At 44.5% G+C, this 72,089-nt stretch overlaps 1 non-coding gene across 1 annotated transcript; it reads left to right on the top strand.

Annotated features, from left to right (window-relative positions):
- Positions 1 to 50,441: 50,441 nt before the first annotated feature.
- TRNAA-UGC lies at positions 50,442 to 50,513 on the top strand. Its single transcript has one exon. It is a non-coding gene; the product is annotated as a tRNA-Ala (tRNA).
- The last annotated feature ends 21,576 nt before the right edge of the window (positions 50,514 to 72,089 follow it).

Raw genomic sequence — 72,089 nt, 5'->3', positions numbered from 1 at the left:
GGCTCGATGCGGGGTTTGCTGTGGATGCAGCCTGGACCTGTGGACACTTGGAGCAAGACAATGGGAGATTTGGCGCTGGAGAAAGACAGGAAAAGACAATGGACAGAGGAGGAGTGGGTTGAAGAACTAAATGTATAATCTAAATGGTCTGCCATGGTATCCGAAGTCGGAGTGTGAAGTCGGTTAATGATAAGTTTATTTTAAATAAGTAAGGAGATATTGAACTTTAAGTCAAAAGCAGCATGATAAAGGACAGAAGAAATAAGTTTAGCTATAAGAATATCTGGTTAAGATTTAAGGTATAATGCAAAGTTGGAGATAAGTATGTTTTCCTTTTTTAAGTAAAGTTAAATTGTTTTTATAGAGAAAAGTTGTTAAGGAAATAGTATATTGAATTAAAACCGAAGGTGAAAAGGCGGGGGAAGTCAAACGTCAAGATTCAGAACTAGAAATTTTTTTTTTTTGTAAGGTTACAAGTAAGAAGAAGAATCCTGACTTTATGTGTATTTGTAGTTGTTTTTCTATTTGTAGGTGTGGGGTTGGGTTTATGTTATATTATGAAAATGTTAATAAATTCTGTTTAAAAAAAAAATGAAATTTGTGAATAATTATCCTGACTTCTCTTACACTGATGCTGTAAAGATGACTGAAGAGCGAAATTTGGTATGGATTTGTATTCAGTGACGTTTTGATTACCAGGGAAGTCTCACAACCCCCTCAGTTTCACAGCCACATTCACGCAACATAGAATGGCTATGTGGGGGTTTGGGGTAGGTTTTTTTTGGGGGGGGGATGACACATTGAGGATATCAGAGTGACACACACCAGCATTTCTCCAATTCCCATTCAGCTGGTGACCACCATTTTGTTTTGCCCAGAATGCCCTGCGATGATGCAATAGCATGATGTAGCTCTGTGCTGAGGGGCGTTCTGGGAGACAAAATGCCGCACACAGACCCTACTGACAGCTACCACGCTAATGCAGAAATGCAAAAAAGGAAGGAAGGAAGCTTCACCCTGTCTCACTCGCCCCCTCTTTTTGTCCCCCCGCCCCAGCTTTCATTTGATAGCTTTCATCTGAGCTCTGAATAGTGTTCACCTTTTCATAACAGCCAGCTCCTCCCTGAAGACAACGAATCAAAGCACAAGTCCAGCAGAAGCAAAGGTTTGCAGTTGGGTTTCCCCTTCAAACACTTCAACTTTCCTTAGATTGGAGGAGGAGGGATTGCCAGTGACAGCAGCCAGGGGTTTATCTATATTTGCAGAACTGTTTATAACCAGCTTGGTCAGCTATAGCTAGGTGTATATGTCCCAGTTTGTCGTGTATGCCTTCTCCTTTTCCCCTTTGATACTTCTGGTTTATTTCATGTTTAATTTACTCCAAATGAGCTTTGGATTTCCTTGGAGAATCATCTACACAGAAAAGCTTTTGCGTGTTTCTCAGAGCCAACCCAGATGCTTCAGCTTTGCAGATATGCCACTTCTCATCAGCCTACAAACAGAAGGCATTAAAAGTTTCGCATCTCCACCCTGAGCTGTCTAAAATGGTGGTTCATGTCACAGTGAATGGAAGTAATTTGCCTGCTATCTTGCAGCCCTCAGTCAAGCAGAATTCAGCCTGAGTGAGCCCTTACATTTAACTCAGGGTCAGATGACAGCTGCAAAACCTAGGCTTGCTTTCCTGGAAGTGAGCCCCATTTAACACAGTAGGCTTGTTCACAAGTCCACATGTACTAGCATCCGTTTGAAAAGAGTGTACACCCATTGATTCGTACAGTCTGTGGGTACAAAGACTGCATGCCTATTAAATGCTACCTGTGGATAACTGTGTGAGTGTACAGCTTGATTATTTGTGCACACAGGTACACTGATTGCACGCTCATTGAAGGCATGGTGTGAACACCCTTTGTGGGACTTGCTTGTGAGTAAACAGGGATAGGGGTACACTGAACATGCAGTGGCTGTGATTTGTAGTGCACCCATCATTCCAATGGGTGGAGTCACCCTTCACCTAATAGTAGGAAAGGGAGATTCATGTTAGCAAATGACACTCATGGCTCCCCTAAACAGGGGCTAGGGAACCTTTTGTCCTATAGAAGTTGATGGACTACAACTCCCATGGTCCCTGACCCTTAGACATACTGGCTGGGTCTGATGGGAATTGGAGTCCAGCGGTGTCTAGTTTCTGCAGCCCTGCTCTAAACCACCAGATGCCGGCATAATGCTCTACAAGAGAGCAGGGAGATTTCTGGATTTTAGGCCGCTCCCAAAAGATTTCCAAAAGGGCAGGTCTGGTTGTACAAATTGCTCACCTGGGCTATAGCTGGAATGCCATCCTTGTGGGAATGTTCAGGTTGGCAGGAGAGGATATATTGTTTATTAATATCCTTCCTAACTTGCACTAGCAAGTTCCTTTACTTAGCAGGGTTTACATTCCCCTTCTCTCACACAGCAGAAATCTGGTTGCAGGCTCGTTAGAACCTCTTACTATTATGCAATTCAATCTGCTTCAGATTGAATTGTATGTTCCTGGTAAGATCCCCTTTTAAATCCCTCCTAAAAGAATAAGGACACCACAGTCTTATTCATTAGCAATAAAAATAAAGTTTACTCACGATCAGGCAGAGCACAGTGTGATTGCTGAAGGCAGGCTTTAGGCTTAAAGTTACAAACGTATAAAAACCAGTTTACCCCATAAGGGAGATGACTGAAGGACTGCTTGGCTGGCAGTCAGGAGTTCATTCCAGGACGTTCACAGGGTGAAAGGAAGATGGAAAAGAGAGAGAGTGTGTGTGGAAGCATGCCTTGACCTTTTACCAGGTCTGGAAAGGTCACACCCACCCACTAGTCACCCACATGCAAGGAAGGATGCTCCAGGCCAGGAGGAACAGGAAGTTTCGACTGGCTGGACCAAACATTCCCTTGCATGTCCACTCCAGCAAAACAAGGGATGTTGTATTTTACTGTTCCCAGTGGATTACACCCCACAATCCTTGCCTTTGCAATTTTTAAATGTGCCTTGAGTGTCAGGAGTGAGCCAGCCAGCAGTAAATCATATGGAATAAGTGGAGTTAACTCTTTATTAGAAAAAACAGGATCTGCACAGGTGTGTCAGGTCTAAGGAGCACATCAATTCTTCTGTAGGTCTTGCCCCTATGAAGAAGTTGCAGAGGCTGAAGGTCCCCACCTCCCCACAGCTGTCTAAGTCTCCTTCTCTTCAGAGTTTTCCCCAAGCAATCTGAGACTGCACCTGCGTGCCTGTCTTTCTTCCTCCCACTTCATGCCTCTACTGGTTCTGGGAGACCAGGGAAGAGGGGAGCTTGTTGCAGCAAGAGAGGGAGACACCCATGGTCCTTCACCAGCCTGATTCATCTCTGCCTCTTGGTCCCCTCCTCTCCTACTTCAGTTTCTGATTCTGAGTCTGAACTGCTCTCTGGCACAGACTCCCTCCGTTCACTAAGCCCTGTTACCTTTTCAGCTTCCAATACTTCCTTCTCCTAGTCTTCTGCCTCTTCTCCCTATGACCATTCATTGCTGTCCTACCACCAATCATCTGGCTCTACTGACTGAGCTGTATAACTACAACAATTGTATATTTTCTCTTTTTTTGCCCTTAATTTGTTATTCCATTTCTACTGTTTCTCTTGTGATGATGATGATGATGATGATGATGATGATGAAAAACAGTAATAGCATGAGTAAGAAGTACGTTTATTGCAATTATCCCTCCATTAGCTTAGAGGTGTGATTGATGTGTTTTCACGCAAAGGGCACAAAGCCACCCACATGTTATTTTCGACACCCTCGAGAGTAATCAATTAGGATTAAATAAACCATTCTAACACCAGGCTGAACAGTTTTATTTTTATTGAGAGCACCCTCCTGGGTTGAACTCTTCCAACTGCAGCAAACTGAAACAGATTGAATAATCCTAGCTGCGAGCTGATCCTATCAGCCCTTTTACTAGGCAAATCAGTAGGGAAAGGAGAACAGGGAAATTGTTCTTGCCTCAGTGTGACAGTATAGCCTGCCACTAGCATTACAAACTGACCCAGGGCACCCGTGTTTGCACAACAGCCTGGTTCTGTGGTGATATGTGGGTTTAGGCACAACAGGGTGGATATTTTGCACAGAGATGGTATACTGGGCAAGACAAAAATCATGCATGACATGTCCAGAAATTCAACCCTATATAGAATCATAGAATCATAGAGTTGGAAGAGACCACAAGGGGCATCCAGTCCAACCCCCTGCCAAGCAGGAAACACCATCAAAGCATTCCTGACAGATGGCTGTCAAGCCTCCGCTTAAAGACCTCCAAAGAAGGAGACTCCACCACACTCCTTGGCTGCAAATTCCACTGTCGAATAGCTCTTACTGTCAGGAAGTTCTTCCTAATGTTTAGGTGGAATCTTCTTTCTTGTAGTTTGAATCCATTGCCCCATGTCCGCTTCTCTGGAGCAGCAGAAAATATATTCTCCTATATCCTGGCTGATTCACCATGTGCCATTGAAATGATGAAAAGAATTGTTGTTGTTTTTGTTAGCATTCCCCCCACTCTTCAACCAAAAATCGGTCCCAAGGTGACTTACAAATATCAATGAGAAGACAGTTCCCACGCTCAGGCTAACAATATGAGAGACACAACACAAAAGGAAAAGAGACTGGGGAGGGAGGAGGAAAAAAGCAAGTTGGGAAACGAATTATTGTTCTTTCTTTCTCTTTAAAGCTCACAGACAGCCTTTTCTTTCTTGCATAAAACAGTCATGAATGGCAGGGTTTCATCATCACTTGTTTTTCATTCTCTCATTTTACTCTTACTCCTATATAAGTGATTAAGTAAACCAGGACCAGTGCTTTATTTCCTTTTTCATTCTATTTATTTTCTTTCCCCTTTTCTTCTTCTTATTTACTTCCTAAAAGTATCTGTTATTTAAAAGCAAAAATAAAATTCAAATACATATACTGTATATTTATGTATAAATGTTCTTGTTAACTTTATATTTCCCCTCCCCCATTATCTTTCTTCCCCCTCCCTATTTCTATTTCATTCTCCTTCCTTCTCTAATATTACAGAGAACTGCTAGTGAGCAGCAGAAATAGAAATGTTTGGGGGTTTTTTGGGGGGAGGAGGAAACAAAAGTTGCTGCTCTTTCAGCAGAGCTCATGGAGTCCCACCTCTCTCCCTGGGGCCCTTTTTATTATGGATATATGATTATTTGTGCTCATGATGCTATTGGGGCAGTTAAATGCAGTCCTGCTTTTTGTACTGTTTGCGAAAGTTCTGGGGCAATAAACTGCTTCATTGCCAATGAGTGCACATCCTGTTACTTGCCTGTTGAAATCTCACTAGCTTTTAGGCTGCAAATGTTCTGGTTTATTTCTGTCCCCCCTTTTGTTGCATTATTGCCCCTCCAGACAGCAATAATGTGGTTGCATTGGGGAAATCGGCCCTGAGTGCTCACTAGAAGGACAGATCCTGAAGTTGAGGCTCCAGTACTTTGGCCACCTCATGAGAAGAGAAGACTCCCTGGAAAAGACCCTGATGTTGGGAAAGATGGAGGGCGCACGGAGAAGGGGACGACAGAGGATGAGATGGTTGGACAGTGTTCTCGAAGCTACTAACATGAGTTTGGCCAAACTGTGGGAGGCAGTGAAGGATAGGCGTGCCTGGCGTGCTCTGGTCCATGGGGTCACGAAGAGTCGGACACGACTGAACGACTGAACAACAATAACAACAAATTGGGGAAACATCACAGGACACACCGAAGAAGAAGTAATCCACCACTAAGGGCTGTCCCCTGGAAGGAGCAAGCTTGTTTTCTCCTGCTCCGGAGGGTAGGACCCAAACCAATGGCTTCAAGTTACAAAAAAAGGAGATTCTGACTAAACGTCCGGAATAACTTTCTGACAGTAAGAAGAAGAGTTTGGATTTGGATAAGAGCTGTTCGATAGTGGAACAGTCACCCTCAGGAGGTGGTGGACTCTCCTTCCTTGGAGGTTTATAAGCAGAGGTTGGATGGCCATCTGTCATGGATGCTTGAGATGAGATTTCTGCATTGCAGGGGGTTGGACGAGATGACCCTTGGCTATGCATTCCAACTCTACAATTCTGCTATTGTGTCAAGATCATATTCCAGAATATACTTGCAAGAAAACACCAGTCTGGAGGTGGGTCCTCTCTCACAGCTTGATGGAATGGCTCGATCATAGGGCTTGATGTTGTTGTTCTCTTTCCTCCCATGTGACGGTCGTGACAAAAATTGTCTGCCTGAAGCCTGAAGCCTGAAGCCAACTTTAAGCCAAGGAAAAGTACCATTGGAATTAATGAGAGCTTGTCACCTTTCAGCTTTTTCATAAACAGTATGGAGTTAGAGGTCAGCAGTGAGGTGGACAACACTGCTGACGGCACTGAATTATTCAGGTTGGTAAAAACAAGGATTGCAAGGCACTCCAAAATGATCTCTCCAAATTGGGTGAATAAACAGTAAAATGGCAAGTGCAAATCAATGCAAACAAGTGTAAATTGGTACACACTGTTTTTTAATATATATATATATATCCTAACTTCACAAATATGCTTATGATGTTTGAAGTGGCAATGGATGACTAGGAAATAGATCTCGAGGCTCAGTGTGATAGGCAGCTCAGTGAAAATGCTGACTCAGTGTGCTGCAGTTGTGGAGAAGGCAAATTCCATGTGGGGAATCATCAAAGGGCCTGAAAATAAAACTGCCTTTGCCACAACACCATTATGCCAATCTATGGTGTGACCACACCTGGAAGACCGTGTGCAGTTCTGGTTTCTGCAACAGCTCAAAAAAGCATTGTTTGGATCTTTTTTGGTGTAGAAGGAAGATGAATAAGAGAGGAGGGACATGATAAAGTTTTATAGCATGCATGGCATGGACAAAGTGCATAGATATTTTTTTTAAAAAAATTGTTCTTTCATCCTATTAGAACCCAGGTTCATTTAATGAAGTTCGGAGATTCAGGACAGGCAATAGAAAAGTCTTCTCTATTCAGGGAATAGTTAAACTGTGGAGTTTGCTGCCACAAGATGTGGCTATCGCCGGTTTAGATGGGTTTAAAATGGGATAAAACCAATTCCTAAGGGTTAAGGCTACCGGTAGCTACTAGTCATGATGGCTGCATGCTGCTGCCTCCAGAATCAGACTCAGCATGCCCCTAAATATCAGTTTCTAGCAAACAAGCCTGGGAGAGGGCTGCTGTGCTCACGTCCTGCTGGTGGGCATCTCAGGATACCGGACTAGATGGGTCTTTGGTCTGATCCACCAAGGCTCTTCTGGTCTTCATTTTTCTCCTTTGGACACTAATGATTCCTGTTAGAACATTGAGAAAGCAGCAGAGAAGCAAAGGAGGATAATAAATGTGGAGCTGCAAATAACTTGCCTCTGGTACGCCTTTCCTGGTGCACCATCATTCAGTCTAAAATTCATGAGCTACCCTGGATTCACAACCACTGCCCATGAATTAAGCTGGCAGGCAATCTAACACTTTGAAAACATTTTAAATAATGGAGGTTCATGAAGAACGGGGGACCGAGCAATCTAGGTTTGTTGATGAAACTGTTGCTGAAGAAACTTATGTGGAGGCCTCAAGATATACTTCCACTGTCTAGCAAGAATGAAGCACAACATGTAGCTCTGTGGTGACATCTTCAATGCATTCATAGAAAATATTCAGAAGAGAAGTGAATGGAATGTTTGCAGGAAGCAGGAAGCTGGGTTATTCACGGGGTGTTGACAGTTGGACCTTAACACTGGTATTCAGACTCCATGCAGATGTTACCTGAACAGGTGTCCAGGTAATAAGTACGGTATTCAGGTGTTACCTGACTGATCCCTTAAGGTTACATATAGCATGTGTTAAAACAAAAACCTTGGATGCTGTCCTTCCCAGGGTTCTCTTAGCTTAAATGATACAAAATAGTATTAGAAATCAAGAGACAATATTGCCCTTCAGAAAACAAACATAATACATCCTATCACCCACCCCAGTAAATTAACAGGGCAAATTTCACCTTTGCTGCTTGACTATGTAGCACATTCTCTGCTGAGGGCTATTACGGCAAGCAATTGAGTTCTGAGTGCAGGGTTAATGGAAAGTATAGTTCTGTAATGTTGTAGAACAGGAATAGCCGACATAGTTCACTTCACATGTTGTCACCCTGCAGTTCCCATGAAGCCTGACAACTGTCTGGGCTGGATGGGGCTGATGGAAATTGTTGTTCAAGAACATCTGGAAGGTACCACATTGGCTACACCTCCTATAGGGAGTGTGCGTTGTAGATACTTTAATTGTCTGTGGTGGAAAGGAGAGGAATTGAGGGTGGCCTGAAGGACAGGTGGCCTGCCAAGCCCAGGGATCCCTGTACACCTTTCCCTATTGCAGAGTTGCTTAGGCATCAGCTGGGTAGTGTGGAAAAGACAGCTGGAACCACACTACTAAGCAGCACAGGGGCTGTGATATTTTGGCTGCTCTGGGGTGAAGCCTCCCCACCCTAAGGTTCCTGTTCCAGCCAGAATCATTGTCCCCCAAGCTGAGAATTGCAGGGAGTTGGTACCTGTGTGTTTACACCTGCAGGCTGTTAAACTCACCCCTCCAGGTTACTCTGAAAGTTCATGTCCTGCCAGAGGAGGGAGCCTTTTGGTGTGGGGCTGGTGCTGCTGTGAAGAGAGAAAAACAGCCCAGAGCTTTCCTCCCAAAGGACTGTGGAAATGATGTATCTTAAATATCCTACATGCAGAAAATACATTGTAGATAATGTGGGCCTTTTATGGAACCACTCCAGAAACAACACAGAAGTGGTCCATTTCTTTCTCTGAGGGTGAAAAAGAAGTGAAGACTAAAAACTATGAAAGATATTCATATGACCTCACCGGTTCCATCATGAACACAAATTATCAAGTGACATCTTCAGGGGCCTTTGTTGTGAGACACACCGTTGATCCATCTAGCTCCACACTGTCTGCATAGACTGGCAGGGGCTCTCCATGGCTCAGCCCTACTGGGAGATGCCAGAGACTGAACCTGGGACCTTCGGGGGGGGGGGGGAGGAACCATGGTCCTTTCCCCATAGGAAGCGTCAGCCTGTTGCAACCTTGGCCCCAGATCTGACAGCTGGTGGAAAAAGCTATCCCACTGCCAGTAAAAAGCACTAGGAGCCAGCTCTGTGACTTTCTTCCCTTCCTGCACAGTCCCCAGGCTGCAGCATCAAGGAAGGACATTATAAGATGGACACCAGCCACAGAAGGCGCCCACTGCATTTGTGAAAGTGCTCTGAATACTTGGGGCACTATTATCTGCACCCCTCCACAGCTGTGCCTCTTACTTCCTCCTCTCATACAGCAGCATCCATTCTCTCCCACAGGGACCTTGACCCTATAATATAAAAACCTCTAACAACAATACCGGGTGACTGGAAGTTAGGTTACAGGAGCTGCCTTTGCCAGCGACACAATTATTTCTCAGCATTCAGTTTCTAGACACCGATCAAGTGTTCCTTTCACTTTCCTTTCTGTTTGTTTGCTCGCAGTTGTATATTAATGAGGTGCCTGTAATAGTCTTTATCAAACCCAGTCTGCAGCCACTGCCATATGGCAACTACCTACCTGCTGACAACATAATTAGCCGTCCACCCCCTGTAACATTTTCAGCACCGGCTTCTGAAAACACAACCAAACAACAACTCCCACCATTACTCCAGCACTATTCAGGAGTTGACAGATTAAAGCTTTACTTTATTTCCAGTGTCTCAAGAAGCAAATTAGCTGCTATAAATCCTTTCCAAAAAATTTTTTTTAAAGCTGTCCTGGAGTTCTATTCTGCCCTTGCTACCTTACTCTTGCCTATTCATTCTATGTTTACTGGATCAGTTATGCCAAATTTAACAAAAACTCAGTGCCGGCTCAAAACATGCTGCAAGAGACCAATAACTGGCTGAGTTGAGGAGATGGCAGGTTGTAGCTCAAAGGCAGAACATCTGGGGACTTCCGGTTAGGTGCCGGTCAATGGCGGACGGGAGCCGTATAGCTCCGTCCTTTGTGAGGCTATAGGGATTACCGTGCCTGCGCCGCGGGTCCCTTAAAGCCACGGGAAGAGCGTCCCGTGGACCTGTGTCTTGTGGGTCCCAGACGTGCCGTCTCCGCTCCTGGTCGACCCTCGTAAGGGGGGAAATCGGGCGAGCGGAGCGCCGGCACGGGACTGAAGAGACGGCCGCCTCCTCTGGGCAAAGCAGCGATCCCGCCAGACTCGAGCACCCGGCACTTCCGACATAGGAACTTCCAAAGAAACTCTGTAAGTAAAAGTTTTGGACTATTTGATGAGCTTGAAGAACACTGCTTACAGAGGAAACTTTAAAAGGAAGCCTGTTCCCTTTGAACTGTTTGCGCGAGCTTGGTAGCGCTAAAAGATCAAAGCCGCGACTAACGGGAAAAGTTTTGCGAACTCTGCCAAACTTTTTAAAAAGTTGATTAAAAGTTGTTTTAAGGATGTTTAAAGACTCAAAAACAGTTGATATGGCAAAAGAAGACACCGCTCGCCCTCTGGATTAGGATTCCGGGTCGGTAGCGGGCTGCAATATATTGTTGCCATTTTTTCTTTGCTACTGTTTCAGTGACTGTTTACCAGTGGAGACATTTTAACTTCTTTGCAGCCAGATACAAGTAACTCTATGGACTTGGTGGTAACACTGCAAGTGAGAAATAGTTACTGACTTGGGCTATTTAAAATAAACTCTTCTTGGCTATAAGGAAGTTTGCAACTTGGAAAAATTTGAACTCTTTGCCTAAAAGTTGGATTTTTGGGCTGGTGTGGGACTCCTGGCTCAGCAGACTCTTTGTTCTCAGAAGTGAGCTGCTGGCCACCTGGTGTTTACTTTTGGGACTGTTGGCCTTTTGCTGTGAATGTCTGAGATAGTTACCACAGCAACTGGAGTGACCTTGAGACTGAAATTGCAGAGCCCACAAGAAATGCAAGATAGCACTAGATCCAAAACAAGCAGCTCTACACAAAGAAAAAGCTCTGTTTCCCTAACCCTACAGGAACAAATGGAGAAATTGGTTGCCAGTGTGGCAGAATTAACAGCAGGACTTAATAGTGTGACTGAGGGGTTGAAGCAGACGCAAGAATCAGTGAATACAATTGGTGCATCAGTGAATACAACAGTGAACTCTGCTATAGAAAAACTCCAAGTTGATATAAAAGCTGATATTAAAAACTCCACCCAGATTTTAGAGAAATCAATTGGCCAAATTGAGGAAAATGTAAGGAGGAACAGAGAAGAAATTAATAAAATTGGGCAGGAGGTGATAACTTTGAAAAAAGATTCCGAGGAAATTAAAGTGGTCAGAGAAAAAATAAAAAAGGTGGAGGAGAAATTGGACAATTTAGATTTGGAGCAGATAGAGCAAATTGGAACAAGACAGAGAACTGTAGAAGAATCTCTTGCTTTTCTTCAACTCCACCAGAGAGAGGGGAACATTCGTTTGAGGGGTCTTCCAGAACTGGAAGGGGAAGATCTAAAAGCCTATATTGTGGAGCAATTCTCAACATACTGGGAGTTAGAAGAGGTAAACGTCTCAGCACGCATAGTGAAGGCCTTCAGATTTGGACCTAGAGGCTCCAGAGGAAAGAAAAGCACCAAAACAGTCAGTGACTGTTTGATTGTGCTGCATGATAGACACGACAGAGACTACTTTCTGGACCTACATTATAGAAACAACCTGGTGGTACAGCAGAATAAAGTCATCTTTTATAAGGACATCCCCAAATTTTTCCTGGACAAGAGAGTTCCTTACAACGACTTGGTTACTGAGCTAAGAAGAAGAAAGATCTCCTTCAGTTGGGAATTCCCAGAAGGCCTTGCATTTACGTTCGAAGGAAAAAAGATAAGAATAAAGTCCCTGGCGGAAAAGCAAAAGTTTTTGGACAAACATCTGGAACAATTTAAAGGTACCCCACTTGATCCAGCACAGCTCTACAAGTTTCCAGAAGTATTTCCACCGCCGGGAGTACCAGGGCCGAGTCAAAAGGATCCAGAGGAAGGTAAGAAAGGAGAGGCAACTGGAGGAGAAGAATAAATAAAGGAAAATGGCGCTCAAGTTGATGACTTGGAATGTTCGGGGATTGAACCAGAGACCAAAGAGACGCAGAGTGTTTTATAGCATAGAAAAGAAGAATCTGGATATAATATGTTTACAGGAGACCCACATAGTTCGACGACACAGAAGATTATTACAGAATAAAAAATTAGGCCAAGAGTTTATATCATCGGATAAGGTCAAGAAGAGAGGAGTAGTGATTTATGCAAAGGAGAAATATAGCCCAAGACAGCTATTTAAAGATGAAGAAGGGAGATACATCGCAATTGAAATTAACGTACAAGGCGAAAAATTTCTGATTCTGGGACTTTATGCACCAAACAATGGAAAGTCGATTTTTTACAAGAAAATTCATGATCTGCTGTTGGACTATTTGGATTACAAGTTAGTTTGCCTTGGAGACTTTAACGGTGCAGTTTCCACATTAATGGACAGATCTCAAAGAACTAAATTAACGAATGATGGGAAACTCCCAAAGACTTTTTTCGAAATGGTGGATAATTTGAATTTGGTGGATTCTTGGAGATTAAAAAACCCCATTGAAACAGAGGCAACTTATTTCAGCGAATCCCAGCAGTCATGGTCGAGGATAGATTATATTTGGATTTCGAATGAATTGGCTCCAAAAATACAAAAGGCAGAAATCGGTCCAAAAACTTTTTCAGACCACAATCCGGTACAGTTAAATTTAAAAATGATTTCCAAGGATTCTTTTAGATGGAGAATGGATGACGCTTTGATGAGAGATACCAAGCTAGTAGAAAGAGCGGTGAAAAAGATGAAAGAATATTTTCAAATCAACTGGAGTTCCGAAGTGGAGAAAAGGATTGCTTGGGATGCAAGTAAAGCGGTAATGAGAGGATTTCTCATAAGTGAAAAAGCAAAGAAGAAGAAGCAACAAAATGCGGAAATGGAGAGACTATTGAAACTAATCAAAGAAAAGGAAAAAGAATTAAGAGGACATCCTAAATGTGTCAAAATTCAAAAAGAAATTAAATACTTGCAATCCCAATATGCGACTATTATGAATCAGGACATTGAATGGAAAGTGAAAATGATGAAGCAAAGAACATTTGAATCTGCAAATAAATGTGGAAAACTACTAGCTTGGCAATTAAAGAAAAGACAAAAGGCAAATGTCATCAGTAATTTGGTAGTAAATGGAAAAAACGTGGAGAATCCGGAGGAAATCAGAAGGTGTTTTCAGAAATTCTATAAGCAACTGTACAAGGAGGAGAAGATAGATGAAGCAGAGATAGACCGATTTCTGGAAAAGAATGGATTGCAAAAAGTCCCAGAGGAAAAATTAATAACTCTCAACCACCCAATATCAACACAAGAGATAGAGGATGCAATAAACAACATGCAATTGGGGAAGGCCCCAGGACCTGATGGATTAACAGCAAAGTATTATAAGACATTGAAAGATTGGCTATCGCAGCCGTTGAGAGAAATTTGCAATAAAATATTAGAAGGAGATAGGGCACCTGAGACGTGGAAAGAAGCCTTTATCACACTGATTCCAAAACCAGATACGGACAAGACTCTAATGAAAAACTATCGTCCAATATCCCTTTTGAATGTGGATTATAAAATTTTTGCAAATGTTTTGGCTACAAGGTTGAAAAGAGTGCTGAAAGACTATATACATAGAGACCAAGCAGGTTTCTTACCAGGAAGACAAATAAGTAATAACACGAGAATTATTGTGGACATTTTAGAAAAACTGGAGAGAGACATAAATACAGATGCGGCACTATTGTTTGTTGATGCAGAGAAAGCATTTGACAAAGTATCTTGGACATTTATGAAAAAGAATTTGGAAAAGATGGGAGTTGGAGAAATTTTTTTAAATGGCATTAAGGCCATCTATACAGAACAAAGAGCAAAGGTAATAGTAAACAGTGTGATATCGGAGGAGATTGAAGTTGAGAAAGGAACAAGACAAGGGTGCCCTATCTCCCCTTTACTATTTATTACGGTCCTGGAAGTCCTCCTAAATATGATACGAAAAGATAAACAGATAAAAGGAATTAGAGTGGGAGAGAAAGAATATAAATTACGCGCCTTCGCAGACGATTTGATGCTATCCCTGCAGGAACCGGAAAGCAGTGTCCCCAAAGCCTTGGAATCAATTGAACAATTTGGACTTGTAGCTGGCTTCAAATTAAATAAGCAGAAAACCAAAGTTTTAGGTAAAAACTTGAGTGCAGAACAGACTCAAAGAATACAAGAAGGCACTGGCCTCAATTTTGTTAAAACTGTAAAATATCTAGGCATCAATCTCACAGCTAAGAATCTGAACCTGTACAAGGATAACTACGAAAAACTGTGGATAGAGATAAAGAAAGATATGGAAATATGGACAAGACTAAAACTGTCGTTAATGGGAAGAATAGCAGTGGTTAAAATGAATGTCCTACCAAGGATGCTGTTTTTATTCCAAGCCATACCAATTTTGGACAAATTGGACTGTTTTAAGAAATGGCAAAAGGACCTATCGAAGTTTATATGGCAGGGCAAAAAGCCTAGAATTAAGTTTAAGATCTTAACAGACTCTAAAGAGAGAGGAGGCTTTGCCCTGCCGGATTTAAGACTTTACTTTGAAGCAGCGGCCTTTTGCTGGTTGAAGGACTGGTTTAAATTAGAGAACGTTGATGTGTTGGACTTGGAAGGACACGATAATATGTTTGGATGGCATGCATACCTTTGGTATGACAAGGTTAAAATTCACAGAACTTTTAAGACTCATATAGTTAGAAAATCCCTGTATCAGGTCTGGACTAGGTATAAAGACCTATTGGAGAGAAAGACTCCTAGATGGATCTCACCAGTGGAGGCCAAGGCCTATAAGAGACCGAATATGTCTGCAAGTTGGTTACGATATATGGATATATTGCAGCAGGAAGGGGACTCATTTAAGTTGAAAAGTTACGACCAAGTCAAAAATCAGGTCCCCGACTGGCTGCAATATTACCAGGTTTATGAAACATTTAAAATGGACAAAAAAATTGGTTTTCAAGTAGAAAAATCAAAACTGGAAACAGAACTGATAGAATCCAACTTTAAGAACCTTTCTAAAATGTATAATCTTTTGCTAGAGTGGCATACGAAAGATGAACTGGTTAAATCGACAATGATAGATTGGGCGAAAGATGTAGGACATAATATTATGATGGATGACTGGGAGAGACTGTGGCAGAAAGGTATCAAATTCACTGCTTGTAATAGTTTAAGAGAAAACATAATGAAAATGGTATATAGATGGTATTTGACACCAGTTAAGATAGCCAAGATGAATACCAAAATGTCAGATGTATGTTGGAAATGTAAACATGCGAAAGGTACCTTTTTTCATATGTGGTGGTTGTGTCCAGCGGTAAATGCCTTCTGGGATAAGATCTATAATGAGCTTAAAAAGGTAATGAAAGTTACCTTTAGCAAGAAACCAGAGGCATTCCTTCTGAGCATAACCAATGAAGAGATTCCCAGTCAGGATAGAGTGTTTTTTATGTATGCCACAACAGCAGCCAGAATACTATTGGCAAGAACATGGAAAGGTGAGGAGGTACCAACAGTGGAAGAATGGCAAATGAAGATGATGGACTATATGGAACTCGCAGAACTGACCGCCAGAATCCGGGACCAGAGGGAGGAGAAGGTGTCACAAGATTGGAGAAAATTCAAAGACTATTTAGTCAAATCAGTAAAATTGAACATTTGAGCAGAATTAAATAGAAGATCGGCTTTAGTAGGTTTTTGTTAGATAAATCTGTTAGGAAGAAATTTTTGTGTGATGATTTATTTGTTAGAAAATATGTTAAGATTTGGTGTTTAAGTTAAGATTTATATTTGATTAGGTATTTGATCAAGTAAAGTTAAGCATATCAAAAATTGGGCAAATGTTAATGGAATAAGATACAAAGCTACCTAGAAGATAGATACGATTTTGAAGACAGTGGAGGGAATGGGGGAAGCCCCCAAAACAGAGAAGATAGTACCAAGAAAAGTAAGAAGATAAGTGTTAGTTTAAGGTTTGTATATGTTTCTTTTTATTGTTATTGTTTGATTGTGTTTATGTATTGTGTTTTTATAGTGTTAATGTTGGTGTTTATGTTATGCTTTTTTTGTGTTAATGGAAAATAATAAAAATCTTATAAAAAAAACAAAAACAAAGGCAGAACATCTGCTCTGCATACAGAAAGTTCCAGGTTCAATCCTTGGCATCTCCTGGTAGGGCTTGGAACACTCCCTGTCTGAAAACTTGGAGAGTCACTGCCAGCCAGTGTTGAGACTATTTAGCTAGATGGACCAATGGTCTGACTCAGGATAAGGCAGTTTCCTATGGATTGTAATGTGAAGAGGAACAATTTATGCTGGAAATGCCGAGTCAGGTCGTTCTATATCAAGGGATCCAACATTTTCACCTCATGTCATACAATTTTCTTAATATTTTGTACACTTGTTGAATGATCCGAACTAAGTTTAAATCTAATTTTTTTTTTATCTCATCCCATTTGTGAGTTATGAGGATTTGAAATTTCAAGCAATTGACAATTTTGGCCTTGCCAAAAAAAACCTTAAAAGCTCAGCCCAGAACTGAGATACGTCAAAACTAAAAACACCAATCTCTTCAGAACTACACGGGCTTTAATATGATATGCCACGTGATGGACTTAGGCTACTTTAAAATTTAAATTTAAGTTACAAAATTTAAAATTTAAACAGTGATTTTAAAAAATATGATTTAGAAAATACAAAAAACCGTATTGATTATTTAATATATGTAAGCAAAATTTCATCTTGGGATCTCAATAGAATCATATATATATATTTATATAACATACATGTCTGCCTTATTGGGTTCTGTGTAGGATAAGCGTTTCCGTGCGCTGCTCTGGTTAGCCAGAAAGCAGCTTAGTCATGCTGGCCACATGACCTGGAAGCTGTACACCGGCTCCCTTGGCCAGTAAAGCAAGATGAGCGCCGCAACCCCAGAGTCGTCTGCGACTGGACCTAATTTTAAAGGTAAAGGGACCCCTGACAATCAGGTCCAGTCGTGTCCGACTCTGGGGTTGCGGCGCTCATCTCGCTCTATAGGCCGAGGGAGCCGGCGTTTGTCCACAGACAGCTTCCGGGTCATGGGGCCAGCATGACAAAGCCGCTTCTGGCGAACCAGAGCAGCGCACGGAAACGCCGTTTACCTTCCCGCTCGAGCGGTCCCTATTTATCTACTTGCACTTTGACGTGCTTTCGAACTGCTAGGTGGGCAGGAGCTGGGACCGAACAACAGGAGCTCACCCCGTGGCAGGGATTCGAACCACCGACCTTCTGATCAGCAAGCCCTAGACTCTGTGGTTTAACCCACAGCGCCACCTGGGTCCCCCTTTACCTTTACCTTAGGATAAATGGGTCTTCTTGGAGTAAAATATAACAGAATAAACAAGACTTCGACTGTAATATCAGTTACTTCAGGCATTTCTTTAGAAAGTTATTCAGTTAAAAGGTAACTAAAAAGCTAGTCCTGCTTTTCTTTTAAAAATGTGTTCCAGTGCAGAGCGATAGCTTGTGGTTGCATGATAGAAATGCCTGAAGAGGGGTGGAGGCCAGTGTTGCCCCTGGGCATCATTCAAGGCACCCAAGGGTGCCATGGCACACTGGTTGAGAACCACTGGTTCTAGCTAATACTGAGCTAGATGGTCCAGTGGTCTGACTCAGTATTAGGGCTTATGCACACTTAACTTTATATAGCAACCTGCACGCTGGCTGAGACATTTCCTTCCCTTCCCTTATCTGACGTACACACTATAGTCATTTTCTTAAGCCCAGCATCCATTTATCCTATGGGAAATTAGCAAAATTTGACAGCTCTTGACTTGGGAATTTGTGCACGGATCTGGTAAAAGAAGCATCTCAGTGCAGCCTTTAATAAGGCTCAGCCTTAACTGCTCAGAAAAAAAAGACAGAGAAGCAGATCCACAGTCCCCTGGAAACAAGGAATGCCTTTTTCAGTGATGTCTTGGGAAAGTGGAAGGGCAGACTTCAAGAACCAGATGTTTTGCCTAGGAAATATGATATGGATAAAAGCAGGGAGCCGGTTTGAGAGGAAAAGGGGCTAGACCACATGACTTCGATTCTTGAGGCAGCTGCTTTCTTTCTTTTCACTCTCCCTGCCTTTGGCAAATGGACAATCTGATTGCTCCTGCTGCTGCAAGTTATCTTATCTCCTTTTCCTGGGCTGACTCTCCATCCTACCGAAACAGCATATGGCAAGGCTTATCTTGTGGAAACTCCTGGCGCCCTTAGCAGTTTCCACACCAGCAATGCCTGCTTCTGGGAACACCGAGTCCCACCAGCACAGAACTTTTCCATGTCTTCGGCAGTTTCCTGCAGGGCGAGAATAAATACCTATAGTACTCGAGCTGTTTGGTTGTGTGAGTGGATCAGGCTGAAAAGACTTTGCTCTTTAAAGAGCTGTCAAACAGAAGGTGGAGCAAGCTTGTTTCCTCCTGCTCTGGAGGTTAGGACCCAAGTTACAAGAAAGGAGATTCAAGAATGGATTCAAGTTACAAGTTACAGTGGTACCTCAGGTTAAGAGCTTAATTCGTTCTGGAGGTCCGTTCTTAACCTGAAACTGTTCTTAACCTGAGGTACCACTTTAGCTAACGGGGCCTCCCGCTGCCTCCGCGCAGCTGCTGCACAATTTCTGTTCTCATCCTGAAGCAAAGTTCTTAACCCAAGGTACTATTTCTGGGTTAGCAGAATCTGTAACCTGAAGCGTCTGTAACCCGAGGTACCACTGTACAAGAAAGGAGATTCTGACTAAACATCAAGAAGAACTTTCTGATGGCAAGAGCTGTTCGAAAGTGGAACAGACTCCCTCAGAAGGTGGTGGGCTCTCCTTCCTTGAAGGTTTTAATGCAGATGTTGGATGGACATCTGTCATGGATGCTTTAGTTGAGATTCCTACATTGCAGGGGGTTGGACTAGATGGCCCTCAGGACCCCTTCCAACTCTGCAATCCTTTGATGCTGTTATGAGCCCACCTCTCATTCTGATCTATCCAAGTCACTGTTAGGATGGTTTTTGTATAACATCCACAATGAAACAGAATCACTTGTTCCCTTATGCCTGGTCTGTGCACGTTTACTTAGAATTAGGTCCCATTGATTCAATGGGAACAGTTCCTGAGTTATGTCTCTCTCTTTCCCTGCCCCCCCTGACAGATTCACCTCAGCAGCCCTCCCTTCAAGATGCTTTGGGCATCACAGCTGCCTCCTCCCCCACCATGGTCCCAGTGCAGCTTAACTTTCAGCAAGTGCTTAATCTTGGCAGAGCATCACTTTATTGCTCTCAAAGGGAAAACATGTCTGAGGTCTTGCAAGAACATGAGAGCGAATTTCCTGAAATGGGTTTGATCTCTCCAAGTTGTTGTGTTTAGCCAGGAAGGAAAATCAGTCTAGACGGTCACGTGACTGGTCAGGAGACCTGATTTACCGAAGGTTATTTCTCCCCTTGCAAAGTGAAGAACATACAAAACTCTGCTTAAACAAGAATGCGCGTCTCAATTGTATGAAGCTGTGTTCAAATGAAATGTGACAGTGGCTATGACTATGAGGAAGTAACCACAGACATTAAAACCACTTGCCAAAATAGAGATAGACAAATCTATCATTTTGGGTTTCTCTCCTTTTCTCCTTTTCCAGTCACAAGTTCTCCACATTTCTGCAGCAATCCTCGTGAAATTTCATCAGCACTTTAGTGCAAATTTCTTCCCATAAACACCTTTTTATATGCAGTGTTGGCTAACATACACATTTTTGCAAGGAATCTTCCCCAATAAAATACATTTTTGTACACTTTGGTTGGTTGGAGATAATGTGAACAAAATTGAATTTCTCCAGCACCCAGGAGTTAAATTCAGCCAGTGCAATTCTTCCACCAGCCGTGTCATGTGATGGTGATAGTTTGCTCCAGTGGATGTGTTGATATTATTCATTGACATCTCCTGTAAAGACAATCAAAAGTGGGAAGAACAAAGGTGAAGACTGAGCATAGCTGGAATGGGATTATCCTGGATGAAGTTGGCTGATGTATTGCCTAAGGAGCAATCATTCTTTTAGGATTTAGAACACACAAATAGAGTGAAGGCTAAAGATTTCATCAAATTGCCCCACCCCACCCCAAAGCTACAAAGCATTGCCATATTCTTATGCCCTCTAGTGCTGTCAGAGAACCACCCAACTGACAGCTTGGCACAGAGGTTACAACTAACAAATGTGTTCTTTGGACTCTGCATTTGGGCGATATATCCATTCCCAACAGAGTGGTTGTTGGGGTTACATAAGCCACAGCTGGTGTTAGAGGGACACATCAGTTTCCCAACTGAGTGAAAGACTAACGCTTGGAAGGAAGTCAACATAGAGGTGATTCCCAAGGCTACCCTATACTACTTTTCCCAGGTGCCATCTCAACAAATAACTGACTGTGAGAAACTAATGCTTTATCAAGTGAACAGGGCCACTTAAAGGACCACGCCCACAGGATTTCTAGTCACTGTGGGGGCATGGGGGGGGGGCAATTGCTGGGCACCATGCTAATCTCCTCTTCTGCGATGTGTCAATACATTGGAAGGGGGCGATTTGCAGATAAGCTTTCAGCAGAGGAAAGGTGAGTTGACTATGGAAGGTTTGCAGTCTATTATTATACTGAGCTAAGATGAGTAGTTAAAGTGGAATTGTTGTAGGGAATGAAGCCTTAATGAAATTACCGTGCTCTCTGAGAACTGAGCCAGCTAATTATTGCTGAAGTCCAGGAATCAATACACAGTAAAAGATGCAGCACTGAAAGGCAGCCAATGTACATGGCACATTTTCCAGACCAGAAATTACTCCTGTACAAATGCCATGTGTGCAATTTGATTTCCTAGATATCCGTGAGCTGCCATCAATAGGGGGATACGAAAGGAATGCTTATTATTAATCTTCCACATATATCCTAAGGTGATAAATATAGAAAAAACTGGCTAAATAAAAACATACTAGGATAAAGTAAGGTACATATTAGGACAACATATTAGGTTTGGAGGGTAGGTCCGGAACCAATGGATTCCAGTTACAAGAAAGGAAATTCTGACTAAATAGCAAGAGCTATTCCTCCCTCAGGAGGTGCTGGACTCTCCTTCCTTGGAGCATTTACTTCCAGGTTTTCGGCGTTCGGGAGCCAAAACGGACGATAACAGATGTGTTCAGAAACTGAGGTTTGACTGCATATGCAACCTGAGCCTATGATGGAAGGGCTCACAGCATTAACACCCCAGAAGGTCTTACTTCTCCCATAGCCACAGCCTTGGATTCCAGCAGAAATAAAGCATGGCTTTTACTCTCTGGCTTCTGCCTGCAGCCTGCTGCCTGCAGTTAGGGTTACCAGATATCCCCAGTTCCCGGGTTACAGTCCCCGGATTTGCAAATCTGCCCAAGGACAAATTCTGTCCCCGGAATGTCCCCAGATTTGCATATCTGTTCTCAGGAAACATGGCATTGCAGTGGCAGCCTCAGCAGCCCAGAGCCAGCCTGATAGCTCAGTTTGCTGATCTCCTGCCCCCTTTGTTTTGACTGAGCGGGGAAGGCTCGGGAGTCACGGCCGGCCGGCCGTTGCTCAGTTTTTTTAAAAACTCTGCACATTTATGTTTCACAGGGTGCGAAAGAAGGGCTTTGCCCCTTTATACAATATGCATGTGTACTTGGGCCCAGGGTCTTTTGCCTCACCACTACTGACTCCCTGTTGCTACTCAGCTTCAAAAAGTAAAATAAAAAAGTGTCCCTGGATTCATTGAAAAAAATCTGATAACCATATTCTAATACATGCTGGGCACATTGGCTTTTGATTAAGCTTTAACACTGAAAGGCATATAGCATGAGTTTCAAAGGCGAAGTTAATAAAAACCGTTTCTTCAATTGCACCACAGGCTCCAGTCCGAGATTAACTCAGAGTCATTTAGGTGAAAAGTAAGTAACTCTAGGAAATGAAAACTACTGATGAAGCGGCAATTTTTTTATTTTGAAAGTCTGGCCCCAAAGAAAGAAGTTTGAGAACCACCATCCTAGAGTGTAAATTTGAACTCTGCTAATTAGATAATCAAATGAGCACTATTATGTTGATTTCTGCATACAGTCATACCTTGAGTTGCATACTCTGCATGTTGCGTACGTTCGACTTACGGACCTCCACGGCCTGGAAGTCCTCCCTGGAGCATGCGCGATGCACAGGTGTGCACAGGTGCGCAGAAGCGTTTTGTGCACTTTGCAGAAGTGCAAAAATGCACGAACTTCCAGTTTTTTGGGGGGGTGTGTGTTCATGTTAAGCACGCCCGTGTTACGTAGCGCGATCCAGAACAGATTGCGTGCGTAACATGGTACCACTGTATTAAACCATCTGTGTAAGAGCAGATCAAGCTGCTTTTTCCCCTGGCTCGTTGGCAACCTTTGCCGCAGCCTTGTCTGCTATGTTTTCTAGGCTCTGGAGAATCAGAGAGGCTCTGCTTCTCTTTCTCCACAAATGAAACCCTCAATTCCTCCTCCTGCTGCTGCCCACAAGCAGGACTCCTCTCCTCTCTTTGCCCCTTTGTTCTCCTTGGAAAACAACCAAGAGATTCTTCTTCCCATGTGCTGCCCTGTGCAAAAGTTGTTGACCAGTTCTTTTTTTTAGCATCTCCACAGCTTGCTTCCTGCTCTAATAGAAATTGACTTAAAAAAGATAGGCAGTGGCCGCAAGAGCAGCAGGGGTGCCTTGAAATAAACTGTCTTCCCCTCCCATGAAGGTCTTCTGCCTCTGAAGAACCTGCTTCAGAAAGGCAAAAAAGAGAAAGAGCCATTTTCCCATAGAGTAAAGTTACCAGATGTCCCCATTTCCCGGGGACTGTCCATGGATTTACAGCTTTATCAGCATTCACATGTACGTAGCAAACAATAAGTGTCCCCGGATTCATTGGAAAAAAAGTCTAGCCCAGTTCTCTCTCACACACTCAACTCTCTGGCTTTTGTTTTTGTCATTGCCAGCCACCCATTTGCCCAATGGTACAGAGAGCTTCTGTTTGACCCATAGTTAGGGGGCCATTATGGCCCTTGCCTGGCTAATTCAACACTAATTACAAGGGACTCAGGCACCATGCAACCGCTGCCCCCCTCCACGTTTGTGTGTGTGTCACAGTGTGTGTGTGTGTGTGTGTGTGTAGGGAATATGGAGAGAGAGGGGGAAAAATGTTTCTGATTGACTGGCATCTAATCCCTCTGCTCAGGCCTCCGTTTTGCTGAAGGGTTTCTGGCTCATCCAGAGTGTTTTATTTCCATACATAAAAACCATGCGCATTTCATTTATGTCATACTTGCAGGCTGGACCTCATGCATAATAACTGTGTGTGTTCCATGCCAGCAAAGGAAATGGATTTTGGTTTGAGTGGGTTTTTTTTTTTTTTTTTTTAAAGAGCATAGCGGCCCAGAGCACACCATAAAAAGTATTCGGAGCCCTGTAAACTTTGGGTTTTGTTTTTGCAGAAGGATTACAGGCAGCCTGATGTTGTGAGAGAATAATGGCTGGGATGAGGGCAACTGACACTTGTCATGGAAACAATAAGCCTTCACAACCCACATGCGCCCCAGATGTAATCTCCTCTGATGGAGATCAAAGAATGCCGAATCTCCCAACTCAATGTACTCGCCTGCATGCCTATTTCAGCTGGGAGATCTCCATCAGATACAGCAGGCAGCATTTTGTCCAATGACTGTCTTGCCTTCTGCATTGCTCAAACTCTCACCCTTTTCTATGCATTTGTGAAACCCTGGATACAGCATGTTGTTGTTGTTCAGTCGTTCAGTCGTGTCCGACTCTTCGTGACCCCATGGACCAGAGCATGCCAGGCAAGCCTATCCTTCACTGCCTCCCGCAGTTTGGCCAAACTCATGTTAGTAGCTTCGAGAACATTGTCCAACCTTCTCATCCTCTGTCGTCCCCTTCTCCTTGTGCCCTCCATCTTTCCCAACATCAGGGTCTTTTCCAGGGAGTCTTCTCTTCTCATGAGGTGGCCCAACTACTGGAGCCTCAACTTCAGGATACAGCATAGCCCGACTCAATTAGGACAATTATTAGAGACAAAATGGTTCACAGAAAATAATAAATGCTGGTGGAATGAAGTGAGGTGAAGTTATTGGGGGAGTGGCATAGTTAATATATTGTTCCTAAGCAGTTTTCAGACCCCTGAGCAGTGCTTTTTTTTCTTTTCTAAAAAAATGTTTAGGGGTACTCTCATTTTGACTCAAGAAAATCCCTGGGAAAGGGAAGGAAGCTACCATCAGAGGTGGCAACACCGTGCTAGATTCCAAGTCCTACTTCACACGTTAAACACTCGCTTCCATCTGAAACTCAGGAAACGTGGCAGTAAATGAGGCCGCCATCAGGGATAGCAACGGAACTGACAATTCACCATGCTAGCGAAGAAACTAAATTTTTTAATTTTTAAAGTTTCTTCTCCCGTTAAGATTCACAAAATGTTAGATTCACAAATGAAAAAAGCACTGCCCCTGAGTATTGAACATTGAAGATGGAAGGACTAAGGATAGCAACATACCACTCCGTCTATTTCTGATGTTCAAGAGGAGAGTGTCATTACTAGGGATGGAAGGATGTGTCTGCTTCAGTTGTCTCAATTTTTCTTTTTCCTCCCCATAAATTCAGTTCTCCACATTTATGCAGCAGTTTGTGACTTTAAAAAAAAAATCCCCATGAAAATTATCCAGCATTACAGTGCAAATTTCTCCTAATAAACACATTTTGGCATGCATTTTCTCTTAATATCATGCATTTTTGCATGTTATCCTCACCAATATATTTTCATGCATGCTTTCGTGATCCAGCAGGCTTTTCTTATGTTTGCACATCCCTATGAAAGTGGAGCAAACAGCTTCTCTCCCCAGAGTAGAACTGCTGCTTATGCACGCTCTGTTGCATAAGAACACAGGAAGAGATCTGTTGGATCAGGCCAATGGCCCACCTAGTTCTGCATCCTGTCCTCACAGTGGCTAACCAGGTGCCTGTGGGAAACCAGAGTGCCACAGCGCTCTCCCGACCCGGTATGCCCAGCATAAGAATACAACGATAGCTATGAGAAGCGCATGATAAACTGAGAGCATAACATTAAATCTCATTCATTGCTAGTAACTCTTCACCAGCGAAAGAGAAGATTTCCCCCTTTCTTCAATTCCCCTTCTCCTTTCTCTGGCATGATGAACTAGGTTGGGGGTGGGTGGGTAATCCTACAGCTTAGAGGAATGGCAGTGGCTGAGAGCAGCCTTGTCTTTGTGGATGAATGCTTTTAATTTCATCACGAACAGGACTGCTGCACCCGTCAGCTCGCAAAAGGAAGTTCTGTACAAGTCCAAGTCGAATGGAACTACCCAGCGTGAGATGCAGCGAAATGTGACCAAATAGGGAAAGCGCGACTGAGAAGTAATTTAATGTGCTCCACGGGAGTGGAGATTTCTTCTTGAACAACACTTGATAACCCTGCAGAGCGGAGTTCGCTATAAAGGAGAAATGTTTCACTCTGGCAAGGACCATTCAGGGGTACTGTTTCAAGCTTCACGGAGGTGTCAATAGTGAGGAAAGAAGACGAGACCAAGCAAGGCCCAAAGGCCTGTTCTTGGATATAGTCAAGAAGGACCTGATTTGGGCCCACACTTGATTATATGGGTTTCCTGCAACCTCACGTACTCTAGGTTAAGGCCAAGTTGGTTTTCCTCCTGCTGGTGCCGTTCCTGGGAGGGAAAGAGGAAAAAAACACACAACCAAAATGATGTCTGACTTTTAACAAAGCAAATGAAATCCCTGTTGGGTAGCAGAGGAGTGGGGCAAGTGGCAGCTGTAGCCCATGGCCATCAAACAATAGAAGTGGGGCTGCTTTAGGATTAGAGATTTGTGGATTTCTTTATGTCTGTCAGGGACCGTGCTGAGGAGGGCTACACCGAGGAGGAATGGTGGGAGCCTCCCCCTCCCCCCCCCCTGCTCTGGATCCTGAATCTTCACAGGAGCATGAGGACAGTATAGATTTGGAACAGAGGTTTGCAGTGGGGCATAGTTCAGAAAGCAGAAGCTGGGAAATACTGGATGAGGAACAGCTAGGAGAAGAAACACTGGGAGAGAGGGGGTTAACAGATTCACTGTCTGTGGAAAGCATTCATCCGCTCTCCCCCAAGGTCAATAAGAGCTGAGAAAGTGGCAGAACAGAAAGCACACAAAGCACAGAGGGGACAGGCCCAGAAGCGATGTAGATTAATAGGGACAGAAGGGATTGGAAACCTTAACTGGAAGCACCACCATTTCTAGGAGACAAGTTCTTTGTTCTCTTGCTGTGATTATTAAAGTTTCTAACTGGTAAGAAGACTCCTTTTCCTTTGTTCTGCTTATCTACTGCCCCAGGGGGAGGAAGCCAATTCCCTGAAGCCTGACAATGTCCATATCAGAAGAGCCTGCTGGATCAGGCCAGTGGTCCATCAAGTCCAGCATCCTGTTCTAACAGTGGCCAACCAGGTGCCTGAAGCAGGATCTGACCACAAGAGCCCGGACCCGTCCTTTTAAAGCCATCTAGATTGGTCGAATGCAGCTACTACTACTACTGGCAGACGGGGGGGCAGGTCTCAGGGCCAGAGGTTTCTCAGTCATGGGATTAATTAACCTGCTTGTGCTTAATTTGTGTCCTTATTTTGTTGCACACCGTGCTTACTTGTGGTGGGAAAGGGCACATTTCCCCAAAGGAACAGCTAACAGCCAAAAGTGTGCAAACGTTCCCCATGAGACATGTGTTTGTTTAAAGAGAGAAAGCGGGAAAACAACATCTTTGAACCTCGAGAGCACTCGGCCATCAATTTGGTCCCACCAAGACAGAGGCTGCATCTTGATTGAAAAGCCTCTCACACCCAAAGGATTCCTGTCTGGCGGCTTTCAGAGGAGAGAGAGGCTGCATTCATCTCAAACTGCTTGGCTCTCAGCTCTGACAAGAACAGATTGTTGTTGGGTTTTTTTTTGGAGAGTGTTTTGATTTCACTCTATTCAGAAAAGAGGTTACCAGCAGGGGAAGGTGGTCATCTTGAAATAAAGAAAGCAACACCGTGCCACTTGGAAAGAAATTTGGATTAAGGCCTCTGCAGGCATGTCGGTCTGGAAATAGAATTGCACTTTGTAAAGGAAAAGATGTGCATCTGATCTCAGGTCTAGTACGGCTTCTCCATTCAGTTTAAAATGATAAAGGTTCTTCTTATTGCTGTAGTTCAGTGGTAGAGCATCTCTTTTGCATACAAAAAGACTCAATGCCCAGCACATAGCTGTCAACTTTTCCCTTTTCTTGCGAGGAATCCTATTCGGAATAAGGGAATTTCCATTAAAAAAGGGGGAAAGTTGACGGCTATGCCCCGGCAATGGAGAGCTGCTGCCAGTCAGTGAGGACAAAACTGGGCTAGATGGACCTATGGTCTGACTTAGCATTAGGCAGCTCCTTATGTTCCTATTCAGATACATCCATACAGCCATCAGGCAATCAATGTTCCCTGGGCAGCCTACAAACAAAAATATATATAATATAATGAAAATGAAGAATATGTGCTAAAAACTACAAAACCTACAACAAAAACAGAATAGAACCATTTGAAGCAAAACTTAAAAGCCCAGATATCTATCTATCTGCTGCTGAAAAGACCATAAGGAAGGCACCAGGCAAGGTGGGTTGAGGAAGGGGAAGAGTAAAAAAAGGTAAAAGGTAAAGGTTAAGTCCAGTCAAAGGTGACTATGGGGTTGCTGCGCTCATCTCGCTTTCCAGGCCTAGGGAGCCGGCGTTTGTCCACAGACAGCTTTCCGGGTCATGTGGCCAGCATGCCTAAAACGTTTCTAGCGCAATGAGACATTGTGACGGAAACCAGAGCGCACGGAAATGCCGTTTACCTTCCCACCGCAGCGGTACCTATTTATCTACTTGCACTGGTGTGCTTTCGAACTGCTAGGTTGGCAGGAGCTGGGACAGAGCAACGGGAGCTCATCCTGATGCACGGATTCGAAGGGGAAGAGTACTGGGCAGATTCCCCCCTACTCATGAGCTCCAACTGCTGCCACCAAGTGACAGTTGTTTGCTTTCAGATGGCAGCATAGGAGCCAATACCTAGGGGTTGAGGTCCCTTTGCCCCCCACCATAAATGTTTTGAGGGCGCCCCAATGTTGATTGGCATTGTCATTCAAATGCTGTGTGGGCGCCATGTTGTGTGATCGATTATGCAGGGCGGGGCTCCCCACCCCCATATTTTATTCACATTGGCTCCATTTGAAGACAGAAGGAGGAATTACTGCAGACAGACTTTCAAGTGGGTTCTAGGGAAACAATGTAGAATATAACATATTGTGCATTCTACATTCTTCAATGTAGAATATAACATATTGTGCATGTGATGCTGATCAGCAAAGCTGCAGCACCAGTTGGTATCTGTGAAGGAATCCACAGCCAAATCACAACCTGAAATATACTGCAGTCATCAGGAGTGATGTTTGAGTGGTGGAGAAAGCAGCATGGCGCCCTTTGTTGCTCACAGTTTGGGTAGGCAAACTAAGGCCTGGGGCCCGGATCTGGCCCAATTGCCTTCTAAATCCGGCCCACAGACGGTCCAGGAATCAGGATGTTTTTTACATGTAGAATGTGTCCTTTTATTTAAAATGCATCTCTGGGTTATTTGTGGGGCCTGCCTGGTGTTTTTACATGAGTAGAATGTGTGCTTTTTATTTAAAATGCTTCTCTGGGTTATTTGTGGGGCATAGGAATTTGTTCACCCCCCCAAATATATATATATATATATATATATATATATATATATATATATATATATATATACATACACACACACACACACACACACACACACACACCAGTAGTCTGGCCCCCCACAAGGTCTGAGGGACAGTGGACCAGCCCCCTCCTGAAAAAGCTTGCTGACCCCTGTTCTAGTTATTTAGGATGGAAATAGACATTACCAACCACATAAGGGGTGTCACATAGAAGAAGGAACAAGCTTGTTTTCTCCTGCTCCGGAGGGTAGGTCCTGAACTGACGGATTCAAGTTACAAGAAAGGAGATTCTGACTAAACATCAAGAAGAACTTTCTGACAGTAAGTGCTGCTTGACAGTGGAACGGTCTCCCTAAGGAGGTCCCTGCTGCTCTAACTGTCGAGACTGTTCCCAACTGCCATAACCAATCCATACCAACTGAAAATAGCTGCCTCAGGTGTATGGTATCACAGAGTTCTGTAGCCCTTGTGATCATTAACCCTTTACTTAGCATTTGGTATCCTTTCATCCCACACCTTCCTGCTCTACAACTCTATGATAAATTCTATGATATACTACTAATTTGATGCTGTTAAAAAAGGAAGAAGGAAAAGGTGCTATGTGCTCTGTCAGTGGTTGTGGTTCTTTAGTCGTTTAGTCGTGTCCGACTCTTTGTGACCTCATGGACCAGAGCACGTCAGGCACTCCTGTCTTCCACTGCCTCCCACAGTTTGGTCAGACTCATGTTGGTAGCTTCGAGAGCACTGTCCAACCATCTCGTCCTCTGTTGTCCCCTTCTCCTTGTGCCCTCAATCTTTCCCAACATCAGGGTCTTTTCCAGGGAGTCTTCTCTTCTCATGAGGTGGCCAAAGTACTGGAGCCTCAACTTCAGGATCTGTCCTTCCAGTGAGCACTCAGGGCTGATTTCCTTCAGAATGGATATGTTTGATCTTCTTATTGCAGTCCATGGGACTCTCAAGAGTCTCCTCCAGCACCATAATTCAAAAGCATCAATTCTTCAGCAATCAGCCTTCTTTATGGTCCAGCTCTCACTTCCATACATTACTACTGGGAAAAACATAGCTTTAACTATACGGGACCCTTGTCGGCAAGGTGATGTCTCTGCTTTTTAAGATGCTGTCTAGGTTTGTCATTGCTTTTCTCCCAAGAAGCAGGTGTCTTTTAATTTTGTGACTGCTGTCACCATCTGCAGTGGTCATGGAGCCCAAGAAAGCAAAATCTCTCATTTCATTACCTCTATTTCTTCCCCTTCTATTTGCCAGGAGGTGATGGGACCAGTGGCCATGATCTTAGTTTTCTTTGATGTTGAGTTTCAGACCATATTTTGTGCTCTCCTCTTTCACCCTCATTAAGAGGTTCTTTAATTCCTCCTCACTTTCTGCCATCAAATTTGTGTCATTAGCATATCTGAGGTTGTTGATATTTCTTCCAGCAATCTTAATTCCGGTTTGGGATTCATCTAAAAAAGAGGGTGGTGTTTGTAGGGGGAGGGAATAGGGGAGTAAATGACTGGTAGGAAAAGGGTGAAGCACCCTTCTCCTGCTCGGTACTTGTGCCCTCAAAACGCCCCCTCCTCACCTTCACCCGAGTCATCAAATAACGTGCTGGGATCAGCATTCGCTGATGCAGCACCCACAACCTTATTTGCTGACGGGGACAGAATGCCTTTTCCACAATGTCACAGCCCCCCCACCCCCGGTTAAATGCGAGGAACCAATTCTCAGGTCTTTTATCCTCAGGTTTACTGGTGTTCCACTGCAGAGCCAGCTTGGGAATGCCAGAGTTCAACCCTGTGGAGGATGTGGTGGGGATAGCAAGTACGAGAGGGTGACTTCTTTTGTGTTTAAAATATGCAGGAAGCGTTTCCTTCTGTGCTGCGTAACCATAATCAGCTCACACATCTGCGGGGCCGACAGAAATCACGTCTCCTACTGCTGCTTGTCAGTTTAATCTGCATTGTGCTTCATCATATTTCCTCTTTAAACTTAGGGTGCACTGAGAATTTGGAACAGGGGTGATTGTCCACACAAGCAACCCATCCCCAATTCCTCTTTGCAGAACTGAACTATTGCCTGGATAGCTCAGTTGGATAGCTATTGCCTGGATAGCTCAGTTGGTTAGACTAGAGCATGGTGCCGATAACGCCAAGGTTGCAGGTTTGATCCCTGTATGGGACAACTGTATATTCCTGCATTGCAGGGGGTTGGACTAGATGATCCTCAGGGTCCCTTCCAACTCTACACTTCTATGTCTGGCTATAAGCTACTACAGTGGGAAATGACACACCAGCCTCACTGTGCGGGCAATGGTTTTAACATTCACAGCAGCTGGGGAAGGAGGAGAACCTTGTGGGTTCCCAGCACCCATTCCAGCTCATCAACACCTTTCTTAAATTGTGGTGCCCAGAATTGGGCACATTATTCCAGGTGTGGTCTGACCAAGGCATAATAGAGTGGCACTATTACTTCCCTTGATGCCCTTCTTATATTTGTGCATCTGATTCTTCCTGCCTAAGTGCACAACCTTACAATTGTTTCTATTGAAATTCATTTTGTTATTTTGGGCTCAGCTCTCCAACCTTGCTTCCTGTTCCAGAAAGTATCACCCTAATTCCTTCTCTGTTTAGTTTTTAATAATCTTTCAATTCCTTGCCATGACCTTATGGCCCTTGCAGCCACAAAAGGAGCCATCTTTATCGCTGCCAATTACAGTGCCTAACCTGTGCAAGACAGACCTGCCCGGGGTCTTCCTCTGTTCTTCATCGCAAGCCTTCTCTTCAAATTCCATCCATCTCATCTGATCATTGACGCCTTGGGCTGCAACAGCATCCAGAGCAACTGGAGGGTGGACTTTATGCCATCCAGGCAATTCAGTTCTACCCCCCACCTTCCTTTTTATATGCCATTTCGTTCAAATCACTTCTTCCTGTGGTGGAGGTCATGCTCGGTCAAATGATTTGTGCCAGCTTCTTTTAACTGCTTCCCAAAATGTCAGTCCTGTGGTTTTGAGATAGAAACTAGAGTTCTGACAATTTCATCTTTTCCCTCTCTGTGCTGGAATTAAATTCTAAACACTTAAGTTTGGGTGCTCTGTGATAACCAGCCTTCTGTCCCAGATAATCAGACACATCAGCTCTGGTCGTAAATAACCTTGTGAAATCAGCTGTGCTAAAAGATGCTCAGGAGAAGAAATATTAATTTGTAGTCTATAGTCTGTGATGTGAGAGGGAAACTGGCAAGGCAATGGTTGGATCGTGGAGAAGCGTTCAACAGAGAGTACGGAAAGGGATGGGCAAATTGGCCAGTCATTGTTTCTTTCTGGTTCTCTCCCCCCCCCCACCCCGGCCAACAAAAATTAAATTCACCACATTTGCAATTTATTTTTAAAGTCCTTGATACATTTTTTTTCCAGCCTTTTAGGCTATATTTTCTCTAGCACACATATTAGGGGTGTCTGCTTGCAAAAATGTAACGCGTTTTCCTTTTTTTAAAATTCTAAAGTATGCTGCACTCCATAGTCACCTTTGACTGGACTTAACTGTCCAGGGGTCCTTTACCTTTACCCTTTTACCTTACAATTCTAGACGGAGAAGTGGCACTGTGAGTTAAACCACAGAGCCTAGGGCTTGCCGATCAGAAGGTTGGCAGTTCGAAACCCTGCGACGGGGTGAGCTCCCGTTGCTCGGTCCCTGCTCCTGCCAGCCTAGCAGTTCGAAAGCACATCAAAGTGCAAGTAGATAAATAGGTACCGGTCCAGCAGGAAGGTAAACGGCATTTCCATGCGCTGCTCTGGTTCGCCAGAAGCGGCTTAGTCATGCTGGCCACATGACCTGGAAGCTGTACGCTGGCTCCCTTGGCCAATAAAGTGAGACGAGCGCCGCAACCCCAGAGTCATCCGCGACTGGACCTAATGGTCAGGGGTCCCTTTATCCCTTTACCTTTCCCTACCAAGAAGCAAGCCCCATTCATTTCAATAGGACTTACTTTCAAGTGTATATTGAGACTGGGGCCTGAAAGCCTGCACGCTCCCTCTCTGCTTGCCCTTGTGATGACCTTCAGAAATCAATTAACAGGGAAGGCGCCAAAGCCAGTATTCATGATACCTCCATTGTTCTGATGATTAAAAATGTCTCCTTATCCCTGCAAAGCTGTGCTCTTCCAGGAACTGTTTCGCTCCACTCAGAGCATTAATTTTTTTAATTTTTTTGCCCACATTCATATGCACACAATGGAGCAATTCCAGGGGAGAAGATTGCAATGGATATTTTGATTTTGCAGGAACAACAGTGTGTGCTGAGGTGTCTCGAAGGGATGGTGTTGCACGTGACCCTTGGTTTTTAAGGAGACAATTAAAACACCTGAGACGCTGAGGAATGAAAAGCAGCTACTGTGTCTGTGGACCAGTATGCCCCCCACAATAGATGTTTTGCTATGAAAGAGCGCTGCACATATTTTAAAAAGCAAATGATTAGCAGTAATTATGCTTCTCTGAGTCGTAAGTCATGTGTACCATGGTTGTACCTGGAATCATGCAAATTACAAGTCAGACCACTGTAATTTGGGATGAGAATGGGCAACAGATTATTAAACAAAACTAAATATCTGCATTATGGCCAAAGTGCATGAACTAATCTTACATTATATTTAAAAAGTTGTGGCCACAATACCAGCAATTCTGCTGTGATCATATTATCAAGTCATCATATATCTCAGGTGTTTTTGCCTAGATTATAGGCTTGAAGCTAGAGCTGTAATTAATATTTCCAAATATGTGGACATTCTCACGCATTCCAGTTTCAGCAATTGAATTTTGCACGAAATATTTCAAGCTCATAATTTCTTTGGACTGTTATATTTTATATATTTAAAAAATATTGAAATGTTTTAAGCTTGGCCTCTCTTGATTGGTTTTGATTTTGACCAGTTTTGTGTGTAACAAATCCACTTTCAAATACCAACCTCAATTGTCCTGTGGAATTCACTGCCACAAGATGCAGTGGTGGCCATCCACTTGGAGGGCCATGAAAGGATTAGGAAAATTCATGGAAGATAAAGCTATTAATGGCTATTTTGCCATGTAGGCTCTGTTCTAACTCAGTGCTGGAGGCAATATACTTCTGTATACCAGTTGCCTGGAAAAGACCCTGATGTTGGGAAAGATGGAGGGCACAAGGAGAAGGGGACGACAGAAGACAAGATGCTTGGACAGTGTTCTCGAAGCTACCAACATAAGTCTGACCAAACTGCGGGAGGCAGTGGAAGACAGGAGTGCCTGGCGTGCTCTGGTCTATGGGGTCACGAAGAGTCAGACACGACTAAACGACTAAACAACAATACCAGTTGCTGGAAACTGCAAGTAGGGAGAATGCTGTTCTACCTTTGAGCTTCTCAGAGGTATCTGGTTGGCCTCTGTGCGAACAGGATGCTGGACCAGATGGGTCCTAGATTTAATCTCACAGACCTCATGTTCTTATTGCATGCTAGCACTGAAATGCTATCAGGCAGAAAATACGATTCCTGTGTTGCAGGGGGTTGGAGACCCTTTGGGTCTCTTCCAGTTCTAAAATTCTATGATTTGGTGTCAGCTACAAAATACTGTCAAAATGTAATTTCGTTGTTTCATTTTTATTTATTTTTACAATTCGGAAGCTTACACAAACAAAAATCTACAGAGACAAAAACGAAGACACAAGAAAACAACAATAGGAACACTAGCCACAACAGACAACGGAAGCAAAACAAAAAGCAGGGGTTTCAGAAATTGGACATACTGAAATCAAAGTTTCAAGTAATACAGAGGTTGTTCGCTTTTCCTGTTTGTTTTGCCTTAGTAGATTTTTGTTTGTGTAAGCTTTTAAAGTGGAAATCAAAGTTTTAAATAGAAAACAAACAAATGAAAATAAGGGGACCAATTGTTAGTAGTTATGGTGAGTACTCCCCCACCCCCCACCCCGGGGTTACTCAGCGGTATGTTGTACCGGCACCTTTTTTTCCTAGAAGAAAAGCACTGGTCATGATGACTACATGCTGCCTCAATGTTGGGAGGCACCAGGTCTCTGGATATCATTCACTAGGGAACCACAGTGCAAGAGTGGTATTGTGTTCTTGTTGACTTCCCAGGAGCATCTGGGTGGCCACTGTGGAAAAGGGGTGCTGGACAAGGTAGACCTTTGATCTGACCCAGAAGGGCTCCTTGTACAATCTTAAGACCTGAGATGTCGAGACTGTGAAATAGTGTATGCCATTGCATGTTAGTACTGTCAAATATCAATCATCAAATAGTTAAACAACCGCCTGAATTCGCATTCTCCCTCTTCCCATTCGCCCTAACTTTTAGAGGTCATGGACTGTCTTGGTTGGGTTTTTTTAATTGAATTGTAAGCCACTTTGGTATCATTTTGGGCTGAAGAACATGTTTGTGTGAAAATGCTGCAAATAAACAATAATTCAATTGGATGTTAAATACATATTTGAAGAACTAGGTGTTGGAGAATATTTGTCAATAACTTTTTCCAAAGGAGCATTTCGAGGACAAATCTGGTGAGCAAAATCTAGCTGAAACCATTACGTAGCTGTCTCCACACACCTTCCTGTTTTAAATTATGATCTCCCAGTTCTGTGTTTGTCTGTTTTACGTCCATTGGCATTTCCTGAGTGACACTGCTGGTGCTAAGCCCTCAGCTGGATCAAATCCTGAACGCTTTGCAAGATTGCCCATCAGCTCCTTTGCAAGCCAAGTCGTCCAGAACCTGAGCTGCTAAATAAAGTCTTCAGCTGCTTTACAAATCATTACTAATCAGTTGCTAGATCACTCTGATCTAGGTCTGGCAAGCAGTGCTCAGTGCCTTTGCCAGCAACCTGAGCAGCAGGTACCTAGATCAGAAATTCAGTTGACAGAGTCAAGCAATAAAGCCTCTAATCTACCATCCAGCTTTTAAGTACTGAAAAATGAAGCATCTTGAAAAACATCTAGGCTTTGCTTTAATTCTAGCATGCCTGGGAATATGATCCAATTAAATGCAGCTATCAACACATACCTTTTGAACTATCTGTTTAATCATGAGGCAAACTGAAAAGCCTGTGGCAGAGCAGTTTTCCAGCTCACAGTGGTATATCCTAAACATACACAACAACAACAACAACAACAACAACAACAACATATTACATATACCCCACCCATCTGGCTGGGTTTCCCCAGCCACTCTGGGTGGCTTCCAACAAGAGATGAAAAATACATTAAACCATCAGTCATTTAAAACTTCCCTAAACAAGGCTGCCTTCATATGTATTCTAAACATCAGATAGTTGTTTATTTCTTTGACATCTGATGGGATTCTGCATTTTGCCCTGCTCCACAGCAGCAGGTGCCCAGCAATCTGTGGCCTCTGACCATACTCAACCCTTATATGGCTGTTTTTGGCATTCCCACCAGCTTAGGTGTTTTCCTGAAAGTATTTCCCCTCTACGTTCACAAACCTCGGGGGTCCCCCCTGAGCATGCTCCTTCCACCCCCTTCTGATTCTCAATAGCTGCACTCTGGCCATAGAGCCATCAATCGAATTCCAGCTGTCAGGAGTTTGAGAACACTTTCCTAAGTCCTGAAAGCCAGCCCAGCCTTTTTGACTCTCCCTCGATTGATGGGGCCGGAGTTTCCCAAGTGTGGGTGGGTGGGCAGGGGGCAGGCAGGTGGCAAAAATGCATCTCAGACTGCTGCACACAGACTTTGGTGGTTATTATTAATAATAAAAAAACACCCAACAGAAAAACAAACTGCCGAGAGACTTAGAGACATGCTGTTCTGGGGGAAAGTATGCCATGGCCCAAAGCTATCAGACAACTGATAAATGGCATATGGACATGGCTTTATAACATAACAAAATGAAGGAAAAAATTCAATACATTTTCCCTTCAGTTTAGACTGACACCTTATTCATCAAGTAACAAATCTGAATAATTTGAGGTTGTGTGCGGCCCGATATTGTATTTCTTTTCTTCCTGTTGTTGTTTTTTTGTCTGCCTGCAGATTTCTGTGCATTTAATTTCAGGCACAACTAAGCAAAGACCCAAGCTGCAAGTAAGCAAACTCTTTAGCATAGGCATTTTTCAAGGCTGACGCTTGCCCAGATGATGGCTGACATGGAGAGGAATGCATAATGTTTCGGTGCATTCAGCAGAGCTACTGAGCTTGGCAATAGGCTGAAAATAAGGCCAAGCGAAAATCATTATATGCAAGCTATGGCAGGAGCATTAGCCTTTTGCACTTGCAAACCTAATTAACAATTACCCAAAGAGCCAGTGTAGTATATCTACACTATGTTGCTATTCATAGAATCATAGAATTGTAGAGTTGGGACAAGCCACAAGGCTCATCTAGTAGTCCAGACCCCTGCAATGCAGGAATATTCCACCCAATGTGGGGTTTGAACCCACAAGCCTGAGATTAAGAGTCTCATGCTCTACCGGCTGAGCCATCTAGCCTGGATGGTGCCCAACATGGAGCATACAGCTCCATTCACCCTTCACACCCCACCATGTAAAGACTCCACAGAAAGCCACTCAGGGCTTTAAAACAGCTATGCAACCTTCTCATTCTGCCCTCCCCAAGCACTCCGGCTCCTGGTGTGGGTGCATGCACCTGACTCAGGAACCAAGGGAACACGCTCTGCAGCTGGTCATCAGGTCTGCTCCAAGTTGGGCAAAGGCTGCAACTCATAACCCCCTTAACTAAACGGCCTCAGCCCAGTATACCTGAAGGAGCATCTCCACCCCATCATTGTGCCCGGACACTGAGGTCCAGCGCCAAGGGCCTTCTGGCGGTTCCCTCCCTGCGAGAAGCAAAGTTACAGGGAACCAGGCAGAGGGCCTTCTTGGTAGTGGCACCCGCCCTGTGGAACGCCCTCCCATCAGATGTCAAAGAAATAAACAACTATCTGACATTTGGAAGACATCTGAAGGCAGCCCTGTTTAGGGAAGTTTTTAATGACTGATGTTTTATCAAGTTTTTAATATTCTGTTGGGAGCCGCCCAGAGTGGCTGGGGAAACCCAGCCAGATGGGCAGGGTATAAATAATAAAATTACTACTACTACTACTACTACTACTATTACTACTGAGAGTAAGCCCCAAATAATTCAGTAGGAAAACTTCTGAGCAGACGTGTTTAGGATTACACTGTTAGTTGGATACAATCCTAAATCTTTCTGGCTTCAACCCCATTCAGGTCTCCTATCATGTATATGCATGCAATATACATCTTGGCATCAAACTATCTTTTTAATATATTTTTAAAAAAACAATAACCAAACAAACCTGCCGCTTCTGTTTCTGTTGTTGTTTGCTCAGATATGCAGTATTAGATTACTGCTTGTCTTTAATCTGTCACGCAGTGGGTGGGAACTATAGATAGCGCAGGCAAGAATGGGCCTGTTGTCTTGGCTATACATATGATTAGTGAACATCAAGCTAAATTCATTACAATAGGCTTAATTTAATTTGAACCGTCTAAATGTTCTGAACGTCTCTCTCTCTCTCTCTCTCTCTGTGTGTGTGTGTGTGTGTGTGTGTGTGTATCACATTTCTGAACAAATTGGGCTGACATATGCATCTAAAAAATGGATGAGAGAGAACTCGTAGGACCACACCAAGAGAGCAAAAATCATAATGCCAATCCATGCTGAGATACAAAACCACACACACACACACACACACACACACACCCCACACAAAACTATAGGAAACCAGGGAAATTCTTCATATTGCTCATTGTTTGAGGCAGCAGTACAAAACATTAACTGATATCTGTTTGATGTTCCTTTCTGCAAAAAGAAAAAGAAGAAAATATCTACTCTTTTGTAAAGGAAACCAGAACAAATCCGCCTTGCCGCCTCCCCCGCTTTGCCCTCTAACCAAATCATTTTCCCTTATGAAGGAGGAAGGCTCTCTCCCTGCAGATGTTCACTTTGTGTGATGTGGAGTCTGGGAGACAGGACTACCCAGTACAGGTATGTGCGACAGAGTGGCGCTGTTCATGTCTTGGTCTTGCTCATGAGTCCAGGACTGGTGCTAGGGCTTCTTGCGCCCTAGGCGAACCACCTTCTGGCGCCCCCCGCCCTCGCCAAAGCCTGCTTTAGCGGGAGGTGGGGGGGTGGAGAGGCAAGCAGCAGTTTCTCCGCTACAGCGGAGAAGCTGCTGCTCGCCCGTCCCGCCCCCCGCCAAAGCCTGCTTTAGCGGGAGCCGGGGTGGTGGTGTAGGGGGCAAGCAGCACCTCTCCGCTACAGCGGAGAAGCTGCTGCTAGCCCATCCCGCCCAAGCCTTGCCAGTGCCCCCTCCATTTTGGCGCCCTAGGCAATTGCCTAGTCTGCCTAAATGGACGCGCCAGCCCTGCATGAGTCTATTCCTCAACAGGGCTGTGAAAGATAGGTGTGCCTGGCGTGCTCTGGTCCATGGGGTCACGAAGAGTCGGACATGACTGAACGACTGAAATATATATATGGCAAAATTTCCAGATTGACAGGAGTCAATTGAGTGGCTTTCTTTTTCTTTTTTCCTTTTGACATTTCCCCTTCCATTTTAAAGTTAACACTGATTCACCGTGAAATTCTCAAGTTATGGAAATCTTTAAGCAATCCTAAGAGGCTGCAGGTGTCGGTGTAAACTCTTCCACCCACCCCTGTTAGTTAACCGACTCATATACAGGTGGTAGCATCCACATTTCTGTCCTACATGATGCTCCATCTGCTGCTGGTTGGGAACAACGGAGGGTGAAGGAAGAGGGGAGGTGTGGGGTGCCATGTGATATGTTAATGCGCTGTTGCTGCCTTACTATTACTGCTACAACAGGAACAGGGAAACGGTCAGTTTTGCTTCTCCCAGTTTCTCATCCTCCCAGTCTTCAGTTCAGTTCTCTGCATTTCCACATCATTTTCCGAATTTATCTTTAAAAAGAAGAAGTCCTTTTGAAAATCCATCAGCATTTGGGTACAAATTGCAATATGCACATTTTTGCAAAGCAACTTCCCCTAATATACAGTAGCGCATTTCCATATGTTATTTTCACTCCTAGAATCGTAGCGTTGAAGGGACCTGGAGGGTCATCTAAACCAACCCCCTGCAATGCAGGAATCTCAACACGTGGTTCCCCATCCAGTCAAAAACCTTAGCAGACCCTGCTTAGCTTTTAAAATGTGCTAGCAGTTTTATTGCTGCACCACTAGAGCTAGACATAATCTGAAAACAGAATCACCGAGTCACTGTGCCACCTACTCACTGTGATCAATGTCTAGTGTTCATTTCACCTTTTGTAATTGATAACAGGACACCACCAGGATAAAATAAACGACTGGCTTGATCTTTTCAGGAGCTCTGGGTAGGCTCTGCCGCCCATGCCTACTATTGTTTGCCCCCATCTTCCTATGCCAGTGTGGTGTTGTGGTTAAGAGCGGTAGACTCGTTATCTGGGGAACCGGGTTCGTGTCTCCACTCCTCCACATGCAGCTGCTGGGTGACCTTGGGCTAGCCACACTTCTCTGAAGTCTCTCTGCCCCACTCACCTCACAGAGTGTTTGTTGTGGGGGAGGAAGGGAAAGGAGAATGTTAGCCGCTTTGAGACTCTTTCGGGTAGTGAAAAGCGGGATATCAAATCCAAACTCTTCTTCTTCTTCTTCTTCTTCTTCTTCTTCTTCTTCTTCTATGCATGCTCATAGGAAGGCTTATGCAATGGCAGCAGTCTAAATGTATCTCCGAGGTCTAAGCCTTTCATTAAGAACAAAAAGATAATGAAGGAATAAAAAAAAAGTATCAAATAGCCAGCATCCAAAGTTGCTATGGAAATTGGTGGTTCGGCTTTTCAATTTTCAATTCTCAAGCAAGGGGGGAAATGTGCAAATATAATATCAACACACACACACACACACACACACACACACACACACACACCCTGCTAGAGACCAAGGATGATAACCTATAGACACCCATCTTTGGTTGAGCTTTGATGCGTTTTTCAGTTGCATTCTTCCTTCCTGGGGAATCTTTTAGAAGCTGCATTCCATTGGTACGTGCGGCAAACATTCATTTGTATCCATAATTTGCCCTAGCACATGCATTTTGGTATGTATTACTTGGCTGGAGAACTGTGCTGCAAAATTCAGAGAAGAGCAAATTTCGAAGAACGGCTGTGTTTCGTTCTGCATATCGTTTCAGAAAGTGCAAAATAGGGAAATTTGCCTTTAAATGCAAATGGGATTGAATGGGTGGTGTTCAATGCTAGTTCTACTCAGAGTAGACCAACAGAAGTCAATGGGCATGACTAACTGAGCATTACTAGCAGGAACCACTACTGCGTATGTCTTACTATCATAGGAACCACTTTGGTATTTTTATTTTGCAAAAATGAAAAAAGTCTGGATCCGCTCTTAAGAGAACTGGAATAATTGCATGTTTACAATGCAAAATAAAACAAGCAAATAAATGAATAAGGGTAGAGGGAGCATCTGGAAAAGTATATAAATTTTTTTATTTAATCTGAAAATTTGCTTGTTGTGAATGATGAACAAGTTGTACCTTAGCCATTTTGAAAAGGAGCCTTTTCAACTCAGCAGTAACATAACATGACATCCAGATTTCTCTAAGCCAAGAATTTCAATGAAGATCAATTAAGTCTCTCTCTAATTTAGTGGCTTTCTGCCAGGCTTTGGGCATGAAGAAGCTGGCAAAGAAAATGATATTCAATTGACTTTTGAGGATTTGATGCCAGCCAGTGCATATTAATCAGCTAATAGCATGCACCCAACAGGTACCATGGGATTTCATTAATAGTGGTACGCGATTAATGTAGTGATGAAGGGAGCGACCCAAAAATTGCAGTTGATGTGGGTCTGTGCGGACAAACAGTTCACAGGTGATTCACTGTCACTTTTTTGGCTCCTCTGTGCCATTTTTTCTAATATCATTTTGAGACAGCAAAGTGAGAAAGGGAGGGAGACAGAGAACTGCAGCATTATTAATCATAGAGAAACATTCTGTTACTCAGCAATAGATGGCTATCAAAATAAACAACACAAGAATTGTAGCATAGTTGAGTTGGAAGGGGCCCTGAGAGTCATCTAGTCCAACCCTCTGCAATGCAGGAATCTCAATTAAAGCATCCATGACAGATGGCCATCCAACCTCTGCTTAAAAACCTCCAAGCAAGCAGAATCCACCACCTCCTGAGGGAGTCCATTCCACTGTTGAAGAGTTGTTACCATCAGAAAGTTCTTCCTGATGTTTAACTTTTCCATGGACCACCTGAATAGAGTTGCAGACCACCAGTGGTCTACAGACCACAGATGGAAAACTTCTCTTGTAGCTGTTAATGCCCCCTGCATAACCATCTTTTAGCCACTTCCTAAACAAAAGCCTTGAGAAAAGGTCATGTCCTTAATTTGCAAGGCCATAAAATAGCATTTTTGTTCCTGCGTGTTACACTGAGGCCATTAATTTGGCCCCAAGTGTAGACAGGTTTGGCCACTACCAACCAGGGGACAATGTTCCTTCCATTCTCCTAAAGTCAATACCAGCTCATTGACCAAACTTCTGAAATATCAAGTTGATCCCCACGCACCTTTACAACTGCTAATATGCTGGAAACAGCAGGCCGAAAGTCAGCCTTTTGTCCCTGTAGCCTGATATTCTGTTACTTTTTTAAATATATATTTTAATGTGCTTGCTTCTTTTTATTTTATTTTCCATATGTTAGATGTTGAGGTGGCCGGATGTGTAGGAACTCGTTTTAAAATCTCAGCGCATCCGAAATATGACTCGTGCGCTCCTATATGTAATCGCCCATGTGGAAGTTCATTTAGCAAACATTTCCAAGGTGGTTAAGTGCTTGTTAAATAAATCTTTATACGACTGCTCAGATTGCCTGTAGGCTTGCAAAGGATCCCACCGCTCTCAGAGCCATCTGTTGGAACCTGGGCCGCACTGACTCATGATGAGAAACATGAGGAACAGCTCATTCACAAGCATGCTAATTCAAATTGGCTGGAGTTGTCCGTAAGCCAGTGAAAGAATCAGATTCAGAGATGACATCAACTGCAGCAGGAAGTCTACTGGCCCCAGATCTTTGGCTGGTGTGTAATTCAGTAACTCTGCTTAAAACTAAGGCTGTGGACACACATGTTATTCTACAATCAATGGAGTATGAGTACTTCTTTCTCCTATGTAGTCCACAGGCTAGATCTATTGCATGTTGGGGGGGGGGGGGCTGCTTGAGAAACTGGTTTCATCTGGAAACCAAAGCTTGTTGTAAATTGATTCTGTGTTACCCTGCAGTGTGACCATCTGAAAACATACGTAGGTAGTCTCAACAATGGAGGAGGGTTATCTGCACACCTGCCTAATGACATTAGTGGATGGGCACATACCGAGATCATAATTACCACTTCCTTCTTCCTTCACCTGGGCATGTGTAGATAAGAAAAGGAATGGACAACGTAATCAAGAGCAGGGTTTTCAAGTGTGCATCGAGTAACCATACCCACCCTTGTGGGTCACAGAATCTAGAATCAATCTATTCATCACCATCATCATCATCATCTGTGATCCACTCAAATACTGTAATCTATTGTTTTACTTAGGGTTGCCATATTCCTCAAAGTGAAAATCAGGACAAAATTGTTGAGCTTTTCCTGTTTTCCCCAGACATTTTGCTGATTCAGTGAAAATAGCCTCCCCCCCCCCCGGCACCATTTTGCTGCCCGATTCCCGGATGTGTCCAGGAAAACCCAGGCATATGGTATGGCAGCCCTAACTGACACACACAACTTCTGTAGATCGGTCTGAAATTCATTGGCCATTCAGAAGATTTAAGGAAGTTTGTCCTAACAACTGACTCTCATGGAAACACATCGCCTACAGTTTACCTAACAAAAGGTGGAGCAAGCTTGTTGTTGTTGTTGTTGTTGTTGTTGTTGTTGTTGTTGTTATTACCCTGCCCATCTGGCTGGGTTTCCCTAGACACTCTGCTTTGGAGGGTTGGACTCAAACCAACGGCTTCAAGTTACAAGGAAGGAGGTTCTGAGTAAACACCAGGAATAACTTTCTGACAGCAAGAGCTGTTTGACATTGCAACGGTCAGTGACATGCAGCGAATTTTTTCGTAGGAGAACAGTTAGGGCCGGAGGTGCCAGCTTGCAAGGGTGGTGTCATTTGCGCGAGCATCATGCCTCCTCCTTCTGCCGGACAGAAGCTTCCCGGAAGGATGTGCCAGGGGAACATTTAGGGGGCTACCCTAGTCCCCCTAGTCCACTGACCCCATACCACTGCTGGAGGGAGGACATAGGCAGCCAAACAACTATGTACAAAGTGTCAGCCCATGAAGCAGATCTGATACCCACTTAGACAATTATCTCATTTCCCTCAAAAAAGGACAAAGAAAGGTGAATACACATGCTTCTGCGGAATGCTCTCCCCAGGGAAGTTCATCTGGCGCCTTCATTATACACCTTTAGGCGCCAGGCAAAAACATTCCTTTTTAATTAGGCCTTTGCTTGATCCGATTTATGCCCTTTTAAAACGTGGGGGGTTATTGGGTTATTGTTGTTTTTATTTTGATTATGTATTTTGTGGTTTCATATTTTGATTTTATTCTGTGAACCACCCTGAGACCCCTGGGTATAGGGCAATATAATAATAACAATAAGAATAGAAATATAATCCATTTCACCACAATGAGACAAGTGGCCAGGTGACCGATGTACCTTCTTGGTCTGCTGTCCAGGTGATGAGGAACTCCTAGGCCCCTCCTGCTCTCCCTTGCTATGGTTCTTCAGCTTTAAACTTGGCAGCTCTTCAATCAGATGGTGCCTTCCAACAGAGGACTGGCCTCCAAAAAGTAGGGCACCAAGGAGTCCTGCACTTCTCCATTCCCCCCCCCCCAACCTCTCTAGGAGGTGCGGAGAACAGCCTAGTAGAACCAACGGGACGCCATTTCAGATATTCAGTATGCCTTCACTTTTGTCCTATGTGTAAACCACAGACTCTGAACGCAGAAGAAAGGGACAGCAATATCGGAAGACGGAAAGCTCCAGGAAAAATAACCTGCGGAGGGAGAAGAAAGTGGGGCGAGGCACGCAGAGCATGATCCAGAAGCCTCCCCTCTGGCCTTTTCTTTCATTCTCTGAGGCTCCAGAAACGCTGAGGAATCTTACAGTCCATTTAATAAGCTACCTGGGGAGCTCAGCATCTACGTGTAAGGCAACTGTGTGGTACATGTTTAATTATGCCCCTTTCGTTCGACTGGTTCCAAAGAATAAAAGTGTCTGTGTAAGTTCTGTTGGGGTCGCTGCCCACATTATGCCATGGATAATGTTCTTGTTTTATCATGTGGGTTTTTTGTTTTTTTTTTAAAAAGAAAGAGTACGTCTGTTGCGCTTTGCAAATCATGGGATCATGGCCCTTCCACATTTCAGGGGCAAGCCCATGAATTACACAGTTTTCTTCTGATTCCATATAAGAATGTTATGAAGAGCCAAGAACTGCTTCTTCTGGAAGGACAAGTGTATGGTGTGGGTGTGACCTGAGTTGGCATTATATATATTTAAAATAATAAATAACATTCGATAAACCTCGGTCTGCCCTTATCCGGCCCCTCATCTGCCTATCTGATAACCAGTTAGCTTCCCCCACCTTAGTCTCCGTGTTGTCCTTATAGACCTCAGCAGGGAGGAAGAGGATGGGGACAAAGTAGAACTGGTTGGCTCCACCTGTCATTGGCTCTGGCGCCACCTGCAGTTGGCCTCCTTGTCTACCAGTCCCAATAGGCACCAGCCATCACTGGTTCACTGAGGAGATTATAAGTCTCTGCCTCAGTGGGTACTCATTCAGATTGCAGATAGAAGTTCATAGAATCATAGAGTTGGAAGAGACCACAAGGGCCATCCAGTCCAACCCCCTGCCAAGCAGGAAACACCATCAAAGCATTCCTGACAGATGGCTGTCAAGCCTCTGCTTAAAGACCTCCAAAGAAGGAGACTCCACCACACTCCTTGGTAGCAAATTCCACTGCCGAACAGCTCTCACTGTCAGGAAGTTCTTCCTGATGTTTAGGTGGAATCTTCTTTCTTGTAGTTTGAATCCATTGCCCCGTGTCCGCTTCTCTGGAGCAGCAGAAAACAACCTTTCACCCTCCTCTATATGACATCCTTTGATATATTTGAACATGGCTATCATATCACCCCTTAACCTTCTCTTCTCCAGGCTAAACATACCCAGCTCCCTAAGCCTCATAAGGCATTGTTTCCAGGACTTTGACCATTTTGGTTGCCCTCTTCTGGACACGTTCCAGCTTGTCAGTATCCTTCTTGAACTGTGGTGCCCAGAACTGGACCCAGTACTTCAGGGGAGCTCTGACCACAGCAGAATAGACTGGTACTATTACTTCCTTAATCTGGGCACTATACTTCTGTTGATGCAGCCTAGAACAGCATACAGAGCTACAGTTTCCAGAATTCCCTGGGAAGAGGAATAGATTGGTAAACCAGATCAGGAATAGCTGCTCTTGTAGTGGAACAGGAGTATCCTAACAGCTCTTGCCACCTTTAACAGCCTACAGCTCCCAGAATTCTTTGGGGGGAGCCATGACTGTTTAAGATGGTATAGTGTTTTAAATGTATGGCATGAATGTGGCCTTCATGAATCATGCTTGACTACTATAGCAGTCTTTTTTGTCAATTGGTATGTGTGGGTGTTCACAGACACCCCTGTTCCAGCCCCTATTCCCACTCCCTCTTCTGAGCTCCCAAGGTGTGCACAAACACACTTTCTTCTCCCCATGCCAAAACTGTGGCCATTACTTGACTATTTAGCTGTCACGACTTATGGAGAATTTCAGGGAAAAAATATCATTATTATTGTGCCCTTCATGTACGCTGATCTCCTGCTGCCTTTTAAAATTTCAAAATGATGCAGAGAATATTTAGCTCTGAGGAATTTCTGTGCATTTACTTCAGTTAAAAAAAAAAGAAATGGAAAAGATTGTATAGCTTTCTTTCTTTTCCTGGTGAGAATTGATTGCTCTGAGAATAGTTAATACCCCTGAGAGGTTTTTTTTAAAGCTTTCATTTCAAATTGCTCCTAACATTGCCTATTAAAAACACTTTTAAAAAACCCACCGAAACCTTCAGGTCTAGAGAACGGAAATCAATGGTATACCACAGATATTTCCAAGAAAAAGAAAGGTAGTCTTCCCACTTCATTTCCCCCTAGAACTGTAGCTTCAAGTCAGGCTCTGAGTTCATACCAAGCCGGGGGGGGGGGAGCTGTAAACTTCTCCTCCCTCTGACAAAAATTAAGCAAGTCCTGTTCTGGGTTTTGCCCAGCATTCGTTTGAATTTGACCTTCCATGACAGAGTTTGGTTTTCATTAGTGTCCTAGCGCAGTTATTTCAGTACCGAAGCAGCCTTATTAATCAACCCATTAATTAATTTCTTGTGTTTATGTACCACCTTTCCCCCCAAGGAGCTCAAGGTGCTTCTCCTGCCTCCATTGGATCCTGTGTGAGGCAAGGACTGACCCAAGGTGAGCTTCAGGGCCTGGGCGGGATCTGTGTGGCAGCCAACGATAATTTACAGAGTTGTGCAGAAGTTGCCCTGGGTCCTTCTTTTCCCCTCCTATGAAAACAAAACACACTATGCAACACACTTTTGTTTTGAACTTTAAAAATAACGCATGACTTTTACTTGGTGTTCTTGTCAGATTGTACAAGACAGGCAGGTAATACTTATGTTACTGAAACATATTTACAGGGTTTTGTATCTGAGACTCGCTAATATTTACAGAGCAGCTGAACAGTTGATAACTGAACTAACTGGAAGGGGGGGGGGACCAGCCTTAGGCATATGACATCACAGGTTTCTATTTGTTGCTGTTGTTCAGTCGTTCAGTCGTGTCTGACTCTTCGTGACCCCATGGACCAGAGCACGCCAGGCACCCCTATCCTTCACTGCCTCTCGCAGTTTGGTCAGACTCATGTTAGTAGCTTCGAGAACACTGTCTAACCATCTCATCCTCTGTCGTCCCCTTCTCCTTGTGCCCTCCATCTTTCCCAACATCAGGGTCTTTTCCAGGGAGTCTTCTCTTCTCATGAGGTGGCCAAAGTACTGGGGCCTCAACTTCAGGATCTGTCCTTCTAGTGAGCACTCAAGGCTGATTTCTTTAAGAATGGATAGGTTTGATCTTCTTGCAGTCCATGGGACTCTCAAGAGTCTCTCCTCCAGCACCATAATTCAAAAGCATCAATTCTTTGGCGATCAGTCTTCTTTATGGTCCAGCTCTCACTTCCGTACATTACTACAGGGAAAACCATAGCTTTAACTATATGGACCTTTGTCGGCAAGGTGATGTCTTTGCTTTTTAAGATGGTGTCTAGGTTTCTATACTACAGCATTAACCCTTTGCATAGTATTTTGGAAGCACCATTCCCACAATCCAAACCTTGTTCTCCCAGGTCAGCACTCTAACCATTACTCCACACTGGCCCAGTTCACTGACCTTATCCAGCCTGTTGGATGACTTCTTCTGAGAGTGGTACAAGGGGAACATAGGAGGTGGCCTTATCCTGAATCAGACCATTGTTCCATGTAGCTCAGTACTGCCGATACTGACTGTCAGGGCTTCAGACAGGGATCTCTCCCAACCCTACCTGGAACTGCCTTCCTACTCTGGAGTGGCACAGGTTTCTCCACCCCTGTTTTGGGGGCAGGTGTGCGACACCCTCCCCCAACTGCCCTGGTAGGCATTCCTCTCCGTACCAATGGCGTCACATGAGAGTGTGGGCATGTGGTTATTACCAAGCTTGTGGTATTACTTCAATCTAGAGCGTTTAACCAAAATAAGCCCCCCCCCCACTTTACTGCTAAAATGCAGAGGGCCAAAGGCATCAACAAAAGCAGGCGATTCAGAAAAGAGAACGATGAAAGGTAAATGTACTTCTAACTTGGCTAGTGCAGCTGCCTCGCTGATAGCTTCACAAGCCAAGATGTACAACTTAATTACTGCCCTGAAAGGCAGGATACTCAAGACAGGATCAGATTAATGGCACGCAGCATCTTCCCAAGATTGGGTGACTTCAGACTCCGGCCAAAAGAGAAAACAAAACGAAATCCTCTTCCCTCTTGCAGGCAGAATTTTCGCTTAGCATCACTTTGGCCACTCGGGGCTTGGTTTCTAGGGGGGTTGCCAGGATTCAGGCAGAGGGCTTTGAAGGGCTTCTTCCCAGTGGATATTACACCCAGAGCCTCTGTCTCCTGCCTGGGATTCAAGAACTAGTAGCGTCAGTCCATGGCAAGGGGAAATTATCCACAGGGACCTGAAGTTGCTCATGGCCACTGCCTGGGAAAGGAGGTAGCAAAGGCAGGGGAGGGAGTGCCCACAAGGTAGCGTGGCCAGATGAGGAAAAGGGCTCCTTCAAGAGCTGTATATAAGAGAGAGACTCCTGCAAGGGGAGGTGGACCTATAGGAAAATCACCCCCCCCCCCCAAACCAGTATTGTGATTTCCTGTCACCCCAGCAGGGGTGGGGACAGGATGAAAGATAAGACACCTTCCTATTTTCCTAGCTGTGTGGGTCTGCGCTGCAATCTGAATGCACTTGACAACTGTAACCTGTTACGGACCTGGTATGTTTCCCCCAAGAATTTGAGAAATCATGAAATTACGACCGTAGTTTTTCTCCTTCCACATTAACAGGGAAACTCACTCAGCTGGGCTTGCCTGGGAGTGAGTTGTGGCAGTAGCAAAAAAGCAAAGGGCACATTATTGGTGGCCTGCTCTGCAGGGCTGGTGCTAGGGCAAGCAGGGATGACCCATCTCCACAGATGAGGCCTAGCAGAGAGCACTGGGATGAGAGCCCCTCAACCCTCTGCTGTCATGAACTGTGATGTCAAATGCGTTTCTGACCAAGAGTTATACACACACACACACACACACACACCCCACACCATGTTGTTTCTTGGCCCCTTTACACCTGAGGCCACTTCTGTTTCCACTCACTTATGAGGAAGAGGTAGTTCTGAGCACTTATTGTTAAGTGCCAGTAAGAGATCTCTGAGTCACAACATTTCCCCGTCTACCGTATTCGAAGCCATGTTCCATAAAGTGTACCATGTGGCTATTGGCCATTATAGTCTCTTACTGCCAGCAAGTCACAGATGGCCCGTTTGTACTTGCTATTAAAGGTAACCATCCAAGAACGAGGCCAGAGTGGCATGAACATTTTATTGGGAGAGCTAAAAAATAATTGCGTATTTCATGTAAGCAGGCATTTGGACTGCCCTTCAGAAGACTCCCTTAGTTTGAAAGAGGAACAGGAGGCGGGGGAGATGGCGGTGGCCCTTTCCTTTTGCCTGGCACCTGGTGCCTTGTTCCTTCCATCCTTTCCCAATGGAAGTGGCCCTGCCACTTGAGGAAGGGCCGTAGCTCAGTGGTAGAGCATCTGCTTTGCCTGCAGAAGGTCCCAGGTTCAATCCCTGGCATCTCCAGGTGGGCTCAATGGTCTTGACTTGGTAGAAAGCTTCCTGTGCCAGAAACAGAGGGGCATTTAGAGAGGGGCAGTGGCAAGGCAAAGAATGCCTGATACTGGAGGAGGAAGATTAGTGAGCTTCTTTGCGGCTGCCCAGCCAGGCAGATGTTATCTGTCTCTACACAGAGACAGCGCTTCTTCATCACCTGGCCTGCCATGCCAGCAATGTCTCTTGCAGACTTCATGATATGTGCAAGGCTTAAAAAGAAGAGGGGGGGGGAGGCTAGGCTTTTTATTACTGGGACTTCAGCAGACTACATGGCACTGTGAGTAGTGGTGTTATGCACCTGTTCTGAGCATGCTCAGGCACATTTCTGGAAGCTAGGCCCCAGGATTGATTTCTGCCCTGATCAGCCTTGCTCTTTGATTATTTTCATTTCATTAACTTGCTGTCTTGTGTTAGCAAGCACAACTGGCCACACTGAGAGTATATTCTTTGATTGATATATATAGAGAGAGAAGGGGGGGGGAGAGAGAGAGTGCCAGCCTTTGGCTTAACCCCTTAGTCGTCATCCTCCCCAGATAAAGTACATTCAGCTGCATTTGCTATCCTTATCCCACTTCTCTCCTTCCACCATATTTATATTCCACCACTGCCTCTGATCCTGCAAGTGACCAAAAAGTGATACCACGGAAAGCCTTATCCTCCATCAATTTGTCTAAGCCCCTTTTAAAACCTTCACACCAAACCTTGCAGGAGCAAATTTCATATTATAGCTACACTCTGTCTAAATAAATATTCCCCTTTTTCATCTGTACCAATCCTTCGACCGTTCAGCTTCCCTGGATAGTTTCTGGTATTGTCAGGAAGGGAACAGACCCTCAGGTGATGCAATGGGTCCATGTGCCTGGATGTTAAGCTGAAGGTTTGTGGTTCAAGCCCATCCAGAGACAGCTGTGGGCAGGATTCCTGCATTGCAGCGGGTTGGTCTAGATGACCCTCATGGTCCCTCCCAACTTACAATTCTGTGATAATGCTGGGGGTGTTAAGCTTCCCACCTAGTGCCAGGACCTTAAAAGCCTGGGAGAATTCATGTGATGGGGAGGACATGTCGGAAGGAGAGAAGTGGGACAAGGAGAGGAAATGCAGTTGATTGTACTTATATTAGACTTCATCTGGGGAGGATGACAACTAAGGGGTTAAGCCAAAGGCTTTTAGGGGAAAAGGTGGATATCCAAGAAGGAAAAGGAGCCTGCACCACAGAGGTGTTCAGGGAGTTTCACTGGGTAATACTCTGTGCAAATAACCTAATACTTTGTCCTTTCCCCTGATCTGTTATGCAACGGTACTTAGTTTGGAACCATAGATAGCCAACAAAATGTGGAACATTTTGAAGTAATTTACCATTGTCCCGAGGCCTTGGAGGGTGGCATGCGAGCTGCCAAACAAGATTTGACTAGCTGATTTCAGCTGCAAAGGGAGGCATGTATAGCCTTCTAAGGAGACATGCTTGAAAGGAAAGGTTTCGGGGGGGGGGGGGGGAGCAGCAGAGGGTTCGCCCCTGGAAAGCACAAGGAGCTGAATATGAGCTGGCTGTTGTGACTCTCAAGCATGCGTGAACACAGGTGGCTGTTAGGTGCATTTGGCAACCCCTCCAGATTAGACCCATAGTAAGAACATAAGGAGAGCCTGCTGGATGAGGCCAGTGGCCCATTTGCGCAGCATCCTGTTCTCACAGCGGTCAACCAAGTGCCTGTGGGAAACCTGCAAGCAGGGCCTGAGAACAAGAGCATTCTCCTCTCCTGTGGCTTCCAGAAACTGATACAGTGGTACCTCAAGTTACAAACGCCTCAGGTTACAAACGCTTCAGGTTACAAACTCCGCTAACCTGGAAGAGTTACCTCAAGTTGAGAACTTTGCCCCAGGATGAGAACGGAAATCGTATGCTGGCACCGCATCGGCGGCAGCAAGAGGCCCCATTAGCAAAAGCATGCCTCTAGTTAAGAACAGTTTCAGGTTAAGAAAGGACCTCCGGAACGAATTAAGTTCGTAACTAGAGGTACCACTGTATTCTTTGCCTTTGTTGCCTCCTATAAGCCTGTAAACCAAATGGACTGTAAATGATCCACTTAATTCGTATTATGTACAACTGGGACCTGTAACAAAATGTTGCAGCGTATCCTCCTGGGCAGGAGTGTTCCTGTTCAAGGTTTCTGCCTGCCAGTCCATTTCCCTTCCCATTCTCTTCTCCAGTCTCCTTTCATTTTCCACCTGGCGGTCAACATTCCATAGCTACTGAGCATGCCCAGTCCTGAGCATGGGCCATCCTTTGTCTCCTTTGTTTGGCTTGTACTTTTGCAAACCTTTGGATTTCCCGAGAGAGCGTGCTGAGTGGCTTATTTTTTGGCCACAGTCCTATCGGCACTTGCCACCTGTGCTTGCTGTTGGAAGGAGTGCTATGGTCTTCAGCTATGGGGGGGAAATGGCCTTACAGGTTCCCTCATTGATCGTGGCATACACCCATGCAAAAAAATTATTTTAGTTAGGCTTCCAACAAATCGTAGAATTGTAGAGGTTGTACAGTTGGAAGGGACTTTGAGGGTCATCAAGTCCAAGCCCCTGCAATGCAAGAATCTCAGCTAATTCATCCATGACACGTGGCCCTCCTGCCAGTGGCCTAGGACAGGAATGGATAAGCAGCGTTTGCTGGACTCCACTTCCATCATTCCCAGCCAACATGGCAATGATTTTGGGACAATGGGATTTGTAGTCCAGCAAGTAGTCCAGCAATAGTTAGAATTATGGTGCTGGAGGAGACTCTTGAGAGTCCCATGGACTGCAAGAAGATCAAACCTATCCATTCTCAAAGAAATCAGCCCTGAGTACTCACTAGAAGGACAGATCCTGAAGTTGAGGCTCCAGTACTTTGGCCACCTCATAAGAAGAGAAGAATCCCTAGAAAAGACCCTGATGTTGGGAAAGATGGAGGGCACAAGGAGAAGGCGACGACAGAGGATGAGATGGTTGGACAGTGTTCTCGAAGCTACTAACATGAGTTTGGCCAAACTGCGGGAGGCAGTGAAGGATAGGCGTGCCTGGCGTGCTCTGGTCCATGGGGTCACGAGGAGTCGGACACGACTGAACGACTGAACAACAACAGGTTCTTCATCTCTATAGTCTAGGTTTGTGCAGATGGTAGGGATTGAATCTGGGGCCCTTTCTGAGCAAAGTGTATTCTGTAGCACATCGATGTGGCCCCTCCAATGAGATGCTACTTTATTCGAAAGCTTTAGCAAGATGACTGGCCATTGATATAAAAAGAGGGGAAACTGGGAGGTGTTCAAAAGGTTTGAAAGTCTAATCCAGGGGTTGGCAAGGTTTACCTCGCCTGGGCTGGTTCACTCTCGCGGAGATTGCTTTGTGGGCTGGATCACGTCTGCGCAGACGTGTTTTTTGGCATCTGTGCACGCGCAGGCGCGATTTTCGGCACTGCGGAAGCAAGTCCCTGCTCCATGCTGCACCGGTTTAGCACAGCACACGGGGATTCGCCGAGTGGGCAGTTCAGTTCGGGGGTGGCTCGTGGACTGTTTAAACGACCCCCATGGGCCGCTTGTGGCCCATGGGCCGCAGGTTGCTGACCCCTGGTCTAATCCATATACATATGGGATGCTTTGAGCTGGAGGATGCAAATATCACCAGAGCTTTCAGGTTGTTAATGTTGCTAAAAGAAGATTAGTAGCAGAGGAGAATGTACAGTACTCTTTCAAGAACATTGGAAACAATCTAATCAAATAAATGCAGTGTGGAGCCGAGTAGCAGCAGTCCTGTGCAGAATGTGCCCACCATGACTAAGATGTTAGTACAGTTAGGGATTCTTCATCAGAAGGCAATGTTCTTCTTGCTGCAAAGAAGTGCTCTGGTTGTTGTCTTCAACTCCTGCCACCCTTGACCATTGACCATGCTGGCTGGAGGCTCACGTGTCTGTCTAAAGGGACAGACTAACTGTGTTGAGTCCTCAATGAGCCCCAAAGGAGTACGCTGGGAGAACACTTGGAAGAGGGAGCTGTGGAGACCTTAAAGCTTGCCCCACAAATATTCAGCTCAGCTCTAGTCCGCTCTTTCTTTGAAGGGGGCAGAGATTCTAGGCCCTCCTTCAATAGCCCATTCATTCTGCTGCCAAATCCATTCATCATTAGGTGGTGCTTTGCAATGCTTGCCTTCGCAAGATTCCTACAGCACAAAAAGAATAATGGCTGCAATTCCTTAAAGCAAGCAGAATTCTAACAGAAAGTTGGCGTGACTAGCAGAAGCTCATTCTCATCCTATTCAAGGGAATGGATGAACCGGGCAGGGCAGGGCAAAGCAGAAGAGAAGGATGGGCTGTATTTGCCAAAGAGGGAAGCGGAGAGAAAGGAAAATCCCTTGCTTAAAAATAAAAAATAAAAAGTGGGCGAGTCACGTATATCTAGTCTAGCATCCTGTTCTCACAGTGGCCAACTGGATGCCTGTGGGTGTCCCTCAAGGAGGAACTGAGCACAAGGGCACTCTCCTCCCCTGGTATTCAGAAGCACAATGCCACCAAACATGAGCGCTACCCCATCAGATAACTCAGTTCAAATGCCAGTATCAGCCTTCCCAACATGGTACCCACCAGATGTTTTGGACCACACCTCCCATCATCCTTGACCATAAGCCATGCTGGTTGGGGTTGATAACGGTTGTAATGCAACAGCACCTGGGGGGGGGGCTACAAATAGGTCTATACCACCACATGATCAGGTGTAAATAAAAGACAAGGGAGGGAAGAGTGATTCCAGCTTTTAGAACCCAGAAATTACTTTGCGTTAGTTCCTCGTGCTCAAACTTAAAATGCTCCATCATTGCTCTGGACCAGTGTTTTTCAACCTTTTTTGGGCAAAGGCACACTTGTTTCATGAAAAAAATCACGAGGCACACCACCATTAGAAAATGTTAAAAAATTTAACTCTGTGCCTATATTGACTATATATAAAGTAATTTTCCCACGGCACACCAGGCAACATCTCGCGGCCCACTAGTGTGCCGCGGAACAGTGGTTGAAAAACACTGCTCTGGACAATGGTCTTTAGAAGAGTGCAGCTTAATTCTGTACAGTAATGCCTAGGAGAAGGAAAGGCTAGGGAGTAAACCCTACTCCAGAGTAGAGTCCTTAAGATGGTTGGTTGGCTCCTTGTATGCCTCCTTCAGGCAACTCCTGCAGCCAAGCTGTTGCCAGACGTATTGCTCTGCTTTCCTTTGGACCACATCAGCAAGGCCAAGAAGGGGGGGGGGGGGGGCTTGTTGTCTGAGCAGACCAGGACCTCCACACACACTGCCTAGGTTTGCATCCCAGAGAGGTCACTTTGGTGCTACTAATGCGGCAGTTTGACTTCACCCCCCAAAGGTGTACTCCATTGTCTCTTGAGACAGGTGGATGTCAACAATGGATACATTCCGGGGATCACGCCTAAAGCTAAAATCATGTCTAGTCAAACCCCATGGGGTTCAACAGCGAGTGGCATTGCCAAAGTCATTTTTTTCCAGAATCCCACCCCTTTTCTGCCCCTTTTAAATCCTTTTTTTTGGTCACATGTGTAAAGCAGAATGCACACAAGTTAAATGAGCATAAAATGCGGGCTTACTGTGGAACCAAAAGCTTTTGCATCGCGACTACATATACAGTACAAAACTTGGGAACTACTAACCATTTCTTTTTCTTTCTTTTTGTTCTGCACAAGTTAAGTGCTTCACCTATAAATCTACCGTTGTGCTGTTTTCTGTTAATGATTTGTTCAGCTCATTTATCTTTCATCATCCATTTTTAAATCATCCACCCTGCAAATTGGCATTGGTCAATTCATGTCATTGACTGTGGCAACTGAAAAAAGAATGGGCAGCTGCAAACATTTTAGTATGAGCTCTCTCTTGGGTGTAGCTTTATCTTCACTGCCAAAGCCCTCCTTGGCCTTACTGTACCTCTCTCATCTCTACACCCTTAAATCCCTTGACCTCTCCGCCTATGACCTTCACTCTTCCAGCTTCACCCCCACCTGCCATTCCAATGTTTCCTGCTCCATCAAAGAGCTCTGCCCTTAATGCTTCAGCTACTTCCAGAAACATCTCTGCATATGCTACCACCTCTCTCACTTCCTTCAAATCCCTCCTCAAAACTGGACGTTTTTCATAAAGCCTTGGGCACAGCCCCGGAGTTTCCATGTCCTACCACAGCTAAAGCTGAATCTACACATATATTTTTTATTTTAAAAAATGCTGTGAAAATGCTTTTTTAAAAAAAGTTTTAAAAAATATATAGAATCTGCCATTAGCTCACCAGCACCATCTTGTGTCACATTTGTATAATGCACTTAAAACATTATATTTGTAGCTGTATAGCTGAGTCCCAAGTCTGAAACCAGGCCTCGACTACAGGTCAATTAAAACATTCTTCCCTTATTTACTCATGCTTCTACTTCCCTCTTCTTCTTCTTAAGTTGGGAGTAACCCTAACCTTGGAAGGGCCCAGAGTCATCTGGAGAAAAGCAGATATAAACAATGAAGAGCAAGCAGCAAAACAAAACAAAAACCAGCAATTGACTATAGTACTAGGGGAAATGGTTCTGTCAATACTGAAGTTTCTGCTTGTGGTGTTGAAAGACCTGCTATTCCAGCCTCTGACCAACTGTCCTAGTAGTTCAGTGCATGAAGAACTAGTGTCTGCCTCAGTACTTGGTCTCTTCTGCCTGGGGTCCTGGATGCTCACATTCACACCCTCTAAATCTATTTTTATTCACTGCCTCAAATCCACACCTGAACCAGGGTGTTATTTTTGCTCACCATGTTCCCTTCCCCTCTTTCAGAGGTGGTGTGTGTGCTTCAGGGACAGTACAGTCTCATTGACCACAGAGTTTTAGTTGGTCACCAAGTCCAGCTAAAAATTTGTGGGTGCCCTTCCCTGAACCATTGCACAATTCCCAATAGCTTTTCTTCCCTCTAACCTCACCAGCATTGCATTCTTCCTGCAAAGCCAATGCCATACATGATACATTTAAAGCACATCCCACCAAAGAATCCTGGGAACTGTAGTATGTTATGGGTGCTGGGAACTGTAGCTCTGTGAGGGGTAAAGTACAGTTCTCCAGGTTCTTTGGGTGAGGGCTTCACATATATGGTGTGTATGCAGCCTTATACCCAAACAACTGCCCCTTTGCTATTTACTAGATGGTTTCAATTTGTTTGTTTCAATGCGTAATCTTACATTCTATATATTGAGGTCTACAAGCATTATTCTGGCAGCTACATTGCACGAGCAATGAAAATGAAAGTCCTTCCTCCAGTGGAAGGAAATAAAACGAAGGCATTAGTTATAGTGGCTACATTTTGTATAGTAAAGCACTAGTTTGTTGCATTAATGAATTTTATTTTATTCTTGCAAGCCTTTCCTTAAACATACAATACAATCTCAAAAAAGAAACAAAGAACCCATATTTCTGCACACTTTGTTAACAAAAACAAACCCAAGCAAAAGAAACCCCCCAAACCTGTGTATTTCTCTCCTTTCTTTCTTTCTTTCTTTCTTTCTTTTTTTGGTGCTGGCAAGAGATAGGGGTTGCCACAACCAAATTACATGTTTTAAAAATGACACAGAAGTATATAAAAGACTGCAAGCCATTTTGCTCACATAGCATATTGCCATTTCAGAGTCACTTTTGTATAAATTATTATCTCTTTAGATACAGTTGGCTCTTTCGTCCAGCTTCATGTTAATGTATTCTTAACATTCCCGGTGAGGGCATAATTTATATCCTTCAATCTTAAAGTGCATTTTAAAATTCAGAATGTACTGCTACCTTCTTCTGCTATATCTGAATATTCTGAACGCATCAACTTTGCAAGAACCTGTTGTCCGGGTGCATCTCCAGGTTCACGATTGGGCATTTGGTACCTCCAACCAGGGGATGCAGGTGGCGCTGTGGTCTAAACCACAGAGCCTAGGGTTTGTCGATCGGAAGGTCGGCGGTTCGAATCCCTGCAACGGGGTGAGTTCCTGCTGCTCAGTCCCAGCTCCTGCCAACCTAGCAGTTCAAAAGCACGTCAAAGTGCAAGCAGATAAATAGGTACCGCTCCTGCGGGAAGGTAAACGGCGTTTCCGTGCACTTTTCTGGTTCACCAGAAGCGGCTTAGTCATGCTGGCCACATGACCCAGAAGCTGTCTGTGGACAAACGCTGGCTCCGTCGGCCTATAGAGTAAGATGAGCGCCGCAACCCCAGAGTCATCCACGACTGGACCTAACGGTCAGGGGTACCTTTACTTTACCTTTACCTCAAACCAACAGATGATGTACTACTTTCCTACAAAGTTCTGTTTGCTGCCGTTTGATGCAGAACCTGGAAGCTTAGTCCATGTGCAAGCTAACACAATGATTTGCAACCCTCTAATAAAACTTGTCCTTTTAACCAGATGCAATTTCTTGAATCGGTTGTTAATGTATGATAGCTGCAATGTTTGAAGGTTAGCCTGTGAGGAAACTCAATGCTATCACAGACACTGTGAAATCAAATGTAAGAGTGAGCATGCCGTTTCTACAAGACTTGCCAGAGAACTGTGGCAACATCTAAATTGCAGTGCAGTGATGAAGTCAGCGGTAGTTAGTTAGAGATCTAAGTTGGCAGCATCTCCTCCTCCTCCTCGCCTGCTCTCCAGCAGCTGCTACAAGCTGCCCAAGGGAGGAGGCCAGCAGCAGCAGCAGCAGCCATAGAGAGGTCAAGGAGAGGCAACGGGGTGCTCCCTTTCTGCTGCCACTCAGGACAAACACCAAATTATCCTCCTCCCTGAGCTTGGCAGCAGCAGCGCTGGCAAGAGAAAAGGGAACATTCCAGGATCAAATCAGAAGCCCAGGTGGCTTTCATAATTCCGGAACTGTCCCTGAAAAATCGGGACACTTGGAGGGTATGCACACTCTGGACCTCTCGTGGAGGAAGTGGTGTCTCTGAAAAATTTGATACATCACTTGGGAAGACAGGCGAACTAATGCCAGTATACTGGAAAAAGCAAAGATCACCAGTGTCAAAGCAATGATTCTTCAACAACGTCTTAGTTGGACTGGTCATGTTGTGTGGATACCTGATTGTTGTCTTCCAAAGCAACTGCTCTATTCCAAACTTTAAAATGGAAAGCGTAATGCTGGTGGTCAACGAAAGAGGTTTAAAGACTCTCTCAAGGCAAATCTTTAAAAATGTAGTTTAAACATCGACAACTGGGAAACACTGGCCTGCGAGCGCTCCAGCTGGAGAACAGCCTTTAGCAAAGGTGTCATGGGATTTGAAGACGCTCGAACTCAGGACGAAAGGGAGAAACGTGCTAAGAGGAAGGCACGCTTGGCAAACCCTCACCGTGATCAACTCCCACCTGGAAACATATGTCCCCACTGTGGAAGGACGTGTGGATCCAGAATTGGCCTCCACTGTCACTTACAGACTCACTGTTAAGGCTGCGTTCATGGAAGACAATCTTGCTCAGCTACGAGTGATCGCCAAAGACGAAGAATCAAAAAGACAAGAAGAAGAAGGATTATGATTGCAGCGTCCGGGTTGGTTCAGAAGCAGCAAGGGGTGGGAAAAAATGTTTTGTCTTTTTACCTCTCACCAGGGTGAGCCTGTGACCCACTAGAGGTGTTGGACTACAATTCCCATCATTCCTAACCACTTGCCATGCTGGTTGGGGCTGATGGCAGTTGGAGTCCAGCAAAATCCCTGATCCAATAAATGTAACAATATCCACTTTTTTAAAAAAAATGTGGACAAGCATGGCATCTTGACAAGGCTTTAACCCACTTTTTGTAAATATTATCTGAAGTCCAGTGTGTATGTATGTATGTATGTATGTATATATATTATATATATATAATTTAAAAATGAAGTAATAAATAGGGTTTTAAAAATCGTTGTAGGAGACCCTGCACGTTTCCTGTTTAAAGCTGTTTTGCAGGCCTATTGCCGTCCCGCTCCATGTTGACAAATTGTTTCCATGTGCCATGAAAGAAAATTCTCCTTGGGCAGTTATAGCTCCTTTTCAGGTTCTTAATTTTAACCTTTCTCTTTTCCAAGGAGAGATTACATGGTGGTACAGCAGCTCAGGGCAAATTAACATTACAAAAGTACAATAAAGCAAGTTTAAACCTGCTCCCATTGTTCTGGGAAGTGGTTTCATGCTAATGATGGGAAAGGCGACAAATACGATGATGGTCTCTTTCCCCATTGTTCAATGAAACTGCACTTCATTAAATTGCAGCCTTTGTACAAGGCCTAAATAATAAACTATAGTTGGTGGCGATAGGGAAAAAAAGCACTTTCAATATTTTATAGCGGCTCAGGCTGCCTGCTATCTATAATTACAGTCAATATTTCGACTGGAGGGAAATGCCTTAATTTTCTTAATGTTTCATGCATGGAAAAACAATCAAGCTTTCCCTTTATTTGTAATTACATTACTGGCTCTGGGTGCACTTTTCCAAATTATAGCCAAGCCTGGCCAATGTAAGCACTCAGCTTAAAAACCTTTTCACAGCTAACTGCTTTCCCTCGCTGCTGCTTAATGCCACAGAGATAAACATCTTCCCTGGACCACAGATCCCCACAAAATTCCAATTCCGTATTCATGTACCTTAAATCTTGATTGTGTTGTGTGTTTTTTTAAAACCACCACCCCCCTTTGGCTGGGACATCGGGAATAGAATAAGGCTCAGACACAATTCCTTTGCTGTGATTACTTTCAGTTTGGGCTCTGTATTCCACTGCAGATCCTGCACACAGATCGTGCTTCCTCTCTGCCAAGGCTCGAGGTCAGCCTGTTCACTGGGCAACATAGGCGTCAACTTAAACAAAATATTGGGGGACCGCCCCCCTGCCCACACTTCTTCAGAGCGCAACTTCCTCTGCTACATGTAGCTGGGTGAGTGCAGGCTTCTCCTTACCCCATCCATTCACTTGCCTCCCACCTCCCACCCACATGCAAGAAGTTTCTGCCTACAAAATATACACCAGGAGGCTTTCAGAATTCATACTAGATACGTTACTTCTGGTGAATGAGCCACCATAGCTGTTAGAGGGCCGTGAAAATTTGTGTCCCAAGAACGTTACTTGCCCCAAAATGGAAAGAAGCAGAAATCCCAGTAAAGGAAGAATGGATACAAAGACTTATGGAATATGCAGAAATGGCGAAACTTACCAGAAGAATAAGAAATCAAGACAATAAACTTTTTATAAAAGAATGGAAACGGTTTATTGAATATTTACAGATAAATTGTAAACAGATAAGAACATTGGCAGGATTGTTGTAATAACCTGAAGTTTTATAATGAGTATATATTTTAGAGTAGATGAACAAATGAGCAGATTGAGTTAATTTGGATATGCAAAAAATATTAAAAATAAATTTAAGGAACCGCAGAAAGAGGGGGAAGGAAGTCAAGTTTTGACATGTTTAAATGATTGTAAAATTAGTGAAATGTATAAATCTGAAAAGCATAATATTTTTTTAAATGAAAATTTGTGTCCTGGGCTTTTGTCTACCCATGCACTATCTGAAACCAAAGGATCACATTGGTTGCTAGATGTGAAATATATTGGCATGATTTTCAGCTCCCCTACTCCATTATATAGAATTTTTGATGTTTTATCGTTCTTGAGAGCTAAATTGGTTGGTTGAAACAGAGACTTGAAGGTATGGCTCATATCTCAGTGGCCCATGGCACATGATGCACTTGCAAGCGTTGGGCATCCAGTCCTTGGCACCACCAGCAAAAATAGAGAGAAGTGGATAAACATGGGCTCTACCACTGAGCTTTGCTCCTTCCCCCAAAGATTCCTTTGCCTGAGACATTAGAGAGTCATTTGCAACTGACGGAGATGGGCCAATGAGCTGACTTCTTATGTTCAATTAAGACCAATATATGACTGCATTTTCTCACATTTTATTCTTTCTTGCCTTCGTTCCCTCCCCCCACCACTCTCCTCTCTGTTGTCCTCACCTTCCCCATTCTCCTTTATTGTTGGCCCTGAAGTCAAAATATAGATTATAGGCTTCCTTAGACCATGGACTTGTCTTTTTTTTTTTCTTGGTTACTCCATAAATTCCCTGTCTGAAGGGCTCTGCTGGCTGCTGCCTCTGCCAATCAGTTCTGAAACTTACCTGTTCCTCTTTTTACAGGTGTATATAAAGGTGGGGTAGCCAGAGGAGTTTGGCCTGCAGGTCTCTGTGTCTTAGAGGAGGTCTCTGTTGGCTGCTGCTTCTGCCACTCAACTCTGAAACCCACCTGTGCTGTGCTGCTTTTACCAAGTATATCAAGATGGAGTTGCCAACCTGTATGCAACTGGTACTTTTTAAATGATAATAACAACTCTCCTTCAGATCACAAAGGCTCAGTTTATTAAACAGTGCCCTTGAGTCCAAATCTTGGATCAGCAAGCCCCTCTGAAAGGCCAACCATACAGACAAATACAATTAGGAAGGAAAAGTCTTAAGTGAATTCTGTGAGGGTTTCAGAGTTTGCCATTATGGTCCATCATGTTGACTGGTTTGTTTTCTCTAAAGGGCACTGTGACTGACAGGAGTTGCCTTGTCCCCTGAATTATGAACATATCACAGGCAAGACGGATTCCTCTGGAGAGGGGTGGTGGTGGATGCAACAGAGCATTGGTTGGCTGCTTGAAGGCAAGAGATGAGATGAATTTAAATTGAATCTAAAGAGATCCTTGGTGTCTCAGAGCACCCAGCAAGGAATTTAGAACAGAATTCCTGCAGCCATGACATGTGCAAGAAGAAACAGGACAGAATGTTCTTGGACGTTTACTAGACTAATTTTATGATGGCTTCCTGAAACATTTCACAGAAGGAAATGTGAGTCCCTCTTATCACAAGAATCACTGTCCAAGTGTCAAATGACCTTCCGTCTGTGGAAGAGCACATGCAATCTATGTGAAAGGTCTCAAGTCCACGGCAGGATGAGTATCTGAGTCTGTGAAACTGAAGGGAAGCCAGAAAAGTTTTGGGGAGAAGATAATTGGTGATCATGGGAAGAGAGGCAAAACCCATCTGAGATCCATGTCGTGTTAGAGGTCTGGATTCAAGCTGCTTCTACCCCACCTTTCAACAATTGTATGATCCACAGGTCCAAGTTGCAAGAGAATGGTGTGGCACTTCTCAGTAGGAGCACAGAGCCATTAAAGTACAAATAAGTAAGGAGGCTAGTATCAGCAGTGGTGGGCTTTGAGGGAGGGGCAATGGGCCCCCAACATTTGTTCCCCACCCCAGTGGGTACTGAAGCCAAGCTTGGCTGGCCCAGCCAAAACAGATCTCGATGATTTCATGCCTCCTCCACAATTCACAGCATAAGGAATATAGCTGCCTTCACTAACCTGATACCCTCCAGAAATTTTGGGGTACAATGTCCAACAACCGCAGCCAACAGGGGCTAATAGGTGCTGTAGGCCCAAATATCACCAGGCTGGTTTAAGGGAGAAACCTCAGCAATATTTTAACATGTTCTCTAAGGAGCCCAGGCACTGTTCCCTGCCTGCCCATTCCCCCCCCCATTAAATCCACGGCAGAGGAAACTCTCGAGAAAGAATACAGAAAGCGAAGTGTATGTCCAATAAGTTCAAAAAATGATTCCCATCTGTTAGAGATTGAACAAGCATATATTGCTTCGCCAGGTAGCGTTGAGCTCATGAACAAGAAATTCCAAGAAACTGGAAGGTGTAAATACCAACGGATTAAGGTGGGAATTTATGGAATAACTGTTGCAGAATGAGCAGGGCAGTTTTGTGGAAGGTGGCTGCCAGTAGCTCGGAGAGTTCTGGGAAATCTTCCCACAACTATTAAACAAGCCGTAACAGAAAAGAACATGGCCTGGTATTGTAACTAAAGTCACAGGGAGCCATTTGTCCTAGAATAAATCCGGTTGACATCGCCTCCAAATGATGGAAACTCTTTGAAAATTACTCAACAGAAACAGAATAATAAATGGAAATGATCCAGTATTTTATTAGGAGTGAATGCCACGTGGATATTTTTCCAGACATATAACAGTCTTGATTCCCCTGCAGACTGCAGGCAAAGCTGGGAGCAGCTGTTTCTGCGGTAGGATCCAGGGTGACCAGTACATTGCTTGTGTCGATTCAAGAGCTGCGGCTGTGCAGAGCTGCCCAAATTCAGTAACTGCCACGTGTCACGGGAAGCCAAGCAGCATGAAGAGACGAGAACATAGTCAACGGGGGGTGGGGGGGCGGAAGCAAGCTTAGGAAACAAGGAAGCAGCCTGTTTGAAGCGACAAACAGCCAGGTAGACAATTCAGAAGCCAGCTGGGGAGCAAGGAATGATGCAGGGATGAAAGCTTGACTGGGAGGGGAGAAAAGAGAAAGGAATATTTGAGCACAAGGCAAGGCAACTTCTCGTTCCTTGAGACGTGGCGATTATTGTGTTCATTTTCCTGATTATAATGCTTGTGTGCCTTCTTCTTCTTCTTCTTCTTCTTCTTATCATTATTATTATGGTGACAGGGCCATGACTGTTTAAAGTTGTATAGTACTGATTTAAATATAGACTAGTTCGAACCTAAAACAAATCTGTTTGGCTCTTTTAGGACTCATAGGTAGGTGTATGCATGGAATCCCTTTAATCCAGGGGTCAGCAAACCTTTTCAGCAGCGGGCTGGTCCACTGTCCCTCAGACCTTGGGGGGAGGGGGCGGACTATATTTTGGAGGGGGGAATATTAACGAATTCCTATGCCGCACAAATAACCCAGAGACGCATTTTAAATAAAAGGACACATTCTACTCATGTAAAAACCCGCTGATTCCCAGACCGTCCACGGGCCAGATTTAGAAGGCGATTGGGTCGGATCTGGTCCATGGGCCTACCCATGCTTTAATCTGTCTGTTCCTGCTATAACCAAGTCCAGTACTACAAATATACTTAGAATGTGCTGATGAAATTAAGCTCCCTGGGGAAAGAAAGGGTTGTGGGAGGGAACAGTGGGTGCCGAGAGGGAGGAAAGTGACTGATGTTTTTGAGTTCTGAATACAGTATGACTTTATTCTGTTTATTTTTTTGTTTGTTTGGTTTGTTCTGAAATTCAATTTTACACACACACACACACACACACACACACACACACTCAGAGAGAGAGAGAGCATTAAATGTATAGGGCAGATGGGCCCCAAATGTCTGTGAATTATTTGTTGGAAAATGTTAGATTTAAAAAAACAACAACGAACAAACAGAATTTAATTTAACAGAACTCATTTCAGCCAGTTGCTTAGGCAAGCATGAAAATCCAGTATGCAAAATCTCATTTATGTGAATATAGTTGCTGGACATTTCACAAGGGCCAAATGTTATGGCAATGTACACGGGCTTGTATTTTGAATCCTTGTGTATCCCATCTGTCCCAGAACAGTTGTTCTGTTAAGCACATCATTTTATGCCATAAGATTTTATTATTTTTTAATTCAATGGTGTTTATTGAATTGGAGGGGGAGTGGATATTCTCTGCCTATATGGCCAGTAAAAGCTGTGGTTCACTCTATTCTGGAGTATGTCACTCACTCCTATGAAAGCTTTTGTCATGATAGGTAGAGCTGCCAACTGGCGGCGGCAGGGAGGACAACAACTTTATCACCTCCTCATTTGCTGCTCAGCAAAACTGCCCTTAAAGTGGCAGCTTGAGGGTTTGGAACGAAAGCTGGCAGCCTTAATCATACCGATTTGATAAAAGACAGGAACCCGCTGATTTTGCCAAGACATAGCTGACATAGCTTCCATTAACGGTTTTCCCACAATTTCCTCCCCCCCCCCAATCCTTTTATTTGCAGGTTCCCATACCACCTGTTGGCTCTTCAGCAAGGTAATACCTTTTAAAAACAAGAAGAAGAACTTCGCACATTTGACCAAGTAATCTGTTTGACAGCCCGTACCAAAATTCTCAAAACAAAGCTGTGCAGCTCTTTAACGGAGGGTGAAAAATAGACGGGCGATTGATGGATGGATGGATGGATGGATTATATTTCTATGCCACTTTTTATTCAAACGAATCCCAAAGCAGGAAGGAACTAATTTCTGTTCACTTTTGTCCCTTTACAAAATGAAACAGTGTGGTTCGCAGTCACTTCACTGCTCAGTTAGAGTTCTTCCAAATGATCGTTGACCGTTTTCTTTCAGCATTCACAATGTTACCAGCTGCTGTGCAGAAATACAAATATATATTTGTGTCTAAGAAAGCAGAGAAAGAGAGAGAGAGAGAGAGAGAGAGGGAGGGAGGGAGGGAGGGAGAGGAATGTGAATTGTTTAATCAATTTCCCACAGCAATTGTTATCTGTAAGCTGGTTGCTACTTTGTCAGTGTTTCATTTTAGCTGCTTATATTTCATTTCATTCATTTCACTTGTTCCATTTATATATCATCTTTTCCTCCAAGGAGCTCAAGGTGGCGTGCACGGGTTCTTCCACCCCCATTTTCTCCTCACAACAAGCCTGTGAGGTAGGTCAGACTGAGAGGCATTGTGTGGCCCAAGGTCACCCAGTGAGCTTTGTGGCTGAGTGGAGATTCGAACTCTGGTCTTCATCCGATACTCACACCGGTACAACTGAATTTTGTTCTATTTGTGAAGTAGTCTGTTACATTATTTTCATATATAGATTGTTAGCTGCCATGGTCTGTCCCCAGACCCCCCCCCCAAAAAAATGCATTTCTCGGTCTGTAGGAATGCTGAAACCTGGAAATTCCTGGAAATCCACTTTTCTAGCAACATACCCCAAAACGTTCACCTCAGAGCACCAATCTGAAAATGCAAGTCAGTCTCCCCCTGTCTTATCACAGGCCCTATTCTCACTTAGAATTCTTTTGACTTGCACCATTCAGGAATACTCGTACACACGTGCACACCAGCCTCAAAGTCTGCTTAATCTGATTTGGAGGAAAATTCATTCCCAGTCTCCTCTTGTCAGGAGCTGTTGGGATTTGTGGGCAGCTGCCGCCATGAGCTGCTGAATTGCAAGTGGCAGCTTCTCAGTGAAGCACCCTCAGGCCCTGGATAGATTCTGCCTACCCAGACTGGCCAATGGATAGGAAGGAGTACAAGGGGCCTTCCTGTTTGGGGGTTAAGTCTTACTTGAGTGACAAGGTATTCTTGAGCTTTGGTGCTTACCTGCCTCTTCGTTTATCCTTTGGTTCTGACTACAGGCTCCTCACTCTTGGTCCTTAGCTCACCTTGGATTGCCCTGGCACCTGTTCTTCCTTCCTTCCTTCCTTCCTTCCTTCCTTCCTTCCTTCCTTCCTTCCTTCCTCTTTCTTTCACGATCCCTCGTGGCCAAGTAAGATTGTCTTCCATAAACATGGTTTTAACAGTGACTGTAGAGGCCAATTCCGGATCCACACATCCTTCCACAGCGGGGACATACCGGTAGGTTTCCGGGCAGGAGTTGATCATGGTGAGGGTTTGCCAAGCGTGCCTTCCTCTTAGCACGTTTCTCCCTTTCGTCCTGAGTCTTCAAAGCCCTTGACACCTTTGGTAAAGGCCGTTCTCCAATTGGGGCGCTCGCAGGCCAGTGCCTCCCAGTTGTCAGTGTTTATACTACGTTTTTTTTTAGATTTGCCTTGAGAGAGTCTTTGAACCTCTTTTGTTGACCACCAGCATTACACTTTCCATTTTTAAGTTCGGAATAGAGCAGTTGCTTTGGAAGACTATAATCAGGCATCTGCACAACATGAGATGCTCTCCTTCCTGTGTAGAGCAATGGCATTACAGTTGCTGCAAATCCCTTTGTAAGACTCTTCTTGGGAACTTGGATGCCTGAAACAGGCATTTTCCCCTCCAAGAGGCTTTGCTTTCTTGAGACACTCAAATTACCAACCAAGTGATAAATTACTGGCCTGATGGAATCTCTTAGATTTTTTTTTTTTTTTTTTTGCATTGAAAAAGAGTTCTGCTGCCTTAGAGATAAATCAAGTCTCCTCCATTATATTGATCTGATCTTTCTCATTCTTTTCATTATAGCCCAGCTTTTGATAATGAGATGCATGCTTTGTCAGCAGCTGTGAGGGTCGGCGATGCATTAAAAGGTGCTTTGCAAAAACTCATCAAGTTGCAGGAGGGTCCTGTCGTTAGCACAATTGTAAAGCCAGCAAAAGAAATTGCATTTATTCATTTATTTCGCTCCCATTGCAATGCGCACCGGCATTGTGCAATCTCCAGTTTCTGCCGTTGTCCACAGGAGAACACAGCCCGAGACCCACATCTGCCATCAGTGCACAATGTGGTCTTAAGTTGCAAACTCTCACTGTGCTAACAACCTGGAAGGTGGGCTACTGTTGCTTATGGGGAGGGAGAGCATGGAGGCCACATATTGGCTCTGCCAGTGCGTTTCTACCATGCTGACCTCCGCGCCATCTTGCCTCTCCCTCTTGTTATGCAATACTTTTGTTATTATTATTATTTAAAGTTTTTTGTACCGCAAATCTCAGGGTCCCCTTATTCTGCTATCTCTCTCTTCTATGCTTCTGCTGCTGCTGCTTTGACTATGTAAGCAATGACACTCTACACCAGGGGTCCCCAAACTAAGGCCCGGGGGGCCGGATGCAACCCAATCACCTAAATGCGGCACGCGGAGGGTCTGGGAATCAGCGTGTTTTTTACATGAGTAGAATATGTCCTTTTATTTAAAATGCATCTCTGGGTTATTTGTGGGGCATAGGAATTTGTTCATATTATTTTCCAAAATATAGTCGGGCCCCCCACAAGGTCTGAGGGACAGTGGACCGGCCCATGGCTGAAAAAGTTTGCTGACTCCTGCTCTACACATTGGGATTGGTGGTTGCTAGTCAGGCCACGTTCACACAATACATTTAAAGTGCTACGATACCACTGGAAACAATAATGGCACCTCCCAAAGAATTATGGGAACTGAGAGTTGTTAAGGGTGTTGAGAGTTGTTAAGAGGCCCCTAGTCCCTTCACAGAGCTCCCTGTGAAGAGGGATTGGTTGTTAAACTGCTCCAGGAACTGTAGTTCTGTGAAGGGAATAGAGGTCTCCTAATAACTCTCAGCACCCTTTACAACCTACAGCTCCCAGAATTTCTTGGGCGGGGGCGCCATGACTGCTTAAAGCAGACCCTCCAATTGTCCCTATTTTCCAGGGACAGTCCCAGATTTACAGAAGCTGCCCCAGTTTCTGATTTGATCCCGGAATGTCCCACTTTTCCTTAGGATGTTCCTATTTTCATCAGACAAATGTTGGAGGGTATGGAGATTATCTGACCCTCAAGCTGTCTGAAGGCAGCCCTGTATAGGGAATTTTTTTTAATGTTTAATACTTTATTGTGTTTTTATATATGTTGGAAGCTGCCCAGAGTAGCTGGGGCAGTCCAGTAAGATGTGTGGGGTATAAATAGTAAAATTATTATTATTATTATTATTATTATTATTATTATTATTATTGAATAGGACATCCCTATTTACATTGGAGAAATGTTGGAGGGGATGTTAAAGTGGTATCATAGCACTTTAAATGTATGGTGTGAACGTGGCCTTAGTCTCGCCTCCACAACTTTGGCCTAGAGAAGTTATGCATGACAAAGTTTGAACAGCCATGCTCTCAATTTCAGCCCGTTCCAGGTAATACAACCTGCAAAAGCAACCTTGGTAGAAGGCAAGAGATTAATGAGCAGGAAGGTGGGTGGCCTTTGGCTGTTCCACTGGTCATCAGCTCCCTCAGCCACTCATTAATTCATCAAAAATGTCCTGACATCCATTAGGCCAAGCAGCCAGGTGGAAAAGGCCTCAGATGAAGCATAAAAATGGGTCAAAAATGGCAAACCAGCTTCAGAGCGGTTGACAGTCACCTTTCTAAATAACGGGAACTACCATGCGGCCACATCAATATCCTGCGGAATTCATGATTCATCCTACTTTGTATTATTATATATTTTGTCAAAGATCCCTGGATGTCCCCCACCCACCGTTACAGCTTCTGGCGGACTCTGAGCTTAACGAGTTGTCAGCTTGGATTAAACCTCATTTCAGAGTGTTAACACTAATCAGTTTCTGCAGTTCCAATGCAAAGGTGCTCAGGAACAACTCAGCCACTAAGCAGGTGGCAGTAAGAAAATAAATATTTGGAAAATTATTATTATTATTATTTAATAAACTGGTTCGATTGCAGTGCCCTCAGGCTTTCTGTTGCCTTCGGTCTTCTTTTACATGGCCAGAAAATTAGCCCTCAGCACAAGAACGCCAGGAGGCCAGTTTGCAATGTTGTATAATTGGGAGACCCAGGCCAGGATAGTATAATGTAGCTGTAAAGTTCATGTTGCCCACGCTGAAGGGAATTTCAAGTATTTTTATGTGGTTATCATGTTTCCCCCACAAGGTCTGTCACGAACCACACACCTGAAGCTCAGGCTGGGACACCCCCTTTAAGACACCCCCTTTAGGATAGGGCTTTCCGTACCCTAACAATGGGCCTGTGTGCTGTTGTTTAGTCGTTTAGTCATGTCCGACTCTTTGTGACCCCATGGACCAGAGCACGTGTGATGGCCTGGGAGTCAGACTCTGATGCTGAACCTGAGGGATCCCAGCCTGCACGGGATTCCCCGCCTCCAGAACCAGCTGAGCCGGGGCCAGGGCTTGAGCCTGAAGGATCCCCACCTGTGCTGGATCCCCAGGTGCAGGCATCAGCAGAGTCTGCTCTGGCTCCTGATGGGAGGGAGGACCCATTGCCTGCAGGTGCTCCACTCCCAGCCTCTTCAGAGGAAGCTGAGGCATCCCCTGGGTCCAGTAACCCACCATCCTCTCCTGAGCTACAGAGGCTCAGGGCAGAGAGGCGAAGGGAGTTAAGTGTCTGCAGGAGGAGTGCTCGCCTCCAGGCCCGGAGGAGAGGCGAGTCTCCGGAGGATCGGGACCGCCCTAAGCATAGGGCCAGATAAAAGCCAGCCAGACCCAGCCCAAGTTGCGTGAGCAACTTAGTTGCAAGCGTGTGCTCAACCTGCAACCTTGTGCCTGAACCTGCCTTGGACCTTGATCTGCTCCCTGCCTCGCTCCCTGCCGGATTGACCTCCTTTGGACCCCTAGACCCAGGACTGGATTTGGACCTCGCTTCATGGACAAACCCTTGGGGCCAGCACAGTTTGCTCACGCCACACCCGCACTCCCCCTTCGCTGGGGTGCGTTCGGGAGGAACTAGTAGCCATGGCTGACCAGGCGGCTGCGCTGGTGGCATTGGCCCAGGAGAACCAGGCCTTGACCCACACCGTGCAGCAGCTAAGCAATGTGGTTACGGCGCTTCAGCAGCGTTTGGATGCCTTACTGGCTCCTGGAGCCGCCGCCCCAGCTCCTGGCAAGTACCCAGTGGCCCTGCCAGAGAAATTTGATGGGTCCCCAGCCAGCTTTCCCATGTTTCTCGCCCAGGCCAAGCTGTATATTCAGGGGCGAGCTCGGGATTTCCCTGACGATCGCACTAAGGTGCACTTCCTGATCAGCTTGCTGAAGGACCAGGCGGCCAAGTGGGCGTTGCCGCTGCTCCGGC

Source organism: Lacerta agilis, chromosome 3 (assembly GCF_009819535.1).
Source record: "Lacerta agilis isolate rLacAgi1 chromosome 3, rLacAgi1.pri, whole genome shotgun sequence".
Lineage (NCBI taxonomy): Eukaryota > Metazoa > Chordata > Lepidosauria > Squamata > Lacertidae > Lacerta > Lacerta agilis.
Note: the sequence above shows the minus strand (reverse complement) of the source record. Positions and strands in the feature narration are given on the sequence as shown.